The sequence below is a fragment of the Papaver somniferum genome, chromosome 1, assembly GCF_003573695.1.
Source record: "Papaver somniferum cultivar HN1 chromosome 1, ASM357369v1, whole genome shotgun sequence".
Taxonomy (NCBI): domain Eukaryota; kingdom Viridiplantae; phylum Streptophyta; class Magnoliopsida; order Ranunculales; family Papaveraceae; genus Papaver; species Papaver somniferum.
In genome coordinates, this window is record NC_039358.1 from 122,774,449 (window position 1) to 122,846,537 (window position 72,089).

The 72,089-nt window shown below is 37.8% G+C and overlaps 3 protein-coding genes across 5 annotated transcripts; 1 reads left to right on the forward strand and 2 right to left on the reverse strand.

Moving 5' to 3' along the window:
* The first annotated feature begins 23,232 nt into the window (after nt 1–23,232).
* Nucleotides 23,233–27,886, forward strand: LOC113299053 (calcium-dependent protein kinase 26-like). 3 transcript variants are annotated; one of them, XM_026547985.1, is made up of 8 exons: nt 23,233–23,674; nt 24,244–25,025; nt 25,155–25,298; nt 25,394–25,546; nt 25,780–25,895; nt 26,245–26,412; nt 26,703–26,927; nt 27,098–27,304. In XM_026547985.1, exons 2-8 carry the CDS (start codon nt 24,275–24,277, stop codon nt 27,302–27,304), a joined length of 1,764 nt encoding a protein of 587 aa, XP_026403770.1. In that variant the 5' UTR covers nt 23,233–23,674; nt 24,244–24,274. The 3 variants fall into 3 exon arrangements, with proteins under 3 accessions (XP_026403770.1, XP_026403776.1, XP_026403764.1); XM_026547991.1 differs by lacking the exon at nt 23,233–23,674 and adding an exon at nt 23,726–23,750; XM_026547979.1 differs by lacking the exon at nt 23,233–23,674 and adding an exon at nt 27,439–27,886 and having other exon boundaries at nt 24,275–25,025; nt 27,098–27,332.
* A 776-nt stretch (nt 27,887–28,662) lies between these two features.
* Nucleotides 28,663–29,169, reverse strand: LOC113350151. The gene has a single exon (XM_026594245.1). The coding sequence runs from the start codon at nt 29,167–29,169 to the stop codon at nt 28,663–28,665; it is 507 nt and encodes a 168-aa protein (XP_026450030.1).
* Nucleotides 29,170–31,281: 2,112 nt separating this feature from the next.
* On the reverse strand, nt 31,282–35,073 carry LOC113299071 (plant intracellular Ras-group-related LRR protein 4-like). The gene is made up of 4 exons (XM_026548003.1): nt 33,809–35,073; nt 32,672–33,585; nt 32,300–32,493; nt 31,282–31,742 (listed from the first exon to the last, which is right to left on the reverse strand). The coding sequence occupies exons 1-3, from the start codon at nt 34,428–34,430 to the stop codon at nt 32,341–32,343; spliced, it is 1,689 nt and encodes a 562-aa protein (XP_026403788.1). The 5' UTR covers nt 34,431–35,073; the 3' UTR covers nt 31,282–31,742; nt 32,300–32,340.
* Between the last annotated feature and the right edge of the window lie 37,016 nt (nt 35,074–72,089).

Below are 72,089 nucleotides of genomic sequence, written 5' to 3' on the forward strand. Positions count from 1 at the left end.
TGGCTCTATACTAGCAGAGCAATATGTCTAGGAGCATTAATTATCCCGATATGATCTTGTCGGTAAGTCATATCCTTTATATAGTCAGGGTAAAATCGTTGTTTGTTCCTGAAGACGTTATCGCTCTATACTAGCATAGAAAGCTGTCTAGGAGCCGTCCATCTCGTGATATTATATAGAATTAATCACTGAAAGTATTCAGTATTCATGAGATATGCCGTTGTCCAGTCGTGAGACTACATATCTACATGTACTCTGAGAGAAAGTACTCTCCGTTGAGAATTCGATGAGAGACCCGTGTCTCGATGCTCATGTCTGATTGCTGGATCAGAGCTTCGTATAATTATGAGTTTACGATTTTAGCCCTTGTCGAAAATCCACCATCTACAGAGATCAAGCCGTGGATTCGATCATAGAATCAGAACAATTGTTTATTGCCATTCCATGGGACCAGTCGTGGATTCGACCATAGAATAGGAGCAATTGTTATTGCCATTCCATGGGACCAGTCGTGCATTCGACCATGGAATAGGAGCAATAATAGATTATTCTGGGAATTCAGTAGTGAATGTCACGGCAGAATTAATCTTAATTAGGAATAATTAACTTTGTGGCTCTATACTAGCAGAGCAATATGTCTAGGAGCATTAATTATCCCGATATGAGCTTGTCGGTAAGTCATATCCTTTATATAGTCAGGGTAAACTCGTTGTTTGTTCCTGAAGACGTTATCGCTCTATACTAGCAGAGCAAGCTGTCTAGGATCCATCCATCTCGTGATACTATATAGAAATAATCACTGAAAGTGTTCAGCATTCATGAGATATGTCGTTGTCCAGTCGTGAGACTACATATCTACATGTACTCTGAGAGAAAGTACTCTCCGTTGAGAATTCGATGAGAGTCCCGTGTCTCAATACTCACGTCTGATTGCTGGATCAGAGCTTCTTATAATTATGAGTTTACGATTTTAGCCCTTGTCGAAAATCCACCATCTACATTAAGTCCCCTGCTTACTGAGGAAAGCTGTGTTCCTCATTCAGCATTAAATGGTGATTTTCCGGCCATAAATAATAATACCAGTAATTGAACTTAGTCGTAAGTTGAGACGTTACCGGATTTAGAGAGCATGAGCAAACCACGACTTGATGAAGGCTTCAATGTCATTATTGGAGCGTCGTTTGATGAGCATAAATTGGTGTTGAACCGCTGGTTTGGACGACGAGTCCATGGTCGGTTAGGATTCACGGGCCGGGCCCAATAAGGAAATCCGGAAATCCTTATTTTATGAATAGACGCTCGTTCGTTTGTTAGTTTAAGGAACAAACAAAATAGACCTGAGTCTAATGATATAAAATTCGTCTATGAGCTTTCACGAAAACCGGAATTTTATATTTTAAATATGTGAGATTTCACAAAGTGGAATAAACTCTCGTTTCAAAGGTGGATGCTCGTACGAGAGAAAAGTTTTTTTTTTTTTGATAGACGTGCGTCTGTTAGTAATAAAATTTTGTTTATGAGCCTTCATGAAATTTTTTATCTTCGAGCTTTCGGAAATCTTTGAAAATATACTCTCGCTTCAAAGACAGATGCTCGTGCGAGGGAGAAAAAATATATTGATATATTTTTCAAATTTACGTGAGTTTCACGTTGAATATATATATTTTGTAAAATCAATGTTTTGATTTTGAACAACTGTTGAAAGTAGACAATTATACATGGTGAGATAATGTCTATATGTAAGTTTTCACAATTATAGAATGGACGTCTGTACAATTTTTGAAGATCAGTGAGTGTTCACATAGTAAAAATTTACGTTGGTTGTTCACGGCTTTATGAAAATCAAGTCATGATTTTTGAGCAATTGCTGAAAGTAAGCAATTGTATACGTGATGAAATAATGTATGTATGAGTTTTGCGATTTTATAGTGTATGCACACATGTAGAAAATCAGCGAATATTCACATGAAAGGTTATGTGAATTATTCATAGTTTCACGCAAAGTCAGGTGTTGACTTTAAATAATGAATTTTGCTCGTCCTGGCAAGTTTGAAGAAGCGAGCAAGTTTTTCGAGGTTTTTACGTTATTATCACTAGGTTCTTGAAACCGTAAATAAGTAAGAGTCGAGGATTACCATTTTTGTTGCATGTTTGTTATTGATATATCCATTACTCCATGCCTCGCGCCTCAGATAGTGGTGACTTCTGGTTATAGCCACTCTTCGGGATCTTCCGTGGAGCGCTCCAAAAATATCAAGTCAAAGATGAAGACTTCTGCTGATGCTCATACTGAGGAAAATCAACCTTTCAGAGACACTGGAAGCTGACATATTGTATGTCTCTCGATCATCCGAGAGTCGTCCCTCATTAGCAGAAGCACCGCCGACTTCAGCAAGTGAGACTATCGGCTGAAGATGAAGTTCGGCTTTGTTTTGATGGTGTAGCTCCTGATTGGATGAATGAAGAATTTCGTCATCAGAAAATTCAGAAGTTAGGTCTTCGTTAAAATTGTTGTAGAATCTTCATCCGATGTCGGATTTTCGCGGTCGACCCATGTATCCTCATGCCCGGGAAATTTCCAAACTTTCTCAAAGAAGACTTTTGAGTTCCGAGCATGTTTAGGATGTGAAGTCGACGAAACAGTAAACTTCCAGGAGACTTTCAGAAAATTTTCAGCTGGCATGTGGTCCAATGTTTTGGCCACAACTATTTGCTCGTTTATCCAATTGTTTTGAATTTTGGATATGTTGTAGAGGACCTTCATACGAAGAGAATGGTATACGACCCATACCTCGATTCTTCACCAATTGATCCCAGCTCGTCGGTTTGTACATGACAGTGTAAAATCATCTCAGTCGAGCTTGCTGTAAAACACTCATGTTGTGTTCTTAGACCATTCACTTGTGTCTTGAACGGTTGGTGAAGGATTTTAATGTCGTTGATTAGTTTGAGATCAGGACCCCTTGATTGATACATGATCATGGTGCTTGCAGCGCCATCTTGCTTCTGTCAGTCGTAGAAATATCGCTTCTGAAACCCTGGTCATGGGACCATAGCTGAGGTTGCTCTTGATAGGGGATGATGTAATGACCACGGTTTCATGTCTGGATGGTAGCATTACTTTTATGATGAATGATTAGCACATGAGAGTCTGGTGCCACGAGTCTTGGACTGTGAAACTGGTCGTCATGATCAGTGGATCGTCAGTCCCCAATATTTTGGTTAGATCTCTCCTCTTCGTTTTCTCTTCTTCTGGCAAGACTTGGATAGAGGACCCAGGTAGAAAAATTGATGTAAATATCTAGATGGTCGAAGTTGGAGGTACCTTGATGAAGTACTTAGTGGAAAAACCTGGTGGACACTGATCGACTGTGGAAGTCATGAATACCGTCTAAGAATTGCTGCTTGCATATTGTACGCTCTGGAAGATGTAGGAACCTCATACGACGTCGGAATTTGATGCTTGACCCCAACTTTTGAAGATAAGAGACTGAGTTATCCCACGAGACAAGAATCACTCAATTTGGACTTGTAGAGATCATCCAACAAAGCGTGCACATTTGTAATTTTTAATCCCGTACAAATTTTTCAGATTTCGTAGACTTGACGGTAAAGGCCATATCTTTCAGCTCGTACGTCCGATTGATGCGCCATTTTGGTAGGTTGTATAAGAGACATAAACGAACATCTTTTGTTGAGGAAGTATCGTCTCATTCCTCACTCGTTGGTACGTTTTTGTAAACCCATTTGCTGAAGTATGTTGTATCTCATTTGTAGAGGTGATGAGAACATCTTGTAGAAGACTTTGGTGTTGTGCCCGCCCATCGTGCAATCTTCAGAAAGACTTTCATGTGAGCATATTTCATGTCTACACGCCTTGATATGAATCATTAGTGCTTCGAGAAGTCGGTTTCCTCGAGCAATACTTCAGAGAATGGTTAGTTGATTGAGCCTTGTCATGAGGATGTTGCTCCTGAGATCGTTGTTGGTGCTGATACCATGAATTATTATGATCTAGATATCCTTGTCGATGCTAAGATCATGGATGGTGTTCCTTTAGAGATTATTTTTGATGTTGATACCATGGTTGAAGTTGCTCTAAAGACCGAAAAGGCTAGAACTATGATTACAGATATAATTTTTGTTTCTTCATCCAGTGAGCCTTTTACGTTCACGAATTAGTTAGTGAGTTGAGAATCCGGTATACTGGGAGTTCAACCTGAGTGCTCTTGAAAGCATGATTGTATCGTGAAGCGGCTTTGTAAGTGAATCCACGTTGTTGTGGAAGATAGCAGCAGAAATCTCCGTTCTAAATCGGTGAAGGGAACAAGTTCCTCAGTCATGTAGGGTTTTGTGATGTAGAGAAGTCTCGTCGATGAAGTTTCACGAAATCACCTCAGGTTGCCCAGTGTATATTGAAGGAGTTGGTAACATTCATGTGTGAATAATGTTGCATCTGCTTCATAAGTCTTATAATGAGATAATGAAGACTTATCGAATGTAGTGCCGTGCTGGTGTTGAATCAGTGTCGAGATATTTGTGTTCAAGCCAGAGGCGCCATTATCGAAGGTGTACTCTTTGATAAGGAGTACAATTTTGAAGGCTTATTAGATGATTGAGCGTTGAAGCGTCATACCCCTTGAGCATGTCTTAGGTTTGATCGTCTGGGCCCCGACTTTCTTTTGTTGATTCAACATTCCTTTCGTTGCAGCAGTGGGATTCAACACTTTTGCAGAAGTCAGAGATTTCTAATTTTGTGGCACACATGGACGCTCCTGCAAGGCTATGTAGAAACTCCAAAAGTGTTCTTTGCCATGTTTGGACATCATATCAGCAATGAACGTCTCAGTGATCGATTCAGAGAAATGTCAGATTCAGACACTTAGTAAAATACTAATGCGCTGAAGTTACCATTCATAACGTCTTGCAGAGTTGCTAGCAGAATTAAGTCCCCATGCTACATAGCATGTGAGGAAATAAATAACATAGACACAGGAGGAATGAGACTTGCCTGAGTGTGGAACCTCTTGATGAATGTCTATGCATCTTTTGCAGGTTCTTGCTTCAATCTCGTCAAAGTTCGAAATTCCTCCAAGTGCTCTGATGATGGAATGTCCGTCAAATCTTCTGGATCAGAACTTTCTTTGTTGGAGAGATATGTAACCAAATGCGCTTTGTAAGTACCCATGTTTTCAGCGTGGATCCACGCTCTTCTGAAGGACGTGTCATATCCTAGATTTTCCTGATTATGTGATCGATCAACATTCTTCCCAATTCGTTTCTTCTGAGATTGACTGTGGTAAGCAGTCCCCAGTCGTACACCTCTTGGTCCGTGGATGGAGGCTCAAGAAGTATTTTCGGAATGAACTTCTTGACATGATGTGTTCAGTGTTGTGAACATGTCTCTCCTTCGTGCCTTCGACAGATAGAGCAATTCACGTTCGACCAGGATTGAACTTCCTCTTTGATAGGTTGTTCAGAGAGAGTGTAAAGCTTTTGATTGGCAGAGGACTCTTGTGTACTCCTTCAGTCCCTCGTTTAAGCTATTGTGGATCAACCTTCTCTTTGAAAATTTGCTTCAAAATATTGCAGTTACTTGTTGGATGATTTGATGAATCTATGAAGGTGATAGTACCTGGGTTTCTTCATTTTTCTTCAGTTGGCTCTCTATGATGAGCAGCGATTTGATTGCACCATCTTGAACCCAGACTTCTAGTAACTCGATCACTGCTTCATGATAAGTTTGAGTATGTCCGATCATCTCCCCGTTCGTTAATGCCGGATCGAGGTTTGTGTAAGATTGGTTATCCTTTCTTGATGCTTTTGTAGGATGAGGTGTTGGATGTCTCATGTTTGAGCAGGAGCTTTCCTTTTGCTTGAGCAATAACGTTCATGGAAGGTTGGACATTGTATTGTTTGTTGATCAGGCATCGGCTGCTCCGAGGTTCCTCGACCTTGTAGACTTTGCTCAGCAAAGCAGGTGTAGTAGTCGCTGATCGTTTGGCTGCTTCATGAAGTTCTGAGAGAGTCTGGAGTCGCAGAGAAAGGCTCTGTAGATTGGGATCATTTCGTTTTGTTCATGCTCTCCTAGTGCCTCCAGGGATCGAGAGGCGTGTTCTCGAGCGCTCCATGTTCCGTTATATAGTGCGAACGTTGGGGAAGTGTATCCCTTCGGGAAAGAAATTATTTGAGTAGCAACAGGGTATGAAGGTTGATAATGATAAACAGATGATGCTTTGTCTTTTCCTCGATCCTCCATGAAGCGTTCCAGGTCCTCACGAGCGATGAAGCCTGCAAGTTCCTTTTCTGGAGAGTCATCTGCAGCTTTGCGGAATTCTTCATCTTGTACAACATGGATTGGAGAGATTTCAGGATCAGCAGTTGAAGATGTTTCTTTAGCTTCTCCTTTTTCGCGTTGAGGCTGAGTTCGTTCATACGCAAACTTGTCTGTGAGAGTTTTGAGATAAGCATACAACTCTTTCTGTGTTGCAGCCACGTCAGTTTGAACCTTCATGAGATCAAGCTGATTTCCTCTGGTTTCTTCAAGAGACCAACCGAAGAGTGGATTGTTGATGGCGCCACTGTCGTCACTTGAAGGGGCGATCTCTGGAGCACCAGTGCTTGGAAGAGTGATAGTAACATGTGACGTGATATTGCCGGCCGGAGGAGTGGTGTTAGCGCTACCACTAGAGCCTGCAACGTTAATAGGAGTAGTACTTGCTGGGAGTACCACTAGGACTTGCAATGTTAGAGTTGGGAGTTGAACCCGGATTGGTAACTGAACCATACCTAAGACCGACCATCCTGCCGAATTGAGATTGCAACCGAGAGAATGATCTCCCACTGTGGTCGCCAATCTGTAGATGGGGAAAAACGATTTGCTGGTTTTTAAGGAATTGAGGAGACGACCGTACGGAGGAGATTCCTCGAACCGAGCGAAATGTTAAACCTCACACAGATGCACCGCTGCAAAGGGGGTGCTTTAGATTCGAGAGATCAATCTGTAGTACTCCGGCCTAAATCAAGACAATGACCGTTCCAGAGTAAATTCGGTCACAAGAGAGGATGAGTTGATCTGTAGGAGGGAAGCTGGGAAATATGTGGAATCAATGGTAATCAAAGATTATGGGTGTGTGAATTCTGAATATGATAAGCTCTGAATGATTGAAATTGCTCAATTGAGAGTAGTTACTCAATTGATGAGTTGATGATCTCGTGTTGTCGATGAGACGTGAGATTGATGATATTGTTGATGATTCAATCATGATTCAGAGACTTATTTATATTGCTGGAATTTTATACACCATGATCCCATGAAGTGTGACAGTTGATGGAATCAAGGAGTGGGGAAGTGGAGATCGTGTTTGAAACCAGTTGCTCAACGTGTGGAGACTTGGTCGATTTTCCACACACTACCTCGTGAATTCCTTCAACTGATTGGACGAATTTCTCATATTCCATCGTGTGTTTGAACACACGTGCCGTAGACCGCCAGACCAAAACCCTAAGTGATATCCCTCAAAGTGACACGATTGACGTCTCGTGGTATGTTAGTCAATTGATGACTTCGTGGTTTGATGGGACGATGAGTCCATGTAGTTGCTGAGTTGAACATGATGTTCTGAAACTCATGAGTTGAACATGTCATGAGACAGAGGTATAATTCTTACGATGAAGCGATCAGGTATTGCTCATTCGACGGATCGTTGAATATTGGTTGTTGAACCAATATTCTTTGGCTTGAGCAAATATTTATCATCTGAGAAAGTGTTGCTCATGTGATGAATTGTTGAATATTTGACCGTCTGAGCATGTGTTGCTCATCTGATGGATTATTGGCAGCGTACCAAAAATATTAATTAGAATATTGGTCGTTGAACCGAGCATAATTAATAAAATTAATGATCATGAGGTCGTCGTAAAATTATTAAGGTTGGAATCTGGAATGATGATCCTTGGATTCAGAAACCCTAATTTGATCAATTGATGATTAATTCATGGTTTGTCAGAAGTTTAACCATAGGACGAAGGAGGGAGCGGCTATATGGGACCGTAGATCAACCATGTAGTGTCCATATGCTCACGTGAGCAAATACGAAGAACTCCTGAAGAGTTGACGATTTGTTGGTGGGAGAATGATTAAATGCTGTAATCATTTATTCAAAATGCTCGTCTGAGCCTTAGGTGAGAAAACCTAATTAATTATGATGAGGCGAGGGACCGACCATGGAGTCATGAAACTGGCCTTCGGTTGTCACGTGACCGCCTGACGATCATTTCATGAAAATCCAAAGTGTTTGGAAGAGTTTTGGACCTAATACGAGCAATTGTGCAAATTAGGTCAAAACTGTGAAAATTGATTAGACTGGCTTCCGTGAGCCAATCTTGGTCGGTCAAGATAGCGTGCTCGTGTCCCCAAGGCATCCGCGTCTCAGTCCTGAGAATTTTGATATTTTCTGGCGTGCAATTGAGCATCCATTCGAGAAAATATGCCAAAATTAGGGTTTCGATGAAACTGAGGAAAACACCATGAGATGATGAAAAATAATTATAAAATAAGGAATGAGGAGGCGTGGGACCGCCGTGGTCAAGGCATGGTCGGCCGGTCGTGACCACGGTCCCGTGGTGCCTTTTCCTTAATTTTATAATATTTTGATGATTTTATGAAAAATTCATGAATTTTGAGAAATTTGATGAATTTAGGGAGTTTCCATGAATTGAAGGAGTTTTCATGAGTTCATGGAAGCAAAATATTAAAATAATAAAAACACGGGCGTGTGGGACCATGGAGGCATGGCCGGCCGGCTATGGACCGGTCCCACGAGATTTTCATAATTTTTTAATATTTTTTAGGTATTTTTGATGATTTGAGGGAATTTTTCCTAATTTGAGAGAAATACCATAAAATCAAGGAATTTGATGAATTCAAGGAAAAATAGGATAAATAATAATAAAATAATAAAGCAAAGGTCGTGTGGGACCGACTAGGGCATGGCCGGCCGGCTAGTGGCCCGGTCCCACAAGTTTTCATAATTTTATTTTATTATTATATGATGATTTGTGCAAAAAATACCATGAAATCAAGGAGTTTTTTAATGAAATTAGAGAAATAATAATAATAATAAAATAATAGGGAACCGTGGGGTGTGGGGCCGACTGGGACCAAGGCATGGACGGTTGGCCGATGGTCACTCCCCACACTCCTTTCCTTAATTTTATATTATTTGTTATGGATTTATAGAAGTACCATGAAACCGAGGAACTTCCTCGAGACGAAGGAGATTTGATCAGATGAGAGAATTTAAATCAAATCATGGAAAATAATAAAAATGTATTAAAAATATAAAACTGGCGTGGAACTGACCACGGCACGGTCGGTAGGTCGTGTTCCGTGTTCCCAGCACCTTGGTCAATATTTTTGATTATTTATTATTTTCTTCCCTATTTTGCATAGGTTCATCGTTTCGTTGTATTTTGAAATACTCGTTCGTGCGGCGAATGTTAGTGTATCGTTGTTGAATACACTTTCACCATTTGAATTGGGCTCACTTAGAGGTAGCTCAGACGCCCGGTTGTTGATTATTTATTACTAATTGTGGAATCCAGTGGAGAATAATTCACAAAACTGAGTAATAAGATGTTTATTATTAATTCATAGGATCAGGTGAGGATTCGACTACGAATTCAGAATAATAAAGTGAGCATTACCATTCCATGGGATCGTAGATTCGACCATAAAATCGGAGTAATTAAGATTTATCTATTACCATTTATGAGACCAGTTGTGGATTCGATCATGAAATCGGAGTAATGAGATAATATAGTTATTGTTATTCTATGAGATTGTAGTTGCAGGAAATCCTACAACACACCCCTTGTATTATCATGACTATAATTTCTAGATCTAATCTTATTTGATATGAAAATAAAGATAAAGATAATGAAAATATAAAATAAGACACAAGATTTACGTGGTTCGATTAATTTGATCTACATCCACGGGATTAGGTTTCACTATGATCATTGAATTACATATGAATTACATTGAGACTCCATTAATGAGTATTTGGAGCTCTCTCTCTCTCTGGTTTTTGGGAAAGAATAAGAAGATAATAATAATACTAGTTCTTTTTCTCTCTCCTACCTTTCTCTTTATATAGATATTTACATGGTGGATGACATCTCATATGTGGTGGGATACAGCTAACATTTCCCCTAATTTCGGAATCACCGTGCAATGTTCTCGCAGGCTCATGTTGGATCTTAATTTGCACACATGTTACGTTCTCTCGCAAGCTTCCCTACATTCTCGCGAGATCTTATTATTGTGCGATATTTGGATCCTACATCTTGCCTCTTTTTTCTTGAATATTGCTTGAAGAGCAATGTTTAAGGAAAAATCCGTCTTTTTGAAGTTGTTGGAGTAGTCTTTAATCTTTATTGATGAAGGAACGAGCGAAAGAATACTGGACTTGAAAAGTACGTACTTTCCTCTATTCTTTTATGAAGTTCCGGAGCGTTGCGAAGTAAATAAGAAGTATCATCTTTTGAAGTATGCGAAGTATGAAGTATCCTTGATGAGAATATAAGAAGTATCAATTCTCAAAATATAAGATGTAGGATCCAAATATCGCACAATAATAAGATCTCGCGAGAATGTGGGGAATCTTGCGAGAGAATGTAGCATGTGTGCAAATTAAGATCCAACGTGAGCCTGCGAGAACATCGCACGGTGACTCCGAAATTAGGGGAAATGTTAGCTGTATCCCACCACATATGAGCTGTCATCCACTATGTAAATATCTATATAAAGAGAAAGGTAGGAGAGAGAAAAAAAAACTGGTATTATTATTATCTTCTTATTCTTTCCCAAAAACCAGTGAGAGAGAGAGCTCCAAATACTCATTAATGGAGTCTCAATGTAATTCATATGTAATTCAATGATCATAGTGAAACCTAACCCCGTGGATGTAGATCAAATTGATCGAACCACGTAAATCTCGTGTCTTATTTTCTATTTTCATTATCTTTATCTTTATTTTCATATCAAATAAGCTTAGATCTAGAAATTATAGTCATGATAATACAAGGGGTGTGTTGTAGGATTTCCTGCAACTACATAATGGCGCTAGAAACAGGGAACGAGTAAAGGATTTATCCTTCCTGTAACTTGTTGATTCAAGAAATTTTCATGAAGATTAGCTACTGTTCATATTTTTCTAGATTTACAAAATTTAGGTTCAAAAATGGAAATTTTATGGAAGAAATCACACTTTCAGGGAGTAAACATCATCAACAATTCAAAGACATGAAAAGAGTGAGAGAAAAAATTAGTTGTTGTGGTGAAATTTAAGGAGAAAATGGAAGTTTCAGTGGAAGATTTTCATGTTCAGGAGAAGAAGGAAAATGTGAAAGAAGTTAAGGAAGGACGAAGAAAAGATAAGAGGCAGATGCTGCAATTTCTATCACAAACAGAAATTCGCACAGATGGTTTGAGCTGGAGCGAGTAAGCGATAGGTCGCGGGTTCGAATTTCGCAGAGACGCATATTTTTCATTTTCTTCTCATTTGCATGGAAGAATAAAAGAATAAGAGAAAAACATTGTGCGTTTATTTTGCAAAGAAATTCTTGAACAGTTGGTGAAGAGAACAATATGTACATTCGTGGTCGCAAGTTCGAACTTCCCTACGAGCATAGTTTTCTTCTTTTTACAGATAGCGAAAAAATAGATAATTTCGCAATATTGTTTCATTAGTTCACAAACAAGAGGTAGCACAGTTGGTCAAGCTTCGCTAGAGTGAGTTGTAAGACTCGAGTTCGAATCCCTCATCAAGCTTAATTTTTCGCACATTTTTGAAATCCTAAAGGCGCAGAAATGGAATAAAGTACAGCATTGTGTGTTTCTTTCGCAAGCAACAAGTAGCGCAGATGGTCAGAGAAGGAGTATGCAAACTAGAGGACATGGGTTCGATTCTCCCTGCGACTTTTTGCTTCGCAAATATTCATTTCGCAAGAGAGGGTTAGCACAGTTGGTCAGGAGGCATGAATGCAAGCAGTAGGTCGCGGGATCAATTCTTGCTTCTCGCATGTTTATTTTTATTATGCGAAATTTATACAGAATTGCCTCTTACACAGTTGGAATTTGATTACTTCGCAAGAAATTTGATTATTTCGCAAGAGAGGCTTAGCACAGTTGGTATGGTGCGAGAAAATCCAAGAAGCAGATCAAGGGTTCAAATCTCACTTCTCACACTTCTTTTTGTTGCGCGAAATTCATACATTTCAAGGCATTTATTCACTTCAGCGACTGACATGAAAGATAAGTACCACTTCCTTGAACATTTTACTTTATACTAAGAACGAATAAAAAGATTTTTGATTTGATTTACAAAAAGAGATTCAATCGCACGATAACAAAAGTTTCAAGATTTCAAAAATTACTAAGATTTCAAGATTTCAACAAAAAAAAAAACGATTTATATATATTTCTAGAATATTTCTTTTGCAAAAAAAAAAAGATTTTTGATTTGATTTACAAAGATTTCAAAGATTTCAAGATTTCAAAGATTATAAAGATTACTAAGATTTCAAGATTACAAAGATTTCAAAATTACAAAGATTGCGAGATTTCAAAATTACAGAAAACTGATAAAATTCAATTTATATATTTCTCTAGAATATTTCTTTTGTAGAGAATAAAAAGATTTTTGATTTGATTTACAAAACGCGATAGAATCGCAGAATTACAAAGATCTCACAACTACAAAGATTTCAGAGTTACCATGTATTAGATTTTCTCTTGAAATATTTATTTTGATTCAAATGATATGATATTATGAGAATGAAAGAATGAATGAAAGAGATGACATAAATGAAAGAATGAATGAAAGAGATGACAGAAATGAAAAGATGAATGAGAGAATAAAGAAACGCGAACATTTTGCAGAAATAAAGAGACGCGAAAATTTCGCAGATAGGGGCGAACCTTATGGTGTACACCCTAGTTCGCGAATAAAATTTCGCAAGAGGCAAATGTAAGACCTAAAGTATGTCATATAAGGGGGTACCAGTTGCATGGGTCAGGGAAAGGTTACACCGCCCCCGGAACCTGAGTCATGGAGATTTGGGTTCAATAAAGCCCATCCGGGAGAGGCACCTTGGATTCTCAGCTTAAGCATATGACTTAGGTTGGGCGACTAAGGTAATAAGGACTCTCCCAAGGACTGCAGAATCTGATCAAGGCGCCGAGGTACACATTTGAGTCAAGAATGACAGGGGCGTTTGAAGCGTCCTTTCCATTCTTGACAAGTCTTGGCTTATACTGCACTCGGCCCGAAGAAAACCCCACTTAGGGTGCATCCTCGTAACCATAATCTCTATAGGTAAAAGGGACAAGAGGCTGTGAAAACAACTGGTTGTTGTTAAGACCGGATGGGAGGAGCTAACCTTGTATAGTAGAAGTACGCCTCCTTGAAGGGGCAACCAGGGGGGAGATAAGGGCGGCACCCTCCATTAGGGAGCTGATAAGTGTCTTAAGACGCAAATGTCATGAGGCTTTTTACTCGCAAGGGTATTAAGTTTTGTCATATTTGTGCGACAATCCTGAAGAGGCAATAATACTAGGGAAAAAGATAAGACGATATCAATGGGTCATTACATGAAAGTGTGAAGACGTCTTGCGATTTCGTCGCAAGACGGCAATGTCATGGGGCTTTATTTTCGCAAGAATATTTAGGCCTATCATATTGTCGCAACAATCCTGAAGAGGCAATAATACAAAAGAAAAAGTTAAGGCAAGATCAATGGGTTTTTGCATGAAAGTGCAAAGACGTCCTGCGATTTTTTCACAATGACAAGAAGTGGAAAAATAAGACCTTTAGCTAGGAAGGCAAAATAAGACCACATAAGGAAATGAGTAAGCAAATAAGCTTGCGAATATGTATATTCAAATGAAACTGAGGCAGTGAAAATGCTGCAGACTTGATATTATGATCATACTGTTATGAGATACTAATAGTGCAGGAAAAAGGAAAGATGAAACACAAGAAAGAACTTGTGAAGAACAATAACTACACGAAGATGAATGCATACAATAAAGAAAAAGCCAGAGAAATGAAGAATGGAAGCAATTTAAAGCTACATCAATTTTGGACGGAAAAATGAGATAAGTAACACAAACCTTAACTATACATTGCAATAGATAAACATTCTCATCATACAAGCATCATGCTCGCATCATAAAATCATTGCATAAGAATTTCATGGCATAAACATCGCATACACATTTTATAACATAATCATCACATAAGCATTATGTTCGCATAAATACTTTACAAAACTATACGGAATAATATTGCAGAATTTCGCAATAATATCGCAGAACTTAGCAGAATTATTCAGAATTTCGCAGAATTATTCAGAATTTCGCAGAATTATTCAAAATTTCGGAGAATTATTTAGAATTTCGCAGGATTATTCAGAATTTCGCAGAATTTTTCAGAATTTCGCAGAATTTTTCAGAATTTCGCAGATTTTTTCAGAATTTCGCAAGATTATTCAGAATTTCGCAGAATGTGTCAGAATTTCGTAGGATTATTCAGAGTTTCACAGGATTATTCAGAATGTGTCAGAATTTTGTAGGATTATTCAGAGTTTTGTAGGATTATTCAGATTGTGTCAGAATTTCGCAGAATGTGTCAGAATTTTGTAGAATGTGATTATTTCGCAGAATGTGATTATTCCGAACGATATGATCATTTCGCTCAATTATTTCACACAATTATAAGCAACTTGAAGAGATTATACTATCGCATGAGCACAAAACATGAGACAGAGGCAAGATGAGAATGAAGAAACAATTCGCACATTCAACATTTTCTCGAAGATTCTACCCTCATAGATAAAGAACAAACGCAACTATGGATTACCAAGAAAACATTTTATGTTCTTTATCTTCTCGGCAAGAATCACCAAAAATGGAGTAATAATTTCGCATGAATAGAGGCAATACTTATTATTCTCATTCAAGGACGGATACTTCTTATATTTCGAGAATTGATACTTCTTATATTCTCATCAAGGATACTTCATACTTCGCATACTTCAAAAGATGATACTTCTTATTTACTTCTCAACGCTCCGGAACTTCACAAAAGAATAGAGGCAAGTACGTACTTTTCAAGTCCAGTATTCTTTCGCTCGTTCCTTCATCAATAAAGATTAAAGACTACTCCAACAACTTCAACAAGACGGATTTTTCCTTAAAGATTGCTCTTCAAACAATATTCAAGAAAAAAGAGGCAAGATGTAGGATCCAAATATCGCACAATAATAAGATCTCGCGAGAATGTAGGGAAGCTTGCGAGAGAACGTAGCATGTGTGCAAATTAAGATCCAACGTGAGCCTGCGAGAACATCGCACAGTGATTCCGAAATTAGGGGAAATGTTAGTTGTATCCCACCACATATGAGATGTCATCCACCATGTAAATATCTATATAAAGAGAAAGGTAGGAGAGAAAAAAAAAACTGTTATTATTATTATCTTCTTATTCTTTCCCAAAAACCAGAGAGAGAGAGAGAGCTCCAAATACTCATTAATGGAGTCTCAATATAATTCATATGTAATTCAATGATCATAGTGAAACCTAACCCCGTGGATGTAGATCAAATTGATCGAACCACGTAAATCTTGTATCTTATTTTCTATTTTCATTATCTTTATCTTTATTTTCATATCAAATAAGCTTAGATCTAGAAATTATAGTCATGATAATACAAGGGGTGTGTTCTAGGATTTCCTACAACTACAGAGATAGAGCCGTGGATTCGATCATAGAATCAGAACAATTTTTTATTGTCATTCCGTGGGACCAGTCACAGATTCGACCATGGAATATGAGCAATTGTAATTAGGAATAATTAACTTTGTGGCTCTATACTAGCAGAGCAAGCTGTCTAGGAGCATTAATTATCCCGATATGAGCTTGTCGGTAAGTCATATCCTTTATATAGTCAGGGTAAACTCGTTGATTGTTCCTGAAGACGTTATCGCTCTATACTAGCAGAGCAAGTTGTCTAGGAGCCGTCCATATCGTGATACTATATAGAATTAATCACTGAAAGTTTTCAATATTCATGAGATATGCCGTTGTCCAGTCGTGAGACTACATATCTACATGTACTCTGAGAGAAAGTACTCTCCGTTGAGAATTCGATGAGAGACCCGTGTCTCGATACTCATGTCTGATTGCTGGATCAGAGCTTCGTATAATTATGAGTTTATGATTTTAGCCCTTGTCGAAAATCCACCATCTACAGAGATCAAGCCGTGGATTCGATCATAGAATCAGAACAATTGTTTATTGCCATTCCATGGGACCAGTCGTGGATTCGACCATGGAATAGGAGCAATTGTTATTGCCATTCCATGGGACCAGTCGTGCATTCGACCATGGAATAGGAGCAATAATAGATTATTCTGGGAATTCAGTAGTGAATGTCACGGCAAAATTAATCTTAATTAGGAATAATTAACTTTGTGGCTCTATACTAGCAGAGCAATATGTCTAGGAGCATTAATTATCCCGATATGAGCTTGTCGGTAAGTCATATCCTTTATATAGTCAGGGTAAACTCGTTGTTTGTTCCTGAAGACGTTATCGCTCTATACTAGCATAGCAAGCTGTCTAGGAGCCGTCCATCTCGTGATATTATATAGAATTAATCACTGAAAGTATTCAGTATTCATGAGATATGCCGTTGTCCAGTCGTGAGACTACATATCTACATGTACTCTGAGAGAAAGTACTCTCCGTTGAGAATTCGATGAGAGACCCGTGTCTCAATACTCACGTCTGATTGCTGGATCAGAGCTTCGTATAATTATGATTTTACGATTTTAACCCTTGTCGAAAATCCACCATCTACAACCGGATATCTCATGCGTTCTCATTGCTTAAGATCTTAACTCTTTTTTCTTCATAGAGTTGTTCAATTGTTTATTATCTTATAGTAAAATACATGAACGAATCGAAGCAAAATCGGATTGATTCAGAAGAATCAATTCATGAACATTTAAGCCATGATTTGCAAAGATTGCATTCCTTATTATATAAATGTATTTTTTCATGAGTATGAAATCATACTTTACCGATTTAAGAACTTGAACCACTTAAGTTTGCGAACGGGTATGCAAACTTAAGTTCCGGACATTGGCTAACAGTTTGCAAACGGGTACGCAAACTTTAGCTCCGGAGCGAACTAAGTTGGTTCCCGGACTTCAACAGTTAAATCAGTTTGCGAACGTGTATGCAAACTTAAGTACCCTGACTTAAACAGTTGAATAAGATTGCGAACGGGTATGCAAACTTCCGGTCCTGAATTCTGTCAAAACAGTTTGTACACTAAGTACACAAACCGTAATGTATCCAGACATGAGTTTTAGATCTCAACTCCCATTTCAATCATTGAAACATTCTTAGAAGACGACAATGGATGTCTCACGCACACCATTATCTAATAAGCAATTTTCAAGTGATCGAATGATCAATATGAAACCTTCCAAGTCGAAATTAAATGACTGTCTCACACAAATCATGTAAGATGTTTCAAGGAAATTTCCACATGATCATCTTTTGACATAAAGTCAAGAATAATGATGAATGTAGCTAAGACAGAAAGCTACCAACACGTATTCGAGAAATAGATAAGCGAGTTATATTCAGCTCGAAATATCAAATGTGTATGATACGAAAGACTATATCATACACGACTTTTGTCTCAATAGGACATACCTTTTGTTGATGAAGTTCCTCCGAGTTCTTCGGTAGATCTTCGTCTTCAGTTATAAGCGTCGTGAAGTCTAAAGCTCAACTATGCAATCTATCCTAGTCTGAAACTCCTATAGGTAAACTAGAAATCGAGACTATAGTTTCGATCAACTAAACTTGACAAACAAGCTTGAGATAGCAACGCTTTCGAGTTCGACCGAGCAATGCTCTAACATTATCTCTAGTCTCGATAAATCTTTTGTGTAGTTCATTACGATTCCTTGTTATTCGCCTTTTCCAATTTTGTTGACAAAAGGGGGGGGGGTATTATTTAGTAGTATTGTCCTATAACATATGGCTTCTCGGAGCATTATGTAAGGGGGAGTGGGCTATAATCTATAGGTTTCACCTATTATAAAAAAGAGGTAAGTAAATACTAAGGGGGGGAACATATGAGCGTAGTATTTCTTCAAAGTTTGGTACAATTGGACTTTGAGGAAGATAACAATATTATGCACCGATATAATAACCATTGGGTTGAGTGACTTTGTCATTCTAGAAAATCTCATAACGAGTATTTTCATAAGTTGTTATCACTATGAATCTTCAACAACAAGGGAGCTGAAACGATCATATGCAGAACCACCGAAGAACGAATAATTCAAGACGATGTTGAATACTCAAAGAAATCAAGCATGATGGAATTCGAGTTGAACGATTTATTTTTTATGAATCCATATGTATTGATAGTTCTGTCACTAAAATTGACAAAGGGGAACTTTTTAGAGCACTTCTCGGTCGAACTCGCAAGTTTTGATATCGCAAGCATGTTATCAATGTTAAAGACACAAAACTATATCTTGATCCACTAAAATCAAGTCTGGACTCGGGTTAGAGTATGGTAGTTGAGTATCAGACTTCAATGAATAACCCTCGAAGATTGGAGACTGAAGATTAAACGAAGACATTTGGAGAACTTCATCGAAGAAGAGGTATGTGAAGACTGAACCATCCTATTTACTCATGACATTTATTATTCTATCTTATAAGACTATGTCATATGATTTTAGTAGATTTAATATTACAAAGAATAAATTTCTAGTCAAGCCTGTCTGGATAAATCTCTTGAAATATGATTCAAGCAATGGATGTTCATAGATCATTAACAATACTGGCTAAAAAAATTTACTGCTCATGAACTATTTTTATTTCAAGTTGATCATTTGAAAATTGTGCAAGAAATGATATTTATTATCTTGGAGATTGTGAATACTTCAAATTGTTTAAAGAGAGTTGTCTGAGTTCCAGAATGGGTAAGGGTACACATACCCAGTACCCGTACCCTAAGATTTTAAGTTCGTGAATAGGAGGGAGGTATGCATACCCAATACATATACCCTTGGGATCCGAGTTCATTAATAGCTAATAGTACAACACCCGGTACGCGTACCCCAACTTCCCAAGGTCATACTTACCTATTATCGAACTAAGCAGATGCTCATAAAATATTTTCAAAAATATGTTTGACATTGCTACAACTCTCATAAACACTTCTAAGACAACTTTGTTAACTAAATCACTTTGTGTTGTGAATCATTATTTAAGTATTGAGTGTTAATAAACAAGATTTTTGCTTGAAAGTACAAAGGTATATTTCCAATATGAACTACATCGCACATAATTCTAAAACCCTAGACCATAGTATATATTATTCTGTGTAATTTCAAGACAAACTTCTCAAATGATTATATGAATTCCTAACAAAAATTTCATCTAAACTGAGAAAGTGTTCTCTTGAATCGTAAGTTATCTTAGCTTGAATTCAAAGATACCAGAGTCTTGAAAGTACATAAATAGAGAGACTCATCAACATGATTTCTTAATCCCTGACACTTCTGTGTCCTAGTTGCTTGATAGAGTCGTCCTCTTTTAAAAACCTAGTTTTCTCAAAGATACATATAAAATTCGGTTACGACTTAAAGACGTTACTTACAGATTCAGAAAGCCAGGTCCAACTATCTTTTACCTGATAGTTCGTGTATCTTGATCTTGTTCTTATCGATCTTCGAGGTTCTTGTTATCTCATATCAGGAACGAGATAGATAGAAACAACAAAGTTCTTTCGGTCTCATATTTTGTGATTCCTCAAGATAGATATCTAAAATATTCTTTGATTTGTTTGGATTGTTCCTGAGAAGTGATTAGTAATGTAGGTTTCTCATCTAACTGAGTGTAATTGTTCCATATTCGTGAGGTTTACTAGATTTGTCTATTGCAAATATATTTCCAAAACTAGACCAAAAGGAAAACCAAATAGGCATATCTGTTAGAGGCAAATTGGTATCAAAAGTCTTCACTTAGGTTGATACAATTCTTAGACTGTAAAGGACGTCAGCTATGGGAATCAATTGCGTAGAGCCTTGTGAGGTTCAAGAGACGTAAGGAGCACGACTTCATCTGAATCACTTGGAGGGTTAATACAGTTTTGCGTTAAAAGCTGGACGAGGTCCAGAGGTTTTTCTGCAGGTACAATTTTCTTCTTTAACAAAACTTCTTGTGTCTTGTACTACGTAATCAATCTAGGTATTTTAAGGCATTATTAATAATGATCAATAACCACACTAATTCTTCTTGAATTCGTATCTTGAAGATAGATTACAATTTTTATACTTATCAGAATTTGGATCCTCTTGATTTGGATATTACTTGATTGATCTTGGATATTGATTTGTAAGATCGTCCAAGAACTCTTCTACACAGTTAGGTTCACAACCTTCTTAGTCTAGACATATTGATTACGGAAGAGACAAGAGAAAAAATCTATATACATATTGTTTGAGGATTTTAAATTTAGATCTACTTGCAATTATATTAGGTTTTGTCCAACATGTTTCTGAACGAAAAATTGGTGGCATACTTGGTACCCTGTCCTTTTCAATATTCATATCAAATGAAGTTTAATCTATAAAACAAAACATGAAAAGTGATAATACCACGCCACTTACAGGATATCATAATAACATTGTGCATATCAAAACCCTATTACTTAATCTGAGTTCAAATGTTGGTGAGGTTTTGAATTGTATATCCAAATTCCATTCTGAGTCATCCACTGCAACTTTCCATCTTTGAGAGTCTTTCTGTAAACATTAGGGAATAAAGTTTTTAAGTTTGTATTCCCTCTCCAGATTTTTGGCCGAAACCTTAAAGAGGCGCCATTATTAGTCGTTATACCTTTCCTAACCTTTTCCCCAGTATTCAAAATGATGAGGCTATTCACTAATATTTTTATGGTGTTTGGATGCAAAAATTGTGATCTCGAGGAATTTGTAATTCCACATATTTGAAATCCTGGGAATCAAGTAAATTCCTGATACATTTGGAAAAGATCCTCCAATAAATTTCATGTATCATTTGGTAACTTGTAATTCCTTCTTCTAGGTTCTTAATAATAGACAAATAAATAAATAAAAGTAATATAACGATAATATGAGCAATTATAAAAAGATAGATAAATAGATAAACATAATAATTGAATAAAATAATAAATAATAGTAATATCAAAAAATAATGTAGATAGAAAGAATATTAATAATAAATAAATAGTAATATTTCATTTGAAAAATTGTATAAAGAATTTTATGGTTGAAAAGATGTGGGTCTCATAATCCGTCGGAAAGTTTACCAGCAAATTTTGGGAGGGGGTACTAATTCCATCGGATCCTGATCCCATGAATCTCACCTTGAAATCTACATCCAAATCAACCATTATTATAAAGAAAGAGATTCGAAATAATCAAACGACTATTAAAGATCATGGGCCTACGATTTGCAAGGTTAGGGTTGCCCAACTCGTATTAAACCCTTAAGTTTGCAAACTTAGGGTTGCCCGATGCTTCTTAAGCAGTAAGGCATCACATTTAAATGTGCAGCTTGTACGCGTATCATGCTCATACAATTTAATGGATGACACATATCATGCTCATACAATTTAATGGATGACACATATCGAAGGTTTGGTCATATAAGACTCCTCACGCTCACAAATTCTAAGCTTTACAGGCCTAACGGTTACAATATTCATCTCTCTCTCTTTTCCTAGCCCTCCCTCACAAATCTACTGTCCCTCTTTTTAAACCCAAGCTGCATATGTATTTATAGAGTCTTGACCTGTTAAGTGACTTTATTCTTATTATGTTCCTGATCAAGTATCGCTTGTCGTGGTTTACGCCTCCCTCTGATTTTACTTCGCTGGAAACTCACCAAGCTGCATGCTTATCGTGGTTTACGCCTCCCTCTGGTTTTACTTCATTGGAAACTCGCCAAGCTGCATATGTATCCATGGAGTCTTGACTGGGACATATTGAGTGACTTCACTCTTATCATATACCTGATCAGAAAACTTCGTTGGAAACTCACCAAGTTGCATATGTATCTATACGGTCTTGACTGGGACATGTTGAGTGCCTTTACTCTTATTATATTCCTGATCAGGTGTCGCTTATCGTGGTTTACGCCTCCCTCAGGTTTTACTTCGCCGGAAACTCACCACATCTTGTCACGTCACAACGTCGTGACTTGTATCGCTTAAACTCGCCACATGTACGGTCCACATGTATGGTAAATATTTTGCTTCCGTCCTTCGTTCGAGGATTCGTCGTCTTCTTGAGATCGTATGGCTGTCCACATGTATGGTAACGGTAAATAAACATTTTACTTTAGTGCTTAGTTCGAGGAATTCACCTGGAAAATCAGAATACAAGATCAGGGTTGCCTAAAGTTTACCAACTACAGGATTTTAAGTTGTCTATACAATGCGGGACTAATTTCAAAAGGGCGATACATCAAAATCAAATTGTTTATTGTTCTCGTCCAGAAAAAAGTGACTTGTTATCTACCATCATTTTTTGGAACTCAAGATCAAGCCTTTCTAGGGATATCTTTATGTAAGACCATCTCTCAACTATGTTATGCTACCGTTTATAAGTAGGTGAGACATATCATTAGGTAGTTGGTTGAAATTTAAATCTCGTCATGGGATCATGAGAACCATAAACTTTTATAACGTACCAATCAATCAAAGGAAAAGAAAAAGGCCAACTTACGACTTTACGTACGTGGGATTATCAAACATTAAATATGTTTCTCCATTCTTCTCTAGTTGAAGTCCACAAACACGAGATACTATTTACTTTAAGCTTTAACCTTTGTTTCGTGGAAGCTCACATACTGGATTACTACAACCGCAACAAATTTGCATTTCCCAATTTGGTTTGGGAATTCGTCGGTGAAAGCAATGCAAGCTTGGAAGAACAACACTACACTATACAAGTGGAAAGCCGCATGAAAGTATGAGAATATGCTTCATTATGCCGCAATAGCATAAGGGGACTGCCCATAGTTCTAATTTGCCAACACTAAGGTCCAATCGAGAGACGTCAATGAAATTGAGATTTCTGTCTTGTGCTTAAATGAAGTCAAAATCAAAATGTCTTTTTCTTGTAAAGTTTTCTTCATCCGTAATAATGATTTACTTTGAAAATATATGATTGCATCATCATCACACGTTCATCACTCCATTTTTAGTGACCGGAATCCCCTCTCTGGGTCTAAAAATAGGCTATCCCTCCGGTCAAAGTTCAAGCTTTATTAACTCTGTCTATCTATTGATTATCTCTATTCCTCGATTAATAATTTTATTTAGACTTTGTCTTCTAAACCGCGGCGGGATGCTATATATATATATATATGTATATTCCAATTTGCTTCCTGCCCACCACTTTCTCTCAATTTCTCTAACAGAAAAAACAACTACAAACCGAAAATAGGTTCTTGAAATTCCTGTGATCAACCAAAATAGCCATGAACAATCCTTCCATTCTCATATTTCTTCGTATCAGCTGGTAATACTCTCTCTCTCTTTCTCGCTTTTCTCATTTCAATTCCTGTAGTTATATTGATTTATTGGATCTTTTCAATGTAATTGATTTTTATTGTTAAGCATTCAATGTATTTGATTAATTTCCATGAGTTTATTTCGTCGGCTAATTTGTGAGATTCTAGTGAGAACCCATTTCTCTACTCATATTAACATACATGTATGAGGAATTTTGTTTGTAGAAGCCATTTAGCTTGGTTTTTTAGCTTATTTAGATATGAGTTTGTGTTTAATTTCAAGTTTCGAGGTGTTGGTATGAAATGAACTACCTCTGTTGAATATTGATTAAGATCTTTATTATACAAGATTTAATGTTCTCTAGTACTACTTTTATCATTATCTCATATACATTTTTGTGGTTCATGATGACTTGATTGAGCAATTAGGGTATTTTACTTTTTTATCTATAGCATGGTTTGGCTAGAGAATTTCTGTTGTTGTTTGATATATGAGCAATTTGATATCTTTTCTTCTGTGTACTATAATTATGAGATATTGATTTTGTTATTGTTGTTGCCATCTGATTATGGAAAGGCTCTAGTGTCTGGGGATTTATCACTGTTTCATGGGCAACGCATGCCGCGGATCTTTTGGAGGAAAATATTTAGACGGGTATACAGAGCCCATAGAATACTCAAGGCGTAACAACAACTATAACGCCTCCAATAATCACCATCACCATTCAGATTCTGATAATTCACCAACCAGTTTCAACTCCCACCATAATCATAGCCCAAGAAAACCTCCAAAAACTTCTTTATTTAGTCCAAGAGGTACCAGTATGAGGAGAGGGTTGGAAAACCAAGCTTACTATGTATTGGGTCACAAGACTGCCAACATTCGTGATCTCTATGCATTTGGTCGCAAATTAGGACAAGGACAATTTGGTACTACTTATCTGTGCACTGAAATATCCACTGGTAATGAATACGCGTGTAAATCTATCTCAAAAAGGAAATTGATTTCTAAAGAAGATTTAGATGACGTGCGGAGGGAAATTCAGATAATGCACCATCTTTCTGGTCATAAGAATATTGTGACGATCAAGGGTGCTTATGAGGATTCGTTGTATGTGCATATTGTCATGGAGCTGTGCTCTGGAGGTGAATTGTTCGACAGAATTATTCAGAGGGGACATTATAGTGAAAGGAAAGCTGCTGAATTGACTAGGATTATTGTGGGTGTTGTTGAGGCTTGTCATTCGCTTGGAGTCATGCACAGGGATTTGAAACCAGAGAATTTCTTGCTTGTGAATAAGGATGATGATTTTTCTCTGAAAGCTATTGATTTTGGGCTCTCTGTTTTCTTCAAGCCAGGTATAGAAAAACAATAACTGTGCGTAACGTAATGCACTAATGTACGCACTTGCATAATTGTCTACAGAAGAAAAGATTATGTTACTGATTGTTTGACAAAACAAACTTGCTGCTCGATATTACTTTCAGGTCAGATTTTCAGTGATGTGGTTGGAAGCCCATATTATGTTGCTCCCGAGGTACTTTGCAAGCATTATGGGCCAGAAGCAGATGTCTGGACGGCAGGAGTGATACTCTATATATTGCTGAGTGGTGTGCCACCTTTTTGGGCAGGTATATTATTTTTATTTTTCTGTTGGCTAGTGGCTTCCCTATGGACTGGATCATTGTGGTTGTTAAGCTAAAACAAAGTTCTTTGCCGAATTCAGAAACACAACAAGGGATATTTGACGCGGTGTTGAAGGGAGTGATTGACTTTGATTCTGAACCATGGCCTTTAATTTCTGACAGTGCCAAGGATCTTATTCAGAAGATGCTTTGTTCTCAACCTCAAGATCGCTACACTGCTCATGAAGTGCTGTGTATGTTTGTCTTACCCCTTCTATGTTAACCTTCCCCGAGCTACATCATTTAATATCTTCAAACAAGTGATAGAAAGCAGACATTTTCTTAGAGACTATGATGTGTTTCAAATATTGGTCTTTTGCTTTTCTTAAGAAGTGTGATAGTCTTTTGTATGTTATTTTCTATTTGGTAAAATAGATGTGTACAGTCATCACTTGATATGCTTTCTTTACTTTCTTTCTAATGTTAGGTCATCCCTGGATTTGTGAAAATGGGGTCGCTCCTGACCGTGCATTAGATCCAGCAGTTCTTTCTCGGCTGAAACAGTTTTCTGCAATGAACAAGTTGAAGAAGATGGCTTTGCGGGTTAGTTAAAGTTCTGGTTTCTTATACTGTGAATGTGTACATAGTACTTATTATCTGCATTCTTGAACTAACTAGAGATGCAAGTCGAGATACCTTCACTAAGCCACATCGTATGCTATAAAGCATCAAGTTTTTTTTAAACAACAGTCGGTGAAATACTTGAGAAAACTATGTTTCATAATCACTGATTGTTGTATTCCAGAGTGCCTACCAAAATTTGGAATAGCATGTCTTTGTATCTTTTTCTACTTATGTTTCCAGTTTTTTCCCTTCTCATACTTAATTTATTTTACTCTAAGATAATAATTTGAGGGGGTGAGAGTTAAGATGTCTCTATGTGTATTGCCAGGTAATAGCTGAAAGTTTGTCAGAGGAGGAGATTGCTGGTTTGAAGGAGATGTTTAAAGCAATGGATACTGACAACAGTGGTGCAATCACATTCGATGAATTGAAAGCTGGCCTGAGAAGATATGGCTCTACATTGAAAGAATCGGAGATTCGCGATCTTATGGATGCAGTAAGACTGCCTTCCTCAGAAAATTTCTTATCTTATGGTGACCGTTGTGAACACAGCTTTGCACTTTATCCAGCTTACTCTTTGTATAATCCCATTTGAGGTAGCATGTAGGATAACTGATAGCTTATTGCGGCTGGCGACCTCATTACTGATATTTTGCTGAATTACTACTGCTTTAAACTAGCATTAACCAGTTATCAGCCTCCTTATGAGATTATTATTCCTACTTCCTACGAAAAAATAAAAACATGGTGGAATGTGCTAGCTAATCAAGCTTATACCTGTTTTAGGCTGATGTAGACAACAGTGGGACAATCGACTACGGTGAGTTTATTGCTGCTACGGTTCATCTTAACAAGCTGGAACGTGAGGAACACCTAGTTGCTGCATTCGCGTACTTTGACAAAGATGGGAGTGGTTACATTACTATTGATGAACTCCAACAAGCTTGTGTGGATCACAACATGACAGATGTTGTTCTTGATGATATTATCAAAGAAGTTGATCAAGATAATGTAAGTTCATTTGGTTTGAGTACTCTGCCCTTCGTTTCATTTTGTCATTTTGATTTCATTTCAAAATACTGTATGATGATGACTCAAGGAAAACTGTGGGCAGATACTAAACGAGCTAATATTTCTCTAATTAACCTAAACTAATGTTCTTGTATGCTTATCTTGTTCAGGATGGGCGTATAGACTATTCGGAGTTTGTGGCTATGATGACCAAGGGCAGTACAGGATTCGGAAGACGAACCATGCGAAACAGCCTGAATTTGAGTAATAGGGATTCACCACGAGCACACAAGGATTCACCACGGTCCCATAGGGATTCACCACGAACCCATAGGGATTCTCCACGAGCACATAGGGATTCACCACGCGCCCCTTAGCTTTCAGTCACAAATATACTTTGTACAGGTAAAATCTCAGAAGCCTTGTATGTCTAGTCAAATAAATGAATCCCTTAAGTTTTGTCTTGTCTGGTAGCTAAGCTAGTGAACTTGTGATTGTGAATGATGTATAGATTGTACAGCAACAACAGAAAGGAGGAAACCGACAGGCAATGGCTTTGAAGAAGTGCAATTTTGGTTCTTTCCCAGCTAGGGAACCTCATGGAAGCTTTTCTGAGAGGAAATTCTGTGATAAGCTGCTTAGCGCTATGTCCCAGGCGTCAAATTGTTGCTGAATGATTCAAAGGTTTTCTTACAAGATTATACAACTACATTTGTGTGTTTTAAGTGTTGTTCTTATTTGTGTTTCCTTGGTTTTTTTGAATTGTCATCAGGACTTGAGTTCTATTTTTGAAAACTGACTCAGAAAAAGGGTTCCAAAACTTTATACAATATGGTTTACTTACCTTGGCCGAAGTGTTGATATACGGCTTTTACTATGTATCAGTCTAATGTACAGTGTGGAGTTTTAGGACAAGCACAAAGCATGAAATTCATTCAATTATATCAAATCGTTAGCACTGTTGTTTAGTGTTTCTACTTCCATATCACTCTTCATCCAACTACATGGTAACTGCTGCAACCAGTGGACTGATTCTGATCCCATGGAATTCCCCCATATCCATGGAGGAGCACACCACATGGGGTGAATGAGACTGTTAACAGCTTTCATGGGATTCTTAAATTTGAGGTGGTGCCTGCCAATAGTGAAAACAAGACTACCTAGTCATGTCATGTTCAAGGTAGAGAGGCAAAGGGCGATATAGGTGTAGAGTTCCACACATGCTTTGTCCCTTGGTGCCCATGGTGTGTACAGGGCGTAAAAAATCTCACCACCACCGACATGCCTATGTCGTCCTCATAACTCTATTACTGCCGACCATATTGGCACTAGGTAGAACCCAGCCAAACAAATTTGTCAATGGCGCATTACTCTATTATTATTAATTTGAGTCAAATTTCTGTGTTATCACACTAAAGCTTCAGCATTTGATATGAGTTGAATAGTGAAACGGAAAAATAGAGAAATTTGATAGACTCTTGATCAAAAGAATGGGATTCTCAACAACATGACACAGAGTTTGAATCTTTGTAAACAAACTCATTTATATAACCAAAAAAATACAATGTAATGTAATGAATATAAATACAACCAGGTAATCTCCTTTCAACAAATGAATACCCTTTACTCTTCTCTTTTTGTATCTTCAGTTCTGATATTCGTGCGTTTCTTGCCAATCAAATGCAGTTCAATTCCGAGATTAGTGATCGACAACAGCCGATTTTTGAATTTCAGTTTACCTAAATCCTTTAGATGTACCACCAATTGGCAACACATATTGTTCAGACCCAACAAGTCTCCTGACCTGACTCTTGACCTTACAGAAAACATGCCTCAAAGTTCCTTTGTTGTGTGACCCAAGCATTACATACTCTTGCTCATCCATCTCGAGATCACTAGCGAAAGTTGGCTTCCTCGATAGCATCCAAGCCCATCCCCAATCCCACCATTTCTTAATAGAAGAACTTCCAGCAACTGCATATCCACCCATGGATGCCGTTGAGAACTTGGATCTGTGAAGTGCCCATGTTGAAGCAACAGTAGAGAATGGTTGTTGAATTGTACTAGTATCCAGTGATGAAAATGACGGTAGTCTTCTACGTAATAAAGACGGTTGTTCTTCGTGTTGTTCTTTTGAGTTTGTTCTTGAGATAGGAAGTGCTCCTAATTTCCTTGTGGCTGTCGGCATAGAAGGAAAGTAACTTTTTTTCTGAAAGCTCCTGCCTTCATAAAGGGAACCCATTGTGCAGAAACAAAATGCAAATATGTTGCAGTGAGAAGAAGAAGAAGAAGAAGAAGAAGAAGAAGAAGAAGAAGAAGAAGAAGAAGAAGAAGAAGAAGAAGAAGAAGAAGAAGAAGAAGAAGAAGAAGAAGAAGAAGAAGAAGAAGAAGAAGAAGAAGAAGAAGAAGAAGAAGAAGAAGAAGAAGAAGAAGAAGAAGAAGAAGAAGAAGAAGAAGAAGAAGAAGAAGAAGAAGAAGAAGAAGAAGAAGAAGAAGAAGAAGAAGAAGAAGAAGAAGAAGAAGAAGAAGAAGAAGAAGTTGAGAGGATGGATAAGAAAAACTTAAGAGCTTAAAACCATGAAAATGAAGAAGCAGAGAAAGATGTGGTGGTGTTTTGTATTATTTGTGATGCAATTCACAACTCTACAACAGGCTGGTTTTATTCTTTGTTTTGGGTCCCAATTTTATTATCAAAATTCAAAGAAATACCTTTAAAATAATATATTTTTCCCATATCACTTTAATAAATTTTGAAGAGCTGTAAATTTTAATGTTGTTGGCATGTCCCTACACACACAAAGTCTCATGAAATGAGTGAATGATGCCTTTCTTTGGGTTCACTCTGTCTTTACTTGATCATGAATCATCATACAGGTTTCTTAATGGCCAGCTGTTTACATTAACCTCTTAATTACCTACTACCAAATTTACTCAGTAATTATACCTCGCCTGATTCATAAAAGATTTAAAAAAAGATGAAAAAGATGTTGCTGTAATACTGCGGCAAAATTATCTGGGTTAGAACTTGACAGCACCATCAATAAAAATGATCCTGTAATGTAGTGGTAAAATTATCTTAGTTGTGAAGTCGATGTCACTGTAATATAGTGGTAAAATTATCTTAGTTGAGGAGTCGATGTCACTATAATACAGCGATAATTCGGTCTTGCCGGCACCAAATTCTTTATCGGTAAAAAGATTCTAATTGAGTAGCAGGTAATTAGCTAGCTACTTGACTAATCAAATGAAGGAGTTCATCAGTAAACTGCATAATCATCAATTAGGACAACAAAACAGTGATACTGAGGTGTAAACTTCATCTAGACCAAAGTGATTAATGTTGTGAGCCTTGTGGCCCGGGGGCTTGATGGGTCCAAGTTCCACCGCTCAATAATGAATCTAGTCTAGATTCTATAAACCTCCACATGCATCTGGAATTAAGTAACAATAAATAATGAGATTATTAACTCTTGATTAATGTATTCTATCATTTTAATAAGCACCAATTGTAGTTGAAATGATTCTAAGATGATTATGTTCTTCTATTCATTATTTTGAGGAATTCCAGTTAGATTTTGGCCTGTGCAGCAGATTCTAAGTAGAAGGTTTTTGCATGTGCCCTGCTCTAACAAAGAGAATAAATAAGTATTAACTAATAATAATCCAATATCTGATTATTCTAACCTATCCTATCGATTTGGTAAATCATGCATAAAGTAAACATCTCCAACATGATTCTTGTTAACTGTAATTTACTAATTTCCAATCATCTTATAAGCACAGAACAGCCCTAAACACCATTGTAGTTTACATTTTATAGCTGTGTTTTAGAAATAAGAAAATTTGGCACGTCCTAAATGAGGAAAACGCTTAAATACACGGAATCAGCCAGGCTTGCATCCAATAGATAAGATGTCTCTTTTTAACGATCTTCTGTCGATTGAGGCATCATTTTTGCTGGCATGGACGAACTTGGACCTCTTCTGGCAGTTTCCAGCTTTGCTGGTTCAAATCCTATTTTTAGTTTGACCGTGAATGATGAGAGTTGGTAAAAAGAGGGTCACTTCACATGGGACATCACGCACAGTCACCAAATTGGTGAGTACTAGTTGCTTCTTACAACTGAATGAAAACTACCTAAAAAGTGAGAATCCAACTTTACATACAAAAGATATGACCTACCCAGAGGTAATTAGGTGCTCCATACACTACTTTTACACACAGACACACACTCGATGCATCTGCTCACTGATTCTTCAACAAAAATTACACAAAACAAAACTCACTCCATTGCAACCGTCTGTGAACAACAAAATTTCAGAATGGAACTAGTTTCATTAGTCAGACGGAGCTCTTCATATTCAACCAACAATATATATTCATAAAAGTGTGAATAGCCAAATTAAACTTGTACATACGTGTATAAACTACGCTGAACTGAAGAGATTCAAATGTTAGAAAAACATTGAAAAAATTGGGTGACAAGGAAGGGAAGACGACAAGGTAGAAACTAATGATCTCATATAACAGTGGACTTTTTACTTAAGAGTACAACATATTCTTATTTCTCTTTTCTCTTTGGTTCTTTTTCGCCGTGAACCAAGTCGTCTAAATGGGGTTCATGAACACTTAAAATACAGTCATGCGGTGAGGGTACAACAATAACTCGTGGAAATATACATGGATGACAATGTATAGACTCAGGAGCAGTAACAGTGCTGACCAGAAAAAACATTATTCATACGGCCAAGCCCTTTAGGCTTGATAATAGTAGCGTCACATCTTCTCTTTCCTCCTCTACACAGTTGAATTGACCTAGGTGATACCAAAAAGAAAAAATTATGAGAACTACATGAAAACAGCTAATTTGTGTGTTTCATTTATGGTAAAAAGTAAGCTCGTTTACAAACTGATTGCATCAATGTAAGTTTACCAGGAAAAAAAACAAAACAAATCTATACATTATTGAAGTTTACGTGTATAACAGGACTTTATGATATGTTTATCTTCCTGGCATTCAGTTAATTGGCGGAACAACAATAATCCTACTCGTGGCAGTAGTGAGGAAATGCTCTATCCTGCTTGATAAAATATTAAAAGCAACTTACCTTCTGATCTCCCAATCTGAAACTAATAAAGCAAGATATAGAATATGCCAACTACAACTGTATACCATATGTCGTTCGTTAACTAACCAGATTCATTAACTAACCAGATTCAGCGATACAAAACAAAGAGATGGAATGCTAAAAGGACATATAAAAGAAAGTTGCTATATCCTGATTAGAAACTAAAAGGAATATAATATTTCCAACTTTAGCTTCATTGTGATCAAGCAGTTTTGGAGGTTTAAAAGTTTGTAAGAATTTTACCTATTCAAGTTGTCGTGCTGTTTCCAATCGTGGCATTGATTTCACACTACAGGTTTGACATAGTCCATCCCATCATGCTTCCTCTTGTTAGGTCTTGAAAAAAAGCAACACTGAGCCCAAGTTTTTTTTTCCTTAACTGGTTGTTTCTTAACTTCCCGGTTAATCACAAGCTCGGACATGTATTGGACGACAGCCTGAAAAAACAACACCTTAGTTAGTTGTTATAAGACAAAATCACTAATTTCTGATTGATTCAAAACTGCAGAAACTTAAGAACTTAAATCCTCAACTGATTCATAACTACAGAAACGAAAGAACTTCACTATCGGTTTGATCCTGTACAAAGAAAAAGAGAAAGAACAAGTTGTTTACCTGTGCACCCTTTTCTGTGATTTGTCTTGGGGGTACTTCTAGAGGATTTTCTTCAGCGCGAAGAACTCGTAAATGGGAAAGCATGCCAAAAGAATCTGGAAGGAACCTTATCTGATTATTACTGATATCCAACTCCTCTAGCATTTCCAAATTACCAATGGACCTTGGTAGAGATCGTAAATCAGCAAAATTGTTGCCTACATTCAATTTTACAAGTGTAGTAGCAAGGCACAAACTCTCTGGAACGGCTTCCAGCTCATTGAAGCTAACATCTAGCTCTTTCAAATTCGGTAGAGATGCCATAGTGGTTGGCAATTGCTTGATATTATTGTACCTAATAGATAGAACCTCAAGTGTCTCTATCCTACCCATGGCTTCCGGTAGTGCTTTTAACCGGTTATAATCCGCCCGGAGCTCAACAAGTGAAGTACAATGACCAATCGTATGTGGAAGTTCTTCGATATTGTTAGTCTCCACATTGAACTTCTTCAAGCTGTTGAGGTTCCCAATAGATTCAGGAAGCAATGCCAACCTATTCGAGCTAAGATCGATCTCTTCAAGCCGCGATAATTTACATATACTGGCTGGTAGAGAAGTCAACTGATTTCCTCTCAAATCCAGAAAGACCAGACTAAAGAGATCGCCAATGGCTTCAGTGAGTTCTTCTATTCTGTTTGAATGCAAATCTAATCTGGTTAATGAAGAAAGGCTTCCGATCTTTGCAGGTAGGACTGTAATTCGGTTCTCAGACAAATCTAAACTGATCAACCCCGTTAACTTCCCTATTGAATCCGGTAACCACTCAACCTGGTCCATTAATTTGTTCTGCAGATTTAACTCCTTTGTACCCTTTTTCGCAGATACTTCAATTAAACTAGCCAGTTTTATCAGACTCAATTTCTCACCACCTTGACCTATTCAAACAATTTGAGCAAAAACAAAAATAAATCAAATGTTCACGTACAATCCATACAAAAGTCCATCACTTATCATAAGAAAAATTCAGCAAAACTCTTACAAGCAATTCATTGGTTCTAATGAGAGCTTAAACTACATTCATTAATAATTCATGGAAAAGCATAGCAATTTTACAAAAATTATGAACTAAATAAACAAAATTAATTTCAAGAAACTTACCAGAAGATATTACTGGTCTGAGAGAAGCATCAACAATCTGCGGTCTAGTACCAATAGGATCAGTACTGTAGAGTGACGAAGCTTTAGCTTTCATATAACTATCATCTCGACTAGTGAGCCTCTCAGAACTACTTCTGGACTCTTTGGCGGTGAATAAAACAGACGAAGGCGAAACCGAAATCGAAGAATCACCCAGAACAGAAGAAGAAGCTGAAGCCGAATTGGAATTCGCAGCAGAAAACCCACTCATAGACCCATTATTCTTAGAAGAATTTGAAGCACCAGGAAGACATTTAGAAGCTCTTTGAACATATTCATCAAACAAACAATGAACACTTTCGAGATCAAGTAATTTAAGAGCTTCTCTTTTCTCTTCTTTGCTTTGAAAGAAAACTAAATTCCTTTGCATCTCTTGTAATACGTAGAACAATTCTTCAGGTACTTGTATACCTTTTTTCTGTTTAGAAATGGCTTCAATTCTTGATTGTTCTTCTTTTTCGACATTAAGTATCAAATCTCTTGATGCTTCTATTTCATCTAAACCTGGTCTTGCTGGTAAAGATCTATGAATTCTCATTATTTCTCCTACTACTCCATCCACTGTTTGCAAATATGAACCCATTTTTTTCAGATCAAATTCTCTATATTTTTTAGTTTTTTCAAAAACAATGAGACCCCAGAGTTTCTTTTATCAATCTGAACCTACACAATCATGAAAAAACTTATCTCTTATGATGACCCTTCCTGGTATTCTCTGATGTTTCTAGAACTTTAAAAACTTCAGAAAAACGAGATAAATACGTGAAGAAACTCCATTTTTCATCTTCTACAAAGAAAACAACACCAACCCAGAAAAAAAAATACAGATCAGAAAAAAGCTTGGAGAAAGAAAACTAAAAAAATGAGATGGTATTTCTAAGAATTGGAAGAAGGAATTTAAATGGAGTTTTTTCTATAAAAACAATTTAAACTGTATATCTGAACAACTCTCTCCTGTAATTAGAAACTACGTTTATACTTTTACACAGTGCTAAAAATACATAAACCCCCCGTTAAAAACAAAAAATAATTAGAAAAATGGCAAAAATATAAACACAGCTGGAATCCTGTCTATGGGGTTTCCTGAATTCCTGTTTCTGTTTTTCTATTTCTGAAATTTCCAGTCATTTCTATTTATTTATTTCTTTTGTTTTCCCTCACCCTGCTCTGCAACTTCGTTTGGCTGGATTCTGGTTTTAGAGCCCACCTTTTTATTATTTTCTTCAGATAATTTAAACAAAAACAAACGAAATACTAATAATTATACCGTCGATACTTAAAACCGTGAAAATAATTAAGACCCACCGGTTACCTATCCATATTAAGAAAAAATTTAATAATAAAAGAAACAAATCTCATTAAAGAAATAGAAATTTAAAGTTAAAACTGTGTTCTAACTGAAATTACCTATTTATCCCAAATCTATACATACGTCGTCATCCGGTTAGAATTCCATGAGGCATATGGCTGCCGAAGAGAACAACAATGACCTTACGCGTAGGGCTGTCAATGGGATACCAAATTTTGTTACCCGTTACCGATAATCCGAGTTTTTATAGGTAATTTTCTGACATAATGGTAATCGAAAATCGGTAACAGAATTTCATCGGTAATTATTATCTTAACGATACGGTATCGGCTGAAGCACATCTGGTTGGTTAACTACCAATATCGATAGTATATAAGGTAATCGGATGTTAATAACAAAATTTTATCGGAAGCTATTGTCTTACAACTTACAAGTATGAAAACTCACACTGTTGTCCAAGGATGTAACTGTTTTTGATTTTTTTTTGTCTTTTTGCAAGAACATGTAACTAAGCAAATTTAGAACATTTGTATGTGTTTACTTTGTGTTTAGAGTGGATTTTGAACTGAAAGCTTCTTATTTTGAATTGAATTTGGGTCTAAAAAATAGGTTATGTAAAACTCTGTCAGATAACGGTATTTATCGGTAATTTTACCGATACCGGATAACCTTAACGAAATAGTATTGGCTAAGATTTTGAGAATTCTATCGGAGATTTTCGGTATCTGAATCCCGATAACGGTACCAGCTGAGCTAGTTACTGTTTCGGTACGTTCCGTTGACAGCCCTATATGTGACCCCAACCCCCAACCTCGTCGTGCATAGGTTTTTCCACTGTCGTACATGCGTGTTCTTGCATGGGTATTATTTACAGTCCTTTGTAATTACTTATTGCTAAAAAAAATTGAAAACCAATTATTTGGAAAATTTTGGTTTTTTGTTATATAAGAAAGCAAAATTCACCGTAAGAAGCTCATCGAGTTTCGAAATATTAGTACATTTCCCTAGTTAAGGTAATTTTTCCTACTGCAACAATGAATCAAATTTATACATTAGCTGGGAGAAAATTGTCAAAATTGCTGACTAAATTTAATATCGCTTTCATATCAACAAGTTTTTGAATAGGACTTCCAAAAGAGTCGTTGCTTTTAAATTTTTATGTCATAGCTTGGGTTACATTCCAATTAGCAATTAGAGAGTAGGTTCTCAGTCATTTTGAAATTTTATGTTGTGCATATTCAGTTCAGTTGGCCACTAGAAAACTGCCTCTGCACCATTTAGCGCTAGATTTTGTTTGTTATTCTATCCTGAAGATTCTCTTAGTTTCTCTACAGTTACCTGCACCGTCAAAACTACCTTTTTCGCGGGATTATAAATACCTGGGATCATAGGAGAAATATTTATCATGCATGTCATCAATGTAGGTTAGTGACAGGTATTTAGACTAGTTATTTCCACAATGGTATCTCGCAAATGAGCATAATACAAATTATATAGGATTCATGTTATAATAATTAGGGTTGACATTCATAATATATATATATATATATATATAGCATTTATGTATTTAACTATAGTGGAATTCAGTAATCCAGTTATTCTGATACATTTTGTTAAGAACTTCGTTGCATCTAGCTTTCCAAATATGTCATCTGATTGTACTACACAACTCAGGTCAACCCATTGCAGCTCTATTGTGACTAGAAGAGGGGCGGTCAATTCTCTGTTTTTATATCCTTATGAAAAAATCTCATCTTCCTCCTCAGACCAATTTGACCAGCGAGTTCCGTTCAAAATGCTAGTATATGAAGATGTATTATCCACTTCACCTTTTTTCCGGAGATTCGGGTTGGGCACTACTACTAGTATTGTTATCAATGATATTATTTTTTCAATGATTACTTGATCAGGGATCTTATCATTATAAGTCTCAGACTTATCATCATTCTTCTACTATACTACTGGAATCAGAACAATTATAGTATTCAAAATATCATTTTTATGAGCAACGCTGTCATTAAATACAAATTGTTGGTAACCAGGATTCTTCACAACGTATTGTGGTATAATCTTCTTTAATTTTTTCTTTTTGAGCCTTTATCATCCATTGTTGATATCTTACACTTGCACTTACTAAGGCCATGCCCAATGACTTCGCAATGTGAGCAAAATGCAGGTAACTTCTCATATATAAAATATGTCATGAAGGAAAAGTCATCTCTCTCAACCAAGACCTTATCAGGATGGTGCTTTGATTTCAACTTGGACTCTTGAAAAATACTCGTAGGTCTTCTTGATTGTCGCATTGCCGACCTACAAAGGTATACTCATAGCACTTACAATTTTGAAAAGTGTCTTGATAGTGCCAATAATCATGATTAATGTGGTAGATACGAACCCATACCTGAGTTACAAAATATCTTAGAGTGTTGGGGTTAAAGTACGGAGTCTACTTTTGAAGGTGAATAAGGTGAATAATGCTCGGTCTTAGGAAAACTGCATCAGATTCTTGAGCTCTTCTGAGATCATCAATAAAATTGAATGAAAAACCAAAGAAACCCTATCCTAAAGGAGTAATATACTCCAGATAATATCAGCTGGCCAAAGGGAAATAAACTTTGTTTTAATGATATCAGTGGTTAATGTTGTTGTACCAAGACGTCCGATCAAGCTGTTCCTACAATCCTCAACACCCTTCTTATATTCATATTATGATATCCTGATCGAAAAATGATTTTCTTTGAAGTATGGTTTTGGAAATCTGAGAGGATGAGAAGTTTAGGTTTTGCACTGCGTCTGCAAAAGATACAATCGTTTTAGGTCTAGGAGAAGTTGGTCTTTCTGTCAAGGTTTTAGGATTGAGTAACGGTTCTAACAACATCAAATCATCGTATAGATGTCTTACACTCAGTCTTCTAACATTCTGTCTCCCTATTTTTTCGAAGTTAGAAAATTAAACACCTCAAATTTCTAGAATTTTTTAATACAATAAAAAAGCAAATACTTATTAAAAAGAAAATTGAAGAAATGATGTTAATTAATCGGAACTATAACGAGAAGAATACAAAAATAACAATAAAACAATAATAAACTTTCTTGTCGTATTAGTGTGAAAAATATCATTAATAAAGGTGTTTTAATTTTTTAGATTCAGAAAACCTATTTATTTTCTTTAACTAGCCGGTAAGTTTTGGCATAACTAAATAATAATGAAGTATATTATTGAAGTAGTTGCTAGCTATTTCTTTGGCTGCAGAAATGAAGAATAATAGCTGATTATCGAAGTTGATGCTCATAAATTGTCAAGACTTGAATGGTGAACTGACAAAAGTTCCCTTGAGACTTATTCACTTTATTAAGCAAATGGCTAGCCAGCTTAATTTTAGTCGAATTTTCTGTTGGAAAATTAGGTTAAAACACTAGAGGATGAAAACAAACAGAAGAATAGTGTGCCACTAATTTCAAGGATCTTTCGATTCTTTTATACAATAGTTCGACCTTACCCAATTAATTGGAGACTACAATACGTCACTCGAATTATGCCTTCAGGATTCAATGGTGCTCTAATACCGTAATCGAATTCAAGGATTGTACTTCCTTCACTCGATCAAGCACACACTGTTTAAGATTTTGATGATGCTATTAAAGAAAAAGAAAACAATAACATTTGATGTGTTTTCCAGAGAAAAAAATATCACTATTTATAAGGGGTTTTACATTTCTTTGACATGCATGTTAATCATCAATAGACACCTTCAAACGACATTCATGGTGGCTATTGCTAGAGACACATCTGTTCAGACTTTTACTGAATTTGAAATAGGTTTTCAAATCAAAACTAGAAAAAAAATCTATGAGCCCCCTTGGGATCCCCTTCGTAGCGGCAAAATAATGCAAACGTTTTTGAAAATATTCAATATCTTCTTATATCCTGCGACAGGCAAATTCAATTACTCATCTACTCCTGCTCGATGCTCATATTGTCAAGCGTAATATTCAGCGTCATCGGATATCTTCCCAACCTACTTGCAATGTTTCATGTCTTTCTTTGGAAGAAGTGGCTACTTATTCTTGTTAAACCCTTAGATTCTATTTGTTTGTTTGTTTTTTATTGAGTGTGGATTTTGTTGGTTTGTTGTTTATACAACTGTGGATCAAAAAACAAATAATTATGAATATGTATTTCGACAATAAAAATATTCCTTGCAATAATAAAAATTAGTTTGCTTTCAAAAAAACATGTGTGTTGATGGTGGTTTTCAGTTCAAGGTCAAAATTGTAAAACCTTGTTTATAATGCGTTGTCATCCTGCAAAGGAACAAAAGCCATTTGAAAGCGATGAGTGCATAAACCTCTTCGCTCACGGATGTATTGAGAAATTCAATATATTTGGATATATATATATAATTCACTTAGAATGGTGCATATAGCAATGATCCCAAATATTCTATGAATTTTATTCTCCACTGGCATCATTCACTAATGCATGACCTGCCTAGTATTTTCCTATGTAATGTTCCCAGCCGAACTCTTAATATTGGTATGACATGACGATTAATGTTCACTCGCAGCGGCGTAGCATGAATCTCCCGAAATGTCAGTATTGAGACCCGCATGAAAACATACACGTAGGCTACACAACTCTCTGATAAAGAGATTTTCGTGTCAATGCGCTTTTAATTGGAAGTTAGCACAATCGACGCGCTTAAATTCCTTAAGGAAAATCTAGACTGCCTATGTCAGTCTTAAAAATGATCACGGTCACACGATTTTGCCACACGATTCAACAAGCCTAGCCTACTCCTAGCGGAGCTAGGCGATCATCATGATGACCACCGGCGGGCCCACTAACATCCCATCCGGTCGTAATCCATTTAGTTCAACCGCAACACCCTCAAACGTTAGCCAGAACATGGGTGATCGCCCTGTTGAAAAATGAGCTCAAACGAGCTAAGACTGGCAAAAACGGTCTCAAAAACATCACGACCGCCCAACTTAGCTAGCCTAGTTGGACGGTTTAGATCTTCCTTCGAACGATCCAAGAGGTGTTCGTGTATTCACCGGCGACCCAACTACATCCCTAGTTGATCGGCCTGCACATGGCAAGCCAAGAGCACATCAAACCGATCGCTCAAAGTAGGGTGAATGCGCTATTTCAGAAACCCTAAAGTCGCGTTGCGGCAACGCGCTTGATGAGTGCCAAATAATGTATATATTTATCCCTTTTTGTTGGCATTTAACTCATCTTTTGTGCAGTAATTCTACATTTTATCTCACATTCTGTATTTTCATTGTTTTCAAGAATAAATATTTTTCTTACTTAATTTTGCATTTTTAGGTAATAAATAAAGTTTGGATGAATAGCGGAGCGGAAAAGAGCAGAAAAGTAGTGAAAATCCGGGAAGAAATTACGCAAGGAAGCCGCGAGGAATGGTGCGCACAAGTCCAAAGAGCTAGGAATGGGCTCAAGAAGGAAGAATTGTTCTTAAAGAAGATATGGGCTTGGCATACCCAAGGCCCAAAACCCTTACCCAAACCCATTTTCTATATCCATAACCGCCTCCATTATCAGCCGTTAGATGGGACTACATCGAAATCCTACGGTCGCTCCTTCGTAGAGCATCAAAATCTGAAGTCTCTGCAAAATACCACAGCGCTTAAATTCCAAACCTTCAGATTAGATTGTAGTTGAATCCAACGATCGCTTCTTTGCCTGCGCATAAAATCTCGATACTTCCGCTTAACACTACAACACCTAACCTCGATCTTCTCCGTCAGTTTTGTTGTATCTCATAATCCAACGGTCGCTACATACCTCTCCATCGTAGCCGTTCGATTCAATCTATATGGGATCATCCAACGCTCTTTACTTGCTGTTCATCAAAGTTCTCTACACCCGCTTCACACCCTAGCATCCAAAACCATCGACTTCACCCAAACAAGTTCTTCTTCCCCAAATCTTTTTTTTCCCCAAAAACTCTCTTCTTCCCCCGACAGTTGCAGTCGAGCTCTGCTCCTGCCTCTCTTCCATGTCCACTGTCACCCTTCCATCGCCACTTCCTCCACTGTCACCAAACACCACCTACACGCCGTAGCTCCCTCCCCTACCTATATAGCCATCTAACTCATTGATTTTTCACCACTGAAACCCTAGGTGATAAATCAATAAATTAGGTGAGGCTATAAGACGCAATTGAAGACATGGAGAGGAGCAGAGAAGAGAGAATAGGCATGGGTCGACATCAATTCAGGGATTAGGTGAGTGGACTTTTCAATTCAAAAATTAGGGTTTGCAAGTTAGGGTTTCGAAATTTGGGGATATTTTGTAAAACTGTAAAAGGCAACTGATGTGTGATGTAAAGGCTTATGCTGGGTTAGCAGCCAGTGTCCAGAACTGTTATGTTCTGTTAATGTTTTTTTTTGAGTCTCTTCAATTTGTGCTGTTTCATGCGCTGTTCCTGTTTAATCATGTATGTGTTCTGTTCAAATTGTTGTTCATGTTAAGCTGCTGTTAATGTGATGTTTGTGATGTTTGTTCCTTCATTGTTCATCTTTTGTTCACTATTTATGTTTTCCTGTTCTCTAATGTTCTTGTTATGTATGTTCTAAACCTCAAATGCTAGGACTAGATGAAACCATGAATCAATAAGATAGTCTTCATCATGTGCAGCTCATGTCCAATGTTGTTAAGCCCTTAGACTAGTTGTACTTTAACCAGACAATTAGTACTTTGGTAACTATTTTAGCTGTGAGTAGAATATCCCTTAGGTTAATGGTGGATTCAACATCCTAGTGTTCTTTCATCTCTCTTGTTTTGTCAACTGTTAGCTTCTCAAATGTTAGGATTAGTTTACTGTTGTGTGTCAATGCTAGGTTAGAGCCTTAGAGCATTGAGTTGATTGAGCAGTGGGGAGAAACTAGTGCTCACTAGTGACTGTGAGCAAGCTGGTTCTCTTCCCACTCTAGATGAATGCCTAAAGCCATTGCCTTGGCTTTGCTTTTTTTTTTCCTTCCTTTTTTTTACTTCACTGTCTTCTTCACACCCCTGCCCTTGGCTTAGGCCTTGGTTTACTTCCATTGTTCTTGTTTAGTTTCATTGCACTGTCACTTTTCCTCATTCCTTCACTGCCACTGTTTTACTTTCACTTGTCCTTCATTTTGTTTGCTATTTTCTCCTGCTACTTCAACTTCTCCCTTGCTGCTGCCTCCTGCATCTGAGTTTCTGCAGCTGTTGCTGCCACTCCACTTCTCTTACCATGTGCTACAACCACTGCTGCTGCTGCAACTGAGCTTGGCTCACAGCACAAGCCCAGTCCAGTCATTACAAAAGCCCACTGTTCTTCTATTCAAGCCTAAGGCCCAGCCAACTAAACCCAGTTCACTCTTAAGGTTCAAAAGCCAAAGGCCCAGTTCATTCCCAAAGAACTCAGGCCCAAAGCAATTCATCAAAGCCAACTGAATCCAAGACCATTCCAAAACCAAAGCCAAGCCCACTGTGCCTAGAAGTTACCAAAGCCCAATAGCAAATTAAAGCCCAAAATAGCTAAACACTACAAAACACTCCCAGTCTCTGTGGATCGACCCGTACTTGCACGAGCTACAACCGACGACCGTGCACTTGCGGTATTACTGTAGGCCCGTTTTCATTTCGCTTCAATTTTACACACTTTCGGGCCCACCAGCGCTTCTGTCGCAAATTGATCACGGTCGTTCATCTTCGTCAACCAAATTGAATGGCTTAGATCCAATTTTAGCCGACCCAGAAGACATCAACGTGATCAACGGAAACCTGCCTTTGCACCCAACCGATCGGCCTGTTCAAATTAATGTCCAGCGCCTTGAATCGATCGCCCAAATAGGGTTGGCCGCACGGCTCCTAAACCCTAAATTACATCAACGGTAATATGAAACTGCCGCTAATCATCTCTTCCATCTAACTTCGCTAGCATAGTCGAATGGTGTAGATTTGTTTTCAGACGTCCAACAGGGTAGCGTTGTGATCACCGGCCACCCCTCCTCCACAGGGAGCGATCGACCAAGTGGTATCTCACCCATAGGGTTCTCAAATGATAGCCCAAAGGTGGTCGGTCACGCTACTTCTTTTAAGACGTTCAATTCGCGACTAATTCGAACGAGCTCTAAAACTGCGATGTTTCCTGCACATCGATTATTTTCAGCTGCTTGTTTAAAAGCGATGTTTTATATACATTGATTATAAGCGATGCTTTACAAATCTTGATTCCACAAATAATTTTATTATTTGACCTAAAAGCATTGTGTGCTGCTTTTAGCGGCGAGTCTCACGACTTGACCCATTTACTCGAGACATCAAACATGTCCCAAACTGGGGGATGCTCACTGGGGTATTGGTCTGGCGGTTTACGGCGTGCAACGCGCCCATTACGAAAAAGTGCAAGGAAAGGACGGACGGTTAACAGTAATGAGAGTAGTGGGTGAAAGTGTGACCAGTTTTCCCCTGTAATGGAAATGTGGTGATCACCATTTTTTTACACAACCCCATTTCTCCACTACTTAACTGCCTCCACTTCCTACGAGATCAGGGGTGCGCTCAATGACTTGTATAAATAGGATTTCAACATATTTCAACACATGAAAAGTGTTATCAACACAAGTAACCAGAAACCATATTCTGATATAAGTCATAAAACAGTCACACCTTCATAATTGACATTCTGATCGCAAACACCTTATTCGCTTCCCTCCCTAATATCAACCCTGCTCCTTCACTTTGTGACCGAATTGAATATGGAACGACCATTTCTTGGTTTAGGCCAGAGTCTTACAGATTGATCTCTCGAACTTAAAATTACTCATGTGCATTGCATTTGTTTAGGATTTGAATTCGTTTCTCATCAACACACCCAAATTTGCCAAAAATAACATAATCGGTTTTTACCCCAAAACATCTGGCGACCACAGTGGGAGATTAGTCTCTCGGTTGCAAGATCAATTTTCAATTTCATTTCAATTTTCTCAAACTCAAGATGGTAGATCTTAGGTCTGGGTCAGTTACCAATGCTGATGCTACTGGCGCTGATAACACTCCTAGTGGCAATATCCCTGCTGTTAACACCAATGTACCGCCTGTCAGCACAGTCAACGTATCGCACGGTGTTGCATCCTCTAGCACCAACACCAGCAGCGCCGGAAGCATCCCCTCTGGCGTGACGCCTCTTATTACCAGAGCTAGAGCCACTGCTACTCCTAAAATTTCTTCGAGCATGACGCCCCCAATCGTCACCAGGGATGCCACCATTTCTCCATCAGGACGAGAGACTGGAAGAGTCAGAGGAAGTTCTTGCTAAAGCTCAGACGTACATGGTACTCACTTTTCTCAAGACGCTAACGGAAAGATTACCACCAGAACCGTGTCGACCCCAAATGGAGCAGACAAGGAACACTTTCATGACACCCGGCGCGAGTACTTCAACAGGGAGCAACTTCATAGATGAAGAAGTTCCTGTAGCTCCTGAACGACCATCAGAAAGGAATCAACAGTACAACTTTACCACACGAGAGAACCTGGAGCAGCTTCTCCAGAATCGAGGCAGGGAAAATCTAGCCACCATTCATCAGCATCAACCTCCTTATCCTCCTGACGTGCAGAAAATTCCCCTTCCAAGAGGATATTCTTCTTCCCAATTCTCCCTTTACGACGATATTGGTAACGCTCGTGAACACATCTTTCGTTTTTTGGAATCACTAGGGGAGCATGAATACAACCACGTCCTCCGCCTGAAAGAATCCTCAAAATCACTCACTACTAGGGCGTACACCTGGTACAACAACATCGCACCATACAACATAGCCAATTGGTGTGAAATGGTTACCGCTTTCTACAAGAAATATTTCTTTGTGTCCGAGCAAATCACTTTATCAGACTTGGGAAGGATGTTTCAGCGAAACAATGAACATCAAAATGATTATGTCAAGAGATTCAGGATTCAAGCGCTAGATTGTCATGATCCAAATATAACTGAGCATCAATTGGTGGAGCTGTGCATTAATGGCATGGTAACCGTCTATCGCGCTTTACTGGAGAACTTGCGTTTCCAAACATTCTCCGAGCTTCATGAAGCTGCTAAGCGGTCGGCCACAACGGTACCAACCTTGCTAGAGAGAACCCGGCCCGCCAAGAATGAAGATGCACGCAAGACTCGAGGGAACAGACACCTCATCAACAAACAATACAACACTCAACCTTATGTAAGCGTGGTAAGTGAAGGAAGAAAAATAAAATCTCCAGCTGCGGAACAACAATCCAAACGTGCGACGCCAGCACAACAGACAGCTCAGACCCGAAAAGTTGCGGTTAAGACGCCTGCACATCAACAAGAAACCGGAGAGGCTGATCTAACCTTCCCGTTTCCGATTGAAGAAGTAATTGAACTTCTAGAAGCATGGATTCAAGATGACGCCATCAAGCTTCCCCCTCTAAGACGTCCGCCAACCGAAGAAGAGATGGCAAATCCCAAATATTTTCATTACCATAGGTTTGTCAATCACCCAACCAGTTACTGAAATAAATTGAAGCGCATTTTCAAAGAAAAGGTGGATGCAGGAGAACTCCAATTAAGAAATGAAGGTGTTCACAGAGATCCCCTTCCTGTTAGGAGCTGCATGATTTCTGGGGACTCCGTCCACAAAACCGTACATTCTATGATGGAGCATTTATGTGAAATTCTGTATTTCTCCAAGGCGCAACGTCAATACATATTTGCAGTCCTCAACCGTATTGTATCAAGAAAGCGTCTGTTTCCAGTCAAGGAAGCCCCCCAATCTTTCTTGGAAAACGCGACCGCTAGATGCAACTGGGGACTCCTAACCACCGCTCACTTGAAGGATGTCGAGTTTGACAACACATTGATTGATGCAGCCTCTGATTTCAATATTGTCACCGTCAATACTCTGAGAGATGCAAAGATTTCAAAGCAGGAAGTTGTTCACTATCCAATCATAATCAAAAATTCATAAGGAGAGTCCAGAGACACTTACGGGTACATCAATCTCGAAATCAAGGTGGGAGATGCTCTAACACACGCCAAATTTCATGTGGTTAAAGATTACCCAAATTATGATATGGTCTGGGGCGCTCATGGATACACGACAATATGACGAAGTTAGGAGTATGTCGTTTGCCAGTGTCTATACCTGAAAGGGTCTCCAAAAAGTCGTCTAATCTTGAAGACTATTTGTTGTCGTATCAACAACTTGCGAATGTGACACAACTGCCTGGGGAGAGTGTATCAGCATTCGTTCGCAGATTCTGGACACAAGTAAGTCTTATTGAACAACCCTTTTTGCAACCAGTCACTTCTCCTTCCCCCAAGGATTGGAGACTTGATCCGATTATCAACCCATCCGTCACTAGGAGATGTGAATGGGATACCGGGACTTTCAAATATTTTATCAAAAGTTTAGAAATTGTTTCAGTCAAAGATGACGAACCTAAGAATCAAGTAGCCGTGCAACACCCAAACCCATTTCAAGTTGGAGATATGGTAACAAGAATTGCTGCTCAGCGTGCTCCGTCCAATCCCACAGAAGGGGAAGAAGAGCCGTACCTAGTGGCAGAAGTCATTTTGGGAGGTTACTGCAAGCTCATTAATACTGACAAGCTAGAAGGCGTAGTAATACACGCTCTGTGGCTCAAAGCCTTCAATACCTAAGATGTCATGCCGCCCTTGCCTCCAAAATTCCTTTTAGTGTTTCATTCAGCAATTTTCCTTTTCATGCACTATTTGTAATTCCTCAAAACTGATTGCACTACTTGCATTCATGACTAGAATTTCAATTTATCAGTTAATCAATGCATCATTTCTTTTAAAATAAGATTTTCCTGAACAATCTCAAGAAAAAGTCCCGAGTAAACTCAAGCCCTCACAAAATCATTATCTCATTACCCATTGATTCAAACCAGAAAAACTAAAACCATGAATGAAACATCTTATATGTATTTCACCGAAGAGGGGAATACGTGAAGAAAGAAAAAGAGAAGGGAATCGTCAAACGGCTGTGATTTTTAGGGTAAGCGCCCTTTTACGCGCTGAAGTGCATCCTACTTCGACGATGAAGCGGTCTCTCGATTACCACATCGCGGATTGAAACACGCTATCAAATTGAAGGTGGACATGTTCGTGGTCAATCCTTAATTTACATCATTGCATCCCCTACTTCGAGCTATCATTATTAGGGTTATATGAAACTATCATGGAGGCGGCGCCTGAGCACATAAAAACGCATCACCCCTTATATGTGTCGCATTCCCTTCGGCTGCACGACTCGATGGAATGGGGAGATTCTATTGTAACCCTACTGGAGAGCGCCACAACTAGAGTCTCAACATAACATGAATAAAAGAACCATCATTTAAAGAAAGCCTAGGCTCAGCCACCACTGAGTATAAGAAGAAAACGTCTACAAACTATGAAGAAGTGCTCATCTATGAAAAAAAAGTAACAAATGGGGAATCTGTTCATTAGCGAGATCAACAACGCCTTCACCGGAGCCGTCACTGGAAGCTGCTTCAACACCTTCGTCACAAGCCGTTATCGCGTCCTCTCCAGAAGCTGCCTCGACCTCCCTTTTGGACACTGCTTCAGCATCTCCTTCACGGACTGCCACCACATACTCTCCTGGAAGAGCCACCACATCCTCTCCAGAAGCCGCACGATTTCCCTTTCGGAAGCTGCACACACATCCCTTTCAGGAATTGCTTCAACATTCTCTCCGAAAGTCGCTTTAGCGCCCTCCTCGGAAATTGTGCTAACAACCTTTGGATGTTCGGGTTCGTCCACATCAGAGTCGAGGATTATGATGTCGTTTTGGATCGGGTAATCATGCCTGTTTTCGCTGGGAGGACTCTTATGCTCGATCCTTCGCCTCTTTAGCCGAGATGCAAACCTTTCAGCTCTCGCACTGGTTGGCTGAGATGCTTCGTCGTGCCTCAATTTCTCCTCCATACTGACTGAAGCCAAAAAGGCCTGAGTACGCTCTCGAACGATACATAAGTGCACAAGAGGCATACCATGTATATCACGACCACCTTCGCGAAACGGAGAATCTATTTTGTCCATCACTCCTCGAATGCGCTGGCCCTGGGCTTGTCGACTTCAAAGCTTTTCTCTGGGGAAGCAGAAGAATAATCATCACCAGCAATTCCCATGATGTACTGCAAGGAGGCATTATGATCATATCAACGACCGCCATACAAAAAAAAGGATCATCAATCAAAAATCAAATCATATGAGAAATATAGAGCAATACCTGGAACAAATAAGAATGCAACTCTGTGAGATCGGCTCGAACGCTTCCTTTATATATTCCACAAATCAACGAGGTCCCGGGAAGAAAAGGAATCTCTACTTGCCGTGTATAAAGCCTTCAGATGCGGGATAACGATCGCATAGATGCTTATCTACTTGAAGACAACTGACGTATGCTAAAAGAAAACGTATTCTGCTCAAGGGGCGAGCTAGCTTCTATCCTGGTAATGTACGCCGAACTTTTCTCGTGAATTTCCTTGATTGTCACCGTCTAGTGCCTACCCCGCAACAATGTCACTGTTACGTACTAGGCAGGGGACTTAATATTGATGGTGGTTTTCAGTTCAAGGTCAAAATTATAAAACCCTGTATTTAATGCGCAGTCATCCTGCAAAGGAACAAAAGTCATTTGAAAGCGATGAGTGCATAAACCTCTTCGCTCACGGATATATTGAGCAATTCAATATATTTGGATATATATATATATATATATATATAATTCACTTAGAATGGTGTATATAGAAATGATCCCAAATATTCTATGAATTTTATTCTCCACTGGCATCATTCACTAATGCATGACCTGCCTAGTATTTTCCTATGCAATATTCCCATACAGACTCTTAATATTGGTATGACATGACGATTAATGTTCACTCGCAGCGGAGTAGCATGAATCTCCCGAAATGTCAGTATTGAGACCCGCATGAAAACACTCACGTAGGCTACACCACTCTCTGATAAAGAGATTTTCGTGTCAGTGCGCTTTTAATTGGAAGTTAGCACAATCGACGCGCTTAAATTCCTTAAGGAAAATCTATACTGCCCATGTCAGTCTTAAAAACGATCACAGCCACACGATTTGGCCACGCGATTCAACAAGCCTAGCCTACTCCTAGCAAAGCTAGGCGATCATCATGATGACCACCGGCGGGCCCACTAACATCCCAGCCGGTCGGAATCCATTTAGTTCAACCGCAACACTCTCAAATTTTTTCCAGAACATGGGTGATCGTGTTGTTGAAAAATGAGCTCAAACGAGCTAAGACTGGCAAAAATGGTCTCAAAAACATCACGACCGCCCAACTTAGCTAGCCAAGTTGGACAGTTTATATATTCCTTCGAACGATCCAAGAGGTGTTAGTGTATTCACCGGCGACCCAACTACATCCCTAGTTGATCGACTTGCCCATGGCAAGCCAAGAGCGCATCAAATCGATCGCTCAAAGTAGGGTTAACGCGCTGTTTCGGAAACCCTAAAGTCGCGTTGCAGCAACGCCCTTCTGTCACAAATTGATCACCGTCGTCCATCTTCGCCAACCAAATTGAATGGCTTAGATCCAATTTTAGGCGACCCAGAAGACATCAGCGTGATCACCGGCAACCTGCCTTTGCACCCAACCGATCGACATGTTCAAACTAATGTCCGGCGCCTTGAATCGATCGCCCAAATAGGGTTGGCCGCACGGCTCCTAAACCCTAAATTACATCAACGGCAATATGCAAATTCCGCAAATCATCTCGTCCATCTAACTTTGCTAGCATATCGAATGGTGTAAATTTGTTTCCAGACGTCCAACAGGGTAGCGATGTGATCACCGGCCACCCCTCCTCCACCGGGAACGATCGACCAAGTGGTAGCTCACCCATAGGGTTCTCAAATGATCGCCCAAAGGTGGTCGATCACGTTACTTCTTTTAAGACTTTCAATTCGCGACTAATTTGAATGAGCTCTAAAATAACGATGTTTCCTACACATCGATTATTTTCAGCTGCTTGTTTAAAAGCAATGCTTTGTATACATCGATTATAAGTGATGCTTTACAAATATTGATTCCAAGAATAATTTTATTATTTGACCTAAAAGCATTGTGTGCTGCTTTTAGCGGCGAGTCTCACGACTTGACCCATTTACTCGAGACATCAAACATGTCACAAAATGGGGGATGCTCACTGGGGTATTGGTCTGGCGGTTTACAGCGTGCGCCGTGCAACTCGCCCATTATGAGAAAGTTCCAGGAAATGACGGACGGTTAACAACAATGAGAGTAGTGGGTGAAAGTGTGACCAGTTTTCCCTCGTAATGGAAACATGGTGATCACCATTTTTTTTACACAACCCCATTTCTTCACTACTTAACTGCCTCCACTTCCTACGAGATCAGGGGTGCGCTCAATGACTTGTATAAATAGGATTTCAACCTATTTCAACACGGGACAAGTGTTATCAACACAAGTAACTAGAAACCATATTTTGATACAAGTCATAAAACAGCCACACCTTCATAATTCACATTCTGATCTCAAACACCTTCTTCGCTTCCCTCCCTAAGATCAACCCTTCTCCTTCACTTTGTGACCGAATTGAATCTGGAACGACCATTTCTTGGTTTAGGCCAGAGTCTTACTGATTGATCTCTCGAATCTAAAAGTACTCCCGTGCAGTGCATTTGTTTAGTGTTTGAATTCGTTTCTCATCAACACACCCAAATTTGCCAGCAGAATCAGTTTTTACCCCAAAACAATGTGCAATATTCCTTTTATTGTGCATTACACTCCGATGGAATTTTAACCCATTTGGTAATATACTTTTTCAATAACGCGTAATTGGGGGATACTTTTTCTAATTGGGAGATATAGGAAAAAGACAAATACAGAATTTAAATAATAATTCAGAGTCACCCCTTATCCATGTATTTTAACTAATTCCTAATCTACCCCTCACTAATCATGGTTAATTATGATTAAGTTAATAGATTAGTTTATAATGATTAGTATAAATCATTATCATTGAATTTATTGATGCGACAACATCAAACCAAGATATTTATGATCATGAAAATTTAGAGAAGAACCAACCACGAAAGTAAACAAGTTGAACATACAAGTGTCCCAAATACTCATGTATAGGTATTAATGTATTGAAATTTGATTATCTTTTTCATTGTTACGCTTGAAAAAGCTCAGTGTCGGCATGCTAAAAGTATGAATACCATGCCGGCATGGACCTGCCGGCACATAATGTTCATTATCGGGCATGCCGATAGTGGTGATGGCATAATACATTGCTTAACTTGTTATGCCGGCATACGGTGCAAGTTTCCCATAAACTTGTGTTTTTTTCACTTGACTATCGGCATTGATAGATTTTTATCGAGCATGCCGACAATTTTGATTTCGGCATGGTATTCATACTAAAAACAGTGCCGGCATAGTAAAACGGCATGGTGTTCATACTATAACTATGTCGGCACGCAGAACCGGCATTGTATTCATGATGAATACAATACCGGTATTAACTGAAACTGAAAATTCCAGTTACAATTTTTGACTCTACCTAAACCGAGTTAGAAAAATAATCGTAACGGAGAGAGAAGGTGAAGAAAAGTTGAAAGGAAATGAGGATATGAAAAGAATAATTTAAAGGATATTTTAATATTTCCGCCCTAAAAAACACCCCTTAACAGACACTATTGAATGGGGATAGTAATTTATATCTCCCAATTAGAAAAAATATCCCCAATTGCGCGTTCTTTTTCAAATCCGCGGATAATTAGATTACATGTCATAAAATGTCCAAATTATTTTGTAATAGAATGATGGACGATCGGAATATTTCTTTTGTGGCACAATGAGAAGATTTACTGCACATCAAAAAAATTAAAATACAAAACATATTAACACGTAGTATACCAAAAAAATAATTTGTTTCTAATAAGTGTCAATGAACTGTCAATTTGACAATATTATCAAGATCTCTCTTTATACATTAGCATTTTTAGTTGTTTTTGGCAATGTGAAGGCAACTCTTTGGGGTTGCCTTTTGGACCCTTGAAGCAACCCTTCATCATGCCTAAAACGTGCAATAATTTTTTTGTTTGTTCAAATCTCCATTCTAATTATACTACTAATATCTTGGTTTTATGGACTGTATAGACGATCTTGGTTTTATGGACTGTATATAGACGACTTTGACATTGAACCGTAAACAACATATGGCACACTCGAACTTGCTGAAAGATACTATTAGAAGTAATATAAAAGATTGAAACTAAAATCAATGAGAGATAAATTGGAAATTTTATGGCTCCAAATGTTGTCAAGACTAAGCTATTAATTGACTGATATCGCACCTGAGTATATTACTAGTATATTAGCTGGAAAGGGAAGTATATTAAGTAGCACTAATTGTTAACCATAGTAATACTGTTAGTATAAAGGTGCCGCAAAAAGTGAAACTACGAGCTTTTGTTGTTACAACCCAAAACAGAAGACTAGTATTATCACGAATTCAAGCACACAGTGAGCATGCACCTTATCATAGCAGCTTAGAAATAGATGGTGTTAGAATGGAGATCCTACCGTGAAGTGAATGCTTAATGTGGTCAGAGTGCCTGAAAACATTCTTTTTATAAAATAAAAATTGAAGTAAATTTTAGAGCAATTATTTTGTTTTACAGATAAAGAATTTAATATTGATAAGTTTCTAGCTCAAATCCTTAATATCATTTGTGGATGATTTTATCACTGATTACTGTAATATCTCCATAGCGTTTATAAATCATCCGGAACACTCCACATTCCATGATAATATTGGCAATTTTTATGGGAAGATTTACCCATTTTGATCCCACTATGAACTCCACGAAAGAGAAAAATGGCTGGCCAAACGGGCACATTTAGTGGTTTGCTCATTTCGATTCAGTTCTAGCCGTTAGCGGACTAGCGTAATCTCCACGGCTAGTAAATCTGCTGGCGGTTCAAGGTAATCCGCGCGGCCCTTCTCTGCCCCCAATAGATAAATCTGATTTTCACCATCCAATGACTCTAATTCTTTTCCCTATAAATTCAGCTCATTTCAACTCAAAATTCACACCTTCTACACCTCTAATTCTAAATTTCACAATTTTATATCATCTTAGTAATCATTTTTGCTTCATTTGAAGCACACTACTCATACCATCTCAATCTATCAGAATTTTTTTCAAAAATCCCTATTTACAATAAACATGGCAACCCCCTCGCAACAATCACAACAAAAAACACAATAATCACAACAACAAACGTAACAAAGATCTGGTAGAGTCTGTGGTGCCAAGTTTATGATGAATGAAGATGAATCAATTTTTAGGAATTATGTATTTTTTACATCAAATCAATGGTTGTTAGCAACATGAGAATACGTTTCATGGAAAGATTTTTGGAAAATTCCATGAAGAAACGGGTAACATCCATAATTGTGACCCAAAGGGTTGTCTCATTATTTTCATGCAATTAGTAAATATGTTAGTGAATACGCAGCTTTGATCATGCAAATGTGGCGCTGCAAAAGAAGTGGTGAAGGTGAACCGATGTGGACTGAATTTGTCGATAAGAGTGGAAAAAATCCCACAAAACTGGTTTCCAACACGAAAATTGTCTCAACATTCTGATGGTGCTTAACAAATTTAATCCATATGTGTTGGAAGGTAATCAAATGCCGACAATATCACCATATATATGGTCCATTTTCGTAGGATTTTCAGAATGGTGCATTTTGTCTCCTCACCGGAAGGAAATGCATCTCCGCATGTTGGGTATCAAAGTAGTCAGGAAAAACACAACACCAATATGGATGTTAATATCAATTTCCAAAGAAGAAGAGGAGGGGGTCAGAAGGCCGAAAAAGCTGCGAAATACTCAGCCCAAACAACAGCAGAAGGAGGTTCAACCGAGTTCAACTACTCCGAGTATATGGAAAACGACCACCAGATAGAACTAGATAGAAGAACATGTCAGGGATTGGAACTTAATAGGTCAACTTCGAAAGAGTCCTCTTTATCGAGAACAACATAACATGGATTTTAATAGGAACAAGCTACTCTCTGTGAACACTTCAATAATGAATTCACGGTAACTTAGGTTATGGGAGCAGGAAGTAGATAAGGTGGAACAACAACTGAATGAACAACAAAACTACCAACATGCCAAGTATGAGAATGAGGAAGACGATGTCAATATCGATGCCTCAGAAGAAGATGAAGATGATACCTCCTTGATTATGTGTACTATATATTTTTTACTGTAATTTAGTAATTAAGTTTTATTTAAATGTATTTGGTTTAACTTATATTTATTGCAATTGCTTTTAACTTATTAATGTAAACAGTCTCACTACATCATATCGTATTCTAAAGTATAAATTAAACCTATTGCAATAAACAACATTTAATTGAAAAGATTATTATCTGCCTCGGTTTTAACGACTATGTGTAGGTGCCATTGATCTTCTTGCTCATTTTGTGGCCGAAAGGTGCTTAGTTAAATCTTCTGTTATCTATCCATTGAGGCCCCGATTTTGTTTTGATATGTCAGTTACAAGCCTATATTCTCTTTCCAGACGACCATGGTGCACCACAAGCCTCGACCTTAAATCTTCGTCTGGATAACTAGTCCAGGTGGGATCACGTATAGTTTCCTCAATGATCATGTTATGGAGAATCATGCAAGTTAGCATAATTTTTTTCATTTCTTGAAGATCAGAAAAATGTTCCCGCCCGACTATGATAGCGAACTTCATAAATGCCAAAAGCGCGTTCAACATCTTTTACCACAACCATTTGTCGGCCGTTAAAATACTTCACATCCTTCGCAGTCATTGGTCCAAACCCTCTCTGACTATAAGCTTGAACCAAAGTTGACCATTCTGAATAAATCACGTCTGCAAGATAATACCCCTAAGTATAGTCATGACCGTTGCTGATGAAATTACAGTATGACACGAGAACATACTTAAGATCTTCAAACATTTGTGATTTATGCAAAACATTGATTTCATTTTGTGAACTCGGGAGTCCAATAAAAATATTCCAAGACCAAATATTTCATAAGTAGCCGAAGCTTCCAAAATTATTGTTAGTTTTGGATGGTGACCCTTATATTGACCTTCCTATCCAACCGGACACGAATACTACGTCCAGTGATGCAATCTAGACTACCTGGCATTCTTGGAAAATCCCTATTTGTATTTTCCCCAGTGATTCTATTAAAATCTATTTGAGTAGGTTTTCTTAATAAAGTTGGACCAAAATGGTTGACTATATATTGTTTCGCAAAACATTTTGAGATACCTAAATGCGGTTGTTTTTCCCATACGAATGTACTCATTTATAGAATCCTCTAGTACCCCATAACATAGTATTCGCAGAGATGCAGTGACCTATTGTTCAGGACTAAAGCCTCGTGCATGTCGTGCATCATACTAATAATTAAATAAAAGTCGTACCAGAGAAAGCTCAACAATAATCTTTTGAGTCAAGTTGCGTCCCATGCGGAATAGATGCTGAAAATCCTCCTCCGAATACACACATCCATGACTAAAATAATCATACACCATTTTATCGTGGTAAAAATGTCGACATCGCCACGTTCATCTTCTACTCATAACTTCATGTGGCTATAAAGGCTTTGGTATCATCCCTGGATGTAATTGCAACATAAAAGTTCGTTGCCGTCTATCCTGAATTGCGTCTTCATCTATTTGACGCAAATCTCTATATATATTTCTTACTCTTCTTCGTACAAGGTTTCATCCATTTCCATATCTTCCTCAGAAGAACCAAAATCATGATTCATGGTTGAAAAATTAAAGCAAATGAAATTGATGAAAGACTTTTGTGATTTTTGGAAGATGAAATCGAGTAGTATATATTTGGGTGAAAAATAGTCGTTCCGGTAACCGTTAGAAAATTAGTTGATGGCTTTGGCTAGAGATTGAACGTAAAGCGCCAACTGCTTATGTTAAACCGCGCGGATGTTCTTAAACCGCGCATCTTATCATCAATCTCCAACATCCATTTACCATAGTGGAAAGTCCACTTGCCTATACACGTTGCTTAACAAACAATTCTTTTCGGTGATTCCTATAGGAATTGTCCTCAGCTATCAAACCTTCCAAAAGAAACAAGATGGTGAGAAGACATCCTTACACACAGACTCATTAAGAAAAAATAATTTATTGGCTCTCCTACCTACCCGACTAAGCAAGTGTACCGAAATCAAGATTAGATAAAAATAGGTTTTCATATAAGACAGAATCGGTTTTCTCTTGGTCTTGTTATACCCCCACCTAATCCAGTACCCCATTAGCAGCCTTGCTTTTTTCGGCGCGTTTTTCTTGCTTCGTTGCTACGAAATCCTCGAGATATAAAGATTGTCTAAAGTCCAATCCTGCGAAAGAGCGTATGGGCAGTAGAAAACACAAAACTTTCTTCTCTCTTTCTTCCTCTCTTGAACAGGGTGATTTCAATGCGAAGAGAACGACTTTTTCTGGCGACAGTTTTCTGCTTAGATCTACTCCACAAGGAGTAGATCTGGGAAGTAGGGATATTTAAGGTTTAGATTTACTGTTTATTTACTGTGTTTCTTAGATTTAAAAATTGGGGTTTGTAGTTTCTTTTGATTTTTTTCGCTTTCCGGCGAAATCTTTTTCGAACTTCTGGTAGTTTGTCTGCACCTATATAGTGTTTCTCTTTGTATTTTCTATAACGTTCCTTTCTAGTGTTAATAACTATTTTACTTTGTACTTTGATTATTTTGTGGTTGAAGTACTTTAGCGTCAAACTTCGATCACCGGGATATAAAGATTTTCGATCAAGAATGAAGCAAAAGAACTCCTGTTCTAATGGAATATGTCTTTCCAAGGAAGATACCTTATCAAATGATCAGGTGATGACTAGCATACCATGCTCTACCGATTTAATCGGTTCTCTAGTACTTGTAATTTATCGATTTCCGGTGTTCCTTTTTTTTCTCTTTTCAGAATATTGGGTCATGTACATTGTGCCATATGTTTTCAAAAAGTCTACATTCACCGTGGAAAATGCACCGAAATACTACCGAGTGAGACACATAACATGGCCCCCCTATAAATCCCCGGAGAGTGGGCCCCGAGAGCATGTTCCACTCGGTACATCCTACAGTGAAAAATCACGGTGGGTGTAGAACTGCTCATATGTTTTTCTTGTTCTACAACGGTCTCGATGGTTTTTTCTTTTTTTTTTTGAAAAAAGAGGATAAACCTCAGTACATTGATATAAAGTTTCCATGAATTCCATCACTGGAATTACAGATCATCGTTACATATTCATTCCATTCCTGAATGCTTAAATAAGTTAAAAGAGCCCATAGGCTATGATCTACCCAATTATGTTTGATTGCATACTTATTACAAAAACCTGAGAATTTTACTGCCCAAATAACATCTACTCTTGTAACTAAACTGAAATCCCGGGCTAAGAAGTTTATATCATTTTTTTTGGAGTTTCTAAAACCTTCGCTAATCAAATATCTTTGTCTACGCGCTTCTGCATACATTCCTACCAGCAATACAGAGTTGGTTCTGAATCACTCCTGAAAGAAACTCTATGACCACTCCAACATGTTGCCCATTGGAAAGTTGCATTAGTTCCAGCCCTCTCTAGCTCTTCTATGATTGTACAGTCGGCAAAGAGACCTCTAGCTTCTCTAACTGTACTGTATGATCAGATAGTGTTGGTCTAATTCCAACTTTAGGTTTAGAATCCATCATAGTCAGAGCAATGTTAATATTTAGCACCATATGTCTGTTACTTCCCTCATCAGGGTATTTAATGATCCGGAGAACAACATCATTTCAAGAATCGTAATATAAATCTTCCATTATATCGTGGCCTGAAGTGTTTAGTGTATAGCTATTAATGAACTGTATTATACTATTTGGGGTCTTGATGGTACTTGACCACGATGTAATCATCGTTTGCGGTTAATGAGAAAATCATTAAAAAAAAGTAAAGAAGTGTATGGAATCCTGCTGCTTTTTTTTCAAGCTTATTATAGGGGCGAAATGGTTTATTAGAGGGGCGGCATTGTGATAGTAATGTCCCTTTAGTTGGTTAGGGGATGTCCAAAAGGGGATGTAAATTAACTACAGTACCCTTTTCACCTTAAATCAACCAAAATCAAATCAATTTTTTTTTAAACCTAATGAATCAGAAAAAATCAAATCAGTTTTTTTTCATCTTCTTCTTCATCTTCTCTTCTCCTCCATCAACTGTAACCTCCATTAAAACTGGAAATTTCGTCGTCTTCGATTAATCAGCGATTCGAAAATTAATCAAGTGTAATGACTTATATGAGGTATATTATGAAAAACCCAGTTAGGGTGTAGTTTATTTTGTTCGATTTAAGTTTAATTTCTATCTGAAATTAGGGTTTTAGGTGAAAACTGAAATTCAAATTTCTGGATTTATGTGAGCTACGGTTGATTTTAACTCTATTACGAACCGTAACTGGAGAATTTGATGTTGTTACGGTTGGTAATAGTTCATTACCAACCGTATGTTCTTATATCTGAAAATTTTCTTCAGTTACGGTTGGTATCGAGCATTTAGTTATCAATCGTAACTGGTTTTACAATTGGGGTTTTCCCCAAATTTAACCAGTTACGATTGGTAGTTCATCTTTTACGAACCGTAACTATGAATTACGGTTGGTTACGAGCGAAATGCCAACCGTAATTAGTTCTGAGAATGTAAGAAATTGAATTTTTTTACGTATTTGAGCAACAAAAAGCTAGTTGGGACTAATTTAGAAGTATACCTGGTCATTTTCAGGTATTGGGTTTTCACTTTGTTGGTTAATTTCTTCAATTGATTGAGATTGACCTTCACTTTGGGTTAAAATTTCTCTACCATCTTCAAACTTTTTTTTTTAAACTCTAAAATCTGATTTTGTTTTGATTTTGAGTTAATATAAGTGAATTTAATCATTAACATTAAACTTGATTATCATCACTAAACTAAGTTATCAATTATGAGGATTAATTTGTCATTTCCAATTTTTTGATAAGGGACACCTTGAATGATCATGCAATGACCTTTTTTGTCCTATTAAAATATGGTCCTTCTAATAAACCATGCTGCCCCTTTAATAAGCTTGTTTTTTTTTTTAATTCTAGTACTAATACACTAGTACACAGCACACTACACTTGCTTATTAAACCATTTATTTTTTTCCTACCTTATCCACATACTACGAGCACAGTCAATACGTGTAAACGAAATACCAATTAAAAATTCAATACTCCCACTGACGAAGGGTAATTTCGTAACGCTAGAAAAAATATTATGTCATAAATTTACGTTCTATTTTTATGGTTTGTTTTTGTTTTCTCCAACTGTCAACTAATAATAATCTGATATAGTTGTAGTTCGTAGCTGGATAGGATAGTGTTACTTACTACATCGGTACATCCCACATGCACACGTGTCATGTAACATTACACGCGTAGTTCACTTATAACCCACTTGAGTCTCATAAATAGTCGGCCAGCTTTATCCACTCTGGCATTTGAACACTCACTAACTCACTGTCACGTCACTTCAGTTCAAATGTACCAAATTCAGCTGGATGCACTCCCGCAAGTCTAATAAAATATTTGTTGATGCTACTTGTATTAAACTTAGCATTCTAATTTTTTTTGACCGGCAGCTCAGAAGTCAAATTCTACTGTCCGAACTCACTAAGAAAATACCAATGTAAGACGACGAACGTCGACCGACGATTATCAAATCCTTGATATGAGTATGCTGCTGTATGCTTTTGTTGGACCCAACTAAGTTCAAATCACAACCATAAGTATCTGCGATGTCCTAATATTTGATGGGGATAGGACCACGAGTTATGCAGCTGTTTGCCACATGATATAAACAGCTAGCTAGATCATCAAAGGGTGGTGCTGTACTGCTGTCACTTTGTTGGTCCCCAACTCTAATGTTTTGGATTATTTGGGGGTTGTGGGGCTTCGGATTAAGGTTGGTATGGCTCCACGTGGTGGTGGTGAGGTTAGGTCAGCAAACTAGCTCACTCACACTGGCTGAATGACATGATAAACGAAGAGATCAAATTCAAGTGACCCTACCTCAACGGTTGCTTGACATTTTAGAGGCAGCTAATGATATATACTCGTAGCAGTTTCTTTATAGGCCATCAGTGGGAGAAATAATCCATCCATCCACATCTCGGGCATGCATCGACTACAAGTGGTCTGTGCTTGCGAGTGCAATCCTTTTCTTTCTTCTTTTTTAACAAGCTTATTATAGGGGCGGCATGGTTTATTAGAGGGACGGCAGCGTGATAGTAATGTCCCCTCTAGTTGGTTAGGGGATGTCTAATAGGGATGTAAATTGACTAAATTATCCTTTTCATTTTAAATGGACTAATTTGTCCCTCCTTTTTAAATTGAAAAGACAAAATTGTCCTCTATCATATTTAAAGCTAATTATGAATGAGAAGAATCAAAAACAATTTTTTTTTCTTTCATCTTCTCTACTCCACTATTGTAATCTTTCATCTTCTCTACTCCACTATTGTAACCGTAAGCACCACCTCCATTACAATCGAAAAAATCATCGTCGTCTTCGATTAATCGGTGTGCAACATTAATAATCGTTGATTGAAGTCTATATTAGAGATGACGAAGAACAAGAAAGTTGACGAAGATTCAACGGCTTCCAATCAAGAACATCCCTCAATCGGTGAAGGACATCAATTCCAAACCCCTCAAGTGGACAAATCAAGTGTAATGACTTATATGAGGTATTTTTTGAAACACCCATTTAGTATTTTGTTTATTGTGTTCAATTTAAGTGTATTCTCCATCAAAAATTAGGGTTTTAGGTTAAAAATCGAATTTCAAATTCTGGATTTGATGTTTCTACGGTTGGAACTGGTTCAATTACGAACCGAAACTGATGAATTTGATGCTTTTACGGTTCGTAACTATTGAATTCATCTCAAATACCAACCGTATGTTCTTGGGACTGAGAATTTTTTTCAGTTACGGTTGGTATCTGAAACCCTATTATGTACCGTGTTTTGTCCTGCATGTTTTTTTTGTTGCCATCGGTTCGTATTTGTTAGTTTTTTACCAACCATATGTTACGTACGATATGTAATTGTGAGTTTATTACCAACCGTAAGTGACGCTGTGTCACAAAGATATTTTGATTGTACGTACGGTACATAATAGTTGCTCAATTATGAACCGTAGGTTTGTTACGGCATGTATAGTAGTTTTAGTCTTCAACCGTAAATTATCCTGTGTCTGAAAACTAAGTATCAAATGATTGTACGGTTGATTACGAAACTTATGTTACCAACCGTACCTGTATACGATTTCTTACGAGTGCCAAGTTACGAACCGTAGTTTTCTATGGTTGCTTACGAATTTCAAGTTACATACCGTAAATTCACTACGGTTTGTATTGAACATCACATTATAAACCGTAAGTTGTTTTGGTCACACTTTTTTTGGTTTTTGCTTATATTTTGGCTGTTCTACCCTTAGGAATTCATACAAATGTATTGCTTTTGTAGGAATCCTGATAGGATGAAGAATAAGAGAGGAAATAACTTAACTCCGATTGATCATACGCCCACCCCTTGTGGTGAAAAGCATTTAGGGGTAGATTATAGAGAGGTATCCACAAGAATGAAAATAAGAATAATCAATTTGAGATTAGGCTTAGAGAACCATCTGTAGGTAACTCTGGGGTTGAATTAGAAGGATCCGAACCCAATGAACAAGAAATTGAAGAAGTGGGAGTTGAAAAAAATCGTGAAGAAGTTGATGATGAAGAAGAGGAAGAAAATCCTGATGAATCCAGTGACGAAGAAGAGAAGGAAGAAGAAGGAAATGATGAAGATGAGGGAGAGGAAGTAAGTGATGAAGATGAGGAAGAGGAAGCAAATGATGAAGAGGGAGTACAAAACAGGGGAAAGAAATTGTTGTAGCTACAACTCCAGCTCCATCTAAACCAGTTAAAGAAAAGAAGCCGAGAAAGGAACCCGCACCAAAAGGGTTGCATATTCCTAAAGGAAAAGAGTTATTGTTGCCACGGAAGAAGAATAAAAGACCTTGGGGCGAGGCACCAAATAAGTCCGAAATCTTATTTGGTTATACCAATTCCTGGGCCGCAAAAGTCTGTGAGACTTGGGTATGTTTCTCTTAACTCATTGTTATAATTTATTTCAATTTTTTTTTTTGTATTTATGTATATTTTAGTAATCTCAGTTTAACAAAATATGTTTGTATTTTTTTTTAAGGATCATGCAAGGGCGAAAAAATTGCTCAAGCGTCAAAGAGCTAGTTATTGGTCATTAGGTGAAGAATGTGGTGATGTTCGTACTCTAGTGGCAAGTTCAGGATTAGGGCCTGAAGTTCTGAATACCCAATCGGAGTATGATAGTGTTGTGGTATCTGCCTTCAGGGAACGATATTGGCTAGAAACCGATACGTTTCATCTCCCATTTGGAGAGATGACAATAATACCGGACAATGTGAAGCAAATTCTTGACTTGGAAGTTTAAAGAAAATCTGTGTATGAAGGTTTTGATAACAACATGTCTTGGACTGATCTTTACAGCCTTGTTGAAGAAACACTTGGGGTGGGATAAAGACGAGACCGAGATGGAGTTTATGTTGGCTGGTGGTTATGACCCTTCGCAACCACACAAGGTTTCGAAGGTAAAGAAGCTGTTGTTGAATAATTTGAAGACGAAGTTTGGAGACACCCTCAAAAAGTAATTGGCAGGTGAGGTGATAAATGAGACAAGGGCTACGCGTACAACCACATCATATTTGTTGTATTCTATTGGGACCGTATTCATGCCCGATAACTCGGGAAATAGGGTGAATGTTCTACCTACAATTTTTGAAGGATTTGAAGAAGACCAGAGAGTATTCGTGGGGCACCGCCACGCTTTCATATTTACTTGAAAGTCTAAGAAAGGCCTCAAGGGTTGGAGCTACTGAAATTGCTGGGAATGTTGCGCTTCTAATGGTAAGTTTGGCTACATTTTATCATTTTTTTATTTTATGATTGTTTGTTATATTTATCTTTTGTATTCATGTCCCAATTGCTTAAATTGTTTTATATTTTTCTAAGCATGGGTGTATGACCACTTTCCGAGCCTGAGACCTACTACTGAATGGGAAGAAGATGATGATAGACCTACAAGAAAGAAGTTTATTTTCACTGGTAGACAAAAGAGGAACAAAGAAGCGAGGCTCATTCAAGTGAGGCAGGAAATAGATACTTTCACTGTTGGAGATGTTATGTTTGACCCTTATTTGAGGATTCAAAATGGAGTTGTTGTTCGTCGGTTCACACAGACTGCAGGCTACAACGGACCATTGTATCATGCCACAGGTTATGTTATGACCAATCCTCGTCGAACTCTACGCCAAATTGCTCATATTCAAGAAAAGGTTGTTAAGGAAAACCTCAAATTATCCAAGGATGGATCCGAGACAAAAGGCCCCACTATTGTACTCAACTACCGCCCAACTCCGTCGGTTGATGTTTGGAACAACCGCCATCAACAAACATACCAACTCGAAGTGGGAGAGGCAACGACTTGTAACAACACGAAAGAAGTCGTTGATGATTACATAGATTGGTATTATCATTTTGGTCATCCACATGTGATTAATAATGATCCGGAGGCCCAGCCACTTATTCAAAAGGCAATAGAAAAAAGGATGGCTTCCGAGGAGAGCAAAGAGACAAAGGGACTATTTGGTATGACTTGAAAGAAACTATATTTCATGTCGGTACGTAACTTTGTTATCCTCATCACTTGGAATTTAATTCTAATTTATATTATGTATTATGGAATAATCTCTTAAGACTCTTTTTTATGTGTGAATAATCTCTTAAGACAAAAGTTGGCTAATAGTATGACTTCATGCATCCGTGCTAATGGTGTGATTGAAGCTCCTCAACAAAGGACCTTACAAGAGCAAATAAGGAACATGCATGATCCAACTAGGAAAGAATTGTACGAGGGGTTGGTCACGGAAGAAAGAGGCTTAAAGAGGGGAAGAAAGTCCATTGGAGGTGCGAGTACTAGCCATAGCCATCCGTCATCTAGCAGCGAAGAGACGCCTTTGGAAGAGGATGTGCATGGTGTAGGTACTAGCCAAAGAGGTGGTCGCGGTGGTCGTAGTGGCGGTGGTCGTCGTGATGGTCCTCGCACTCGTGGTGGTGGTACCACCAACAAAAGAGGTCGTGGTCGTCGTGTTTAATTATGGTTGTGTGAAATTTGATAGCAGGAAAACTTTTTATTTCTTAGCTTTGTGTGGTTTGTTTTTAGTTTATGGATATTATCAAGAACTCATGGTTGTGTGGTTTGTTTTTAGTTTATGGATATTATGATCGACACATTTTTGTGTCGTCGTGTTTAATGTTCATGTTATACGCTGTTACGGTTGGTAAGTGATAGACACATTTTTGTGTCTAATTTATCTCGATTCTATATATTGATAGTGCTCATTTTTGTACTTATTATGGTGTTTTATGTGTGTGTAGGTATTTTTGGCCAATAAACATTTTTGGAAAAATCTGCTCGAAAAGTTGCGCGGGGCACCCCGGAGGACACTTGCTATTCGGACCCCTCAAATGGATAAGGGGTAACCAATTACTAAGGGGCATCCATTTCCAGGCAGCTGCTAAAGGGAGACGAGCACAGGATAGGGGGAGGTTATCCTCATCATTTGAATTCTGGTTTTGGCGGGAAACAAAACCAGCGAGCCTGCAGTTTAAGAAATCAAAATTTTGAGAAGTTTTAGGGAGATTCAACCTCGGATTTTTGTTGGGCTGGACGTGATATAACTAAACAGGCCTGGTATGGGTGATTTAATCGATCAAATTGGGCTGAATAATCCGGAAGAAGAAAACAGAGGTTGACTTGTAAAAGGAAACTCTATGGAATTATTTTAGGAATTTCAGGGAGACTAAAGGCGTGATATTGTTTCCTAAGGTGAGATTCTATCTAAGGAAGAGTTTCGGATGATTTGGAAGTCTTAGAAACGCGTAAGGAAGTTGGCAGAGAAGATTATTGCCGTGGCTTGCAGAAAAAGAAAAAGAGAGAATTAATCGCTATTTTTAGGTTTCTGAGCAGTATAAAAAGTGTGTTCGAGTTCCAGGGAAGGTTACGAAGTTATTGGAGCAGTCGCAGAGGAGTTTGTAGCACTACAGAGCTGAATTGATCAAGTTGCAGGAAAACCTGTGTTTCTGCTGCTGCTGCTGAAGAACAAACGTTGCAAATAAGAATAGAGTCTCAAATTTGTAACGCTGCTACAGTGACTTCTTTGTAACAGTCAATCCTTTGTTTTGCAACGCCACTACATCGTTGCAAACAATCAGTGTTATAGTTTTTCATCTTTTAATCAACTTTTGAACCATAAACAAATATTTTGAGCAAGTGATTAATATGAGGAGCTAAACCCCATTGTTGAGGCGATATGGGAAGCTATTTTTCCAACAAGAAGTGGTATATTCTATTTTATTTATTTATTTGCAATTATTTTATGATTATTTGCCTTGGTTGAAAATTGTTTGAATGATCCTTGTTAAGCAATTGTTATTTCTTTTGATAGAGCATACTTGGACCTAGGTTTTTGATGTTCTATGCTTCGGATTTACACTTGTTATTTTGAGAATCTACTTGTTGCAATAGTTAGAATCAAATTGAACGAGAAAATTGCATAAATATAAATATTGGGATTAAATCACTTTGAACTTGGAAAATAGTGGAATCTTAGCCTCAGTGTTCTTTTAATATTGATATCATCTTTGGTTGAGTTTGTGACAATTTTTAGTTTGTTTTCTATTTTAGTTTTATAATTTAAGTCTATATTTTATCCTTCGCAAGTCTAAGAATCGAACCACTTTTACCACTATCTACAAATCACATCAGTAAGAAACAACATTTACAAACCGTAGGTGTGCTACGGTTGGTCACGACTTTAAGTTACAAACCGTAGGTGTGCTACAGTTTGTATTTGTTTTACACTTATCAACCGTAAATTACCCTGGAACTTTTGAGCTATGGAGAGGACACACTGACGGTTGGTAAATAAATAATCTAACCAACCGTAACCCTGGTATAGGGTGGTTATGACAACCGCATACAACTTTCTCCAAAAACCACTTTTTTGTCGCGTTCCTTTTAAATTGAAGCTTGAAGGGGCATCGGGTCTTCTTAGAGAAAGTAGTCATCTTCCTCTTTGTCTTTGCTTCGTGCAAGATACCTTTTTTGCGTGACTTCTATGTTTTCCACTACACTCGCAAACCATTTGAAAGGCAATATCACTAGTGGTACCATTACAAACTATGATACACTTAATCAACTTGCCTCGTTCTCTAGCCCACTTCTTTGCATCTTCTTTCTCATCCCATGTCTCCTCGGTTATATAGTGAAAGCTGGAATCTTCGGTGAGAATTTCATTTGTTAAAGGTTGGTCATCCATTAGCGGAGGTACATCCACGACCTGGACAAAAATATACCAACATTAGTCTAAACGAGGCAACAATACGAAAACATATACAAAGGTACGGTTGGTAACGAAAGAGTATAAACAAACCGGAAGAATGCTATGGTTTGTAACTTTAATCCTATACACACCGTCGAAAACCTACGGTTGGTAATTGTCATATTATAACAAACCGTAAGTTCGTCAAAAGAAAACTAAAACACACAGTGAAATTTACGGTTGGACGCGAAAAGTCAATAACACACCATATCCTGTACGGTTGGTCTCGATTTACATCTTATCAACCATAAATAGTGCAGTAAATACTCTCATGCACATGATGAGTTACGGTTGGTAACTACTGCAGGAAATTAGCAACCGTAAGTACCCTACGGTTCGTAATGAAACAAATTACACCAACCGTAACTAGTATTATTTCTGGGTTTTCCCCAAAATTCAACCAGTTACGGTTGGTATTTGAAACTTTACGTACTGTAACATATAGTTACGGTTGGTCATAAGCTCAATTCCAACCGTATGTTCTTCTGAAATTTTTAAAAATTTGATTTTTTTATGTACTTTAGAGAATTTTGAGCAACAAAAAGCTAATGGGAACTAGTTTAGAAGTATACCTGGTCATTTTCTGTGGTGGGTTCTTCACTTTGTTGGTTAATTTCTTCAATTGGTTGAGATTGACCTTCATTTTGGGTTAAAACATCTACACCATCTAACACATACTCCATCTAACATCTCCATCAAGAGGTATGTAGTACTTGTTTTCTCTATCATATAGAGATTCACCCACCTCAAATTTGCAACTGGAATCACTCATTTTGGTTGAGTGAATCAAAATTTAGGGTTTCACAAATATCACATAAGTTTTTCTTTTTCTTCTCCTCTAAACTCTTTTTGTTTTTTAACTCTAAAAATCTGATTTTGGTTTTGATTTTGAGTTAATATAAGTGAAATTAATCATTAACACTAAACTTGATTATCATCACTAAAGTAGGTTATCAATTATGAGGGTTAATTTGTCATTTCCATTGTTTTTTTCGATAAGAGACACCTTGAATGATCATGTAATGACCCTTTTTGTCCTATTAGAATACCGCCCCTCTAATAAACCATGCCGCCCCTATAATAAGCTTGTTTTTTAAACGAAGCAAGTACGATTCGTTTGTAATATATATAACTGATTATAAGTGAGTAGAAGGTTTCGAATTACAAGATATATTAACAATGTCGACATGTTGCTGTGTAACAGTTAGTCTAATAACAAGTTAGAGCGAAAGCATGAGTGATAGGGATACAGAAAAAAAAGGACTTTATCACTTTAACGTGAAAGTCCAAAATTACAAACTTCGGACCATAAAGACTAAAAAGAGGCGAAAAAGGCAAAAAGCTGAAACAGAGAAAAGGCTATAAAAAGCTACCTTGCTTGTGATCGCAAGCATGTAACTTCTTGATGCAGGCTCTTATAAATAAAACAGAAACTCGAATACATTTGTTTCAGTTTTTGTTCTTATCAACTGCCGTCTTATAACATCAAAATTGCTCAACAAAAACCTCTTGGAAGCTAAGAAAAGATAAATCTTATCTAGATGCTTACATATCATAATTCTAAAATGTGAGATAAAAAAACACCCACCAATCTAATTAGACTTTCCCTGAATAAAAACTCCTACTTGCTTATTTTAACCGACCAATGTTGGATGTTGGGGCTTTTAAGCAGGCCAAACCCAATGTAAATATCTGATTGACAAAAATATTCTCAATATGGATATACAAAACTTAAAGATGGGGATTCTTGGATATGGAAACACATTCTGAAAGGCATAAACAACATACAAGAATATTGCTCTTGGAAAATCGGAAATGGCAAGAAAATTAAAATCTGAGAGGATATCTGGATACCTACCATCCCTTCTAAAGTTCCTAAACCTACTAATTGTCCTTCTGATCTCTTCAAGATTGAGCACCTCCTCTTGCCAAATGGTGAACAGAATGACCCTCTGATTAACACTTGGTTCAACTCTATCACTTTCTAGGAAATTCTTAAAATTATCCCCAAAACTGGGGAAGAGGATAATATCTTATGAAATATCACTGAATCTGGAGATTTTACAGTCAAGTATTTTTATAGAGCACAGGTGGATAATATTTATAGTAATGATGTTCAGACTAGCAACTGGAAGGCCTTGTGGAGTATGGACATTGCTCCAATGATACAGATTTTTCTATGGAAATGTGCTCATGGAATTCTCTCAACCAATGTTAAACTGCTAGCATCCTACACTACATTGTTCCTATCTGCAAGATATGCAATAGCGGGGAGGAAACCATGACTCACATGTTTCTAAATTGTCCTGCTGCTACCTCTGTCTGGCATTTACTGATTGGAGCATCTCATGGAAAGTTTGATTGCAACAAAAGCTTCATCGATTAATTAAACTCTTGGTTTATCTTTGGAACCACTAACACTAGCAAAAACATTTATGCAACTAAACTGCTTGCTGGTACATCTGGAAGCCCAGGTGTGACTACACTTTCAACCACACTCAGCCAAATGTCAAACACGCTACTCTCAGTATCTAGCAGTATATGTGTAATCACAACAGGGTTCACCACCTTCGAGATCATATTCTGAATTCTGATCTTCACAATGAGGATTATGGGTTTATAACAAATGATGACACTGAAAAATACTCTCTTGGTGCTGACCAAAGAGGTAATGTTAGAGCATTGCTCGGTCGAGCTCATAAGCGTTGCTATCTCAAACTTGTTGTCAAATTTAGTTGATCAAAACTATATCTTGATTTCTAGTTTACATTTAGTCAAGTCTCGGATTTGGATTAGATTTGTGTAGTTGACTATCAGACATCACTGAGTTCTACCGTTTGAATGCGAAGATCAACTGAAGAGATTTGGAGAACTTCATCGACCAAAGGTATGTGGAGACTGAACCAACTAAGCTTAAGAACATTTGTTTAAAACTTGATGAATTTGGTTAAGAAAAATTTATTGTTTATAACCTAAATCATGATTCAAGTTAAGCATTTGAAAATAGCCTGGAACAATGATATGTGTCATTGATGTTATTCAAGAATGTTTCAAATCGATTATTAGAGAGATATAAAACTACTGTAAATATGGATACATGACAATACACATACTAGCGTAATTGTTATAGGTCTGGAGCCGTAGTACACGTACTGGCGTAGCTATAGTTAGGCAACGACCTTTGGTACACATACCCAGTATGGATACCAAAAAGTTCGGTAGACTCGTGAACTCAGGAAGGTACACATACCTAGTATGGATACCAAAAGTTCATGAACTGTTTTTATCATAAAGGTACACATACCCGGTATATGTACTGTGACAAAAATAACTCACGAACTAGAAGTAAGTATACGTACCAGTACACGTACTTACCCAGTAGAATATTTTCAGATGCATCAAAATTATTTCTATGAGATAATCAACATTCGAATAACTCTCTAAAATACCTCTAGACATATTTGATCATATTATAACCTATGGTGGTGAATCAATATTAAAGTTTAATAGTGTTATATGAAAATGGTTAAGCTTATAGTTCGTCTGGCTAGTTTCGGCTAACCTTTCATGAACAAGTCATTATACACGGTTCGGTTACGGTTCATTCAAAGCAGAGTGTATATTTTGTTGTGTCTATATCAAGTCGATTTTTCATCTAACGGTGGAAAAAGATTGCTTGATTCCAAAGTTATCTTAGTTTAAATCTAAAGAAACCTCCAATCTTGAAAGTCCATACAAGGAGAACCTCAAGCAACTGGTATTTTTGAATCCTTGACACTCTTCTTGTGTGTCCTAGTTGTAAACGAGAGTCGTCCTTTCTTTTAAACCTTTTTAGGTTTAGCCACTAAAAAGACTTCGCTTAGGGATTCATGAAGCCATGTCCGAATATCTTTATCTTGATAGTTTGTGTATCCTGATCTTCCTATTGATAGTTGAGTCTCACTCCGATCAGGTAATATTAATAAAAATCGCAAAGTTCTTCGTCTTGGACTTAATGATTCCACAAGTTAATTCCTCTATAACCATTCTTTGTTGAAATCGGAGTAGGTTTTACTTGTGAGGTGAATAATAATCTAGGATGCTCTTCGGGAGTCATAAGTACCGGATTTTGAGGTTTTCTAGACCTAGTCTAATACAAACGATTTCCCTATCTCACCTTGATCTAATGATCAGAACTAAAATCAGATATAGGCTTTTCTGTGGGAGGCAGATTGGTTCAAAGTCTTCACTTAGGTTGAAGCAACTCTTACGCTGTAAAGGAACTCAGCTAAGGGAATCAATTGCACAGAGTCTTGCGAGATTCAAGAGGCGTAAGGAGCACGACTGTAATTGAATTACTATGACGGTGGATTCGGTCTCAACTACATTCCAGTCCGAAGTATTGATAGTAGGCTAGAGTCTGTAGTGGCTTAATACAATTTGATGTTCAAGTCTGCACTAGGTCCCGGGGTTTTTCTGCACTTATGGTTTCCTCATTAACAAAATTTCTGTGTATGTATTATTTATTTTCCTCATTATATTATTTATTTATATAATTGAAATATCGTAGGTGTTGATGGTAGATTTTTGTTCAAGGCTAAAATTGTAAGGCCAAATTTAATACGCTGACATCCTGGAGGATAAAGCTATTTGATAAGTGATGAATACTTCTTCGCTTTATTAATTCACCTAGAATGGAGCATGTGGCAACAATCCCAAATATTTTGTGAATTAAATACACAAAATTCACCTAGAACGGAGCATGTAGCAACAATCCCGAATATTCTGTGAATTTTTAGCATTATTGATTAATGCATGGTTTGCCTAGTATTTCCTGTGATGTTACCGTGAACTCTCACTATTGGTGTGGCATGATGACTGAGTGTTGCTCTTAATAGAGTAACATGAATATCCAAGTATCAATAATGAGACATGCACGAAATACCCGTACATGCAACATCTCTCGGTGTGCTTATATTAGCCCGGTTGAGCATATTTAATCTGGACTGACCGTATCGGTCTCAGAAATGATCACGGCCACGCAGGTTGAACGCATAATCTAACCATCCTAGACGAACCCTAGCATGAGTAGGCTATCACCTTAATGATCACCAACGGGCCTATTTATGCCCTAGCCGGTCGAACATTATACTTCACTTCCCAGCGTGCCAAAACGCCAACCCTAAGGAAGGGTGGTCGCGCTGCTTTGGAAGAAGCTCGAACGAGCAAGACTGCTTAAGACAGTCTCAAAACGATCGTGACCGTCCAACTT

Coding starts and splice junctions, on each gene's coding strand:
- LOC113350151 (XM_026594245.1), bottom strand. CDS start 29,169: ATGGGTTCCCTTTATGAAGGCAGGAGCTTTCAGAAAAAAAGTTACTTT.
- LOC113299071 (XM_026548003.1), bottom strand. CDS start 34,430: ATGGGTTCATATTTGCAAACAGTGGATGGAGTAGTAGGAGAAATAATG. Junction 33,586..33,808: donor CAGACCAGTAATATCTTCTG/GTAAGTTTCTTG, acceptor TTGTTTGAATAG/GTCAAGGTGGTGAGAAATTG. Junction 32,494..32,671: donor TCACAGAAAAGGGTGCACAG/GTAAACAACTTG, acceptor TTGTTTTTTCAG/GCTGTCGTCCAATACATGTC.
- LOC113299053 (XM_026547985.1), top strand. CDS start 24,275: ATGGGCAACGCATGCCGCGGATCTTTTGGAGGAAAATATTTAGACGGG. Junction 25,547..25,779: donor CACTGCTCATGAAGTGCTGT/GTATGTTTGTCT, acceptor TTCTAATGTTAG/GTCATCCCTGGATTTGTGAA. Junction 26,928..27,097: donor AAGAAGTTGATCAAGATAAT/GTAAGTTCATTT, acceptor TATCTTGTTCAG/GATGGGCGTATAGACTATTC.